Here is a 72089-nt window from a genome sequence, read left to right as displayed (position 1 = left end):
CCAGCACGTCTTGCCTGCACCTTCTTAGACCCCAGCACGTCTTGCCTGCACCTTCGTTGACCCCAGCAAGTCTTGCCTGCACCTTCTTAGACCCCAGCACGTCTTGCCTGCACCTTCTTACACCACAGCACGTCTTGCCTGCACCCTCGTAGACCCCAGCACGTCTTGCCTGCACCATCCTTAACCCCAACACGTCTTGCCTGCACCTTCTCAGACCCCAGCACGTCTTGCCTGCAAAATCTAAGACCCCAGCACGTCTTGCCTGCACCTTCGTAGACCCCAGCACGTCTTGCCTGAACCTTCTCAGACCCCAGCACGTGTTACCTGCACCTTAGACCCCAGCACGTCTTGCCTGCACCTTCTTTGACCCCAGAAAGTCTTGCCTGCACCTTCTTAGACCCCAGCACATCTTGCCTGCACCTTCTTAGACCCCAGCACGTCTTGCCTGCACCTTCTTAGACCCCAGCACGTCTTGCCTGCACTTTCTTAGACCCCAGCACATCTTGCCTGCACCTTCTCAGACCCCAGCACGTGTTACCTGCACCTTAGACCCCAGCACGTCTTGCCTGCACCTTCTTTGACCCCAGCAAGTCTAGCCTGCACCATCTTAGACCCCAGCACGTCTTGCCTGCACCTTCGTAGACCCCAGCACGTCTTGCCTGCTTCTTAAACCCCAGCACGTCTGGCCTGCACCTTCTTAGACGCCAGCACGTCTTGCCTGCACCATCGTAGACCCCAGCACGTCTTGCCTGCACCTTCGTAGACCCCAGCACGTCTTGCCTGCTTCTTAGACCCCAGCACGTCTGGCCTGCACCTTCTTAGACGCCAGCACGTCTTGCCTGCACCTTCTAAGACCCCAGCACGTCTTGCCTGCATCTTCTTAGACCCCAGCACGTCTTGCCTGCACCTTCGTAGACCCCAGCACGTCTTGCCTGAACCTTCTCAGACCCCAGCACGTGTTACCTGCACCTTAGACCCCAGCACGTCTTGCCTGCACCTTCTTTGACCCCAGAAAGTCTTGCCTGCACCTTCTTAGACCCCAGCACGTCTTGCCTGCACCTCCTTAGACCCCAGCACGTCTTGCCTGCACCTTCTTAGACCCCAGCACGTCTTGCCTGCACTTTCTTAGACCCCAGCACATCTTGCCTGCACCTTCTCAGACCCCAGCACGTGTTACCTGCACCTTAGACCCCAGCACGTCTTGCCTGCACCTTCTTTGACCCCAGCAAGTCTTGCCTGCACCATCTTAGACCCCAGCACGTCTTGCCTGCACCTTCGTAGACCCCAGCACGTCTTGCCTGCTTCTTAGACCCCAGCACGTCTGGCCTGCACCTTCTTAGACGCCAGCACGTCTTGCCTGCACCTTCTTAGACCCCAGCACGTCTTGCCTGCACCATCTTAGACCACAGCACGTCTTGCCTGCACCTTAGACCCCAGCACGTCTTGCCTGCACCTTAGACCCCAGCACGTCTTGCCTGCACCTTAGATCCCAGCACGTCTTGCCTGCATCTTAGATCCCAGCACGCCTTGCCCGCACCTTAGACCCCAGCACGTCTTGCCTGCTCCTTAGACCCCAGCACGTCTTGCCTGCACCATCTTAGACCCCAGCACGTCTTGCCTGCACCTTAGACCCCGGCACGTCTTGCCTGCACCTTAGATCCCAGCACGTCTTGCCTTCACCTTCTTAGACCCCACCACATTTTGCCTGCATCTTAGACTCCAGCACGTCTTGCCTGCACCTTCGTAGACCTCACCACGTCTTGCCTGCATCTTAGACCCCACCACGTCTTGCCTGCAACTTCTTAGACCCCAGCACGTCTTGCCTTCACCTTCTTAGACCCCAGCACGTCTTGCCTGCACCTTAGACCCCAGCACGTCTTGCCTGCACCTTCTTAGACCCCAGCACGTCTTGCCTGCACCTTCTTAGACCCCAGCACGTCTTGCCTGCACCTTCTAAGACCCCAGTACGTCTTGCCTGCACCTTCTTACACCTCAGCACGTCTTGCCTGCACCTTCTTAGACCCCAGCACGTCTTGCCTGCACCTTCGTAGACCCCAGCACGTCTTGCCTGAACCTTCTCAGACCCCAGCACGTGTTACCTGCACCTTAGACCCCAGCACGTCTTGCCTGCACCTTCTTTGACCCCAGAAAGTCTTGCCTGCACCTTCTTAGACCCCAGCACATCTTGCCTGCACCTTCTTAGACCCCAGCACGTCTTGCCTGCACCTTCTTAGACCCCAGCACGTCTTGCCTGCACTTTCTTAGACCCCAGCACATCTTGCCTGCACCTTCTCAGACCCCAGCACGTGTTACCTGCACCTTAGACCCCAGCACGTCTTGCCTGCACCTTCTTTGACCCCAGCAAGTCTAGCCTGCACCATCTTAGACCCCAGCACGTCTTGCCTGCACCTTCGTAGACCCCAGCACGTCTTGCCTGCTTCTTAAACCCCAGCACGTCTGGCCTGCACCTTCTTAGACGCCAGCACGTCTTGCCTGCACCATCGTAGACCCCAGCACGTCTTGCCTGCACCTTCGTAGACCCCAGCACGTCTTGCCTGCTTCTTAGACCCCAGCACGTCTGGCCTGCACCTTCTTAGACGCCAGCACGTCTTGCCTGCACCTTCTAAGACCCCAGCACGTCTTGCCTGCATCTTCTTAGACCCCAGCACGTCTTGCCTGCACCTTCGTAGACCCCAGCACGTCTTGCCTGAACCTTCTCAGACCCCAGCACGTGTTACCTGCACCTTAGACCCCAGCACGTCTTGCCTGCACCTTCTTTGACCCCAGAAAGTCTTGCCTGCACCTTCTTAGACCCCAGCACGTCTTGCCTGCACCTTCTTAGACCCCAGCACGTCTTGCCTGCACCTTCTTAGACCCCAGCACGTCTTGCCTGCACTTTCTTAGACCCCAGCACATCTTGCCTGCACCTTCTCAGACCCCAGCACGTGTTACCTGCACCTTAGACCCCAGCACGTCTTGCCTGCACCTTCTTTGACCCCAGCAAGTCTTGCCTGCACCATCTTAGACCCCAGCACGTCTTGCCTGCACCTTCGTAGACCCCAGCACGTCTTGCCTGCTTCTTAGACCCCAGCACGTCTGGCCTGCACCTTCTTAGACGCCAGCACGTCTTGCCTGCACCTTCTTAGACCCCAGCACGTCTTGCCTGCACCATCTTAGACCACAGCACGTCTTGCCTGCACCTTAGACCCCAGCACGTCTTGTCTGCACCTTAGACCCCAGCACGTCTTGCCTGCACCTTAGATCCCAGCACGTCTTGCCTGCATCTTAGATCCCAGCACGCCTTGCCCGCACCTTAGACCCCAGCACGTCTTGCCTGCTCCTTAGACCCCAGCACGTCTTGCCTGCACCATCTTAGACCCCAGCACGTCTTGCCTGCACCTTAGACCCCGGCACGTCTTGCCTGCACCTTAGATCCCAGCACGTCTTGCCTTCACCTTCTTAGACCCCACCACATTTTGCCTGCATCTTAGACTCCAGCACGTCCTGCCTGCACCTTCGTAGACCTCACCACGTCTTGCCTGCATCTTAGACCCCACCACGTCTTGCCTGCAACTTCTTAGACCCCAGCACGTCTTGCCTTCACCTTCTTAGACCCCAGCACGTCTTGCCTGCACCTTAGACCCCAGCACGTCTTGCCTGCACCTTCTTAGACCCCAGCACGTCTTGCCTGCACCTTCTTAGACCCCAGCACGTCTTGCCTGCACCTTCTAAGACCCCAGTACGTCTTGCCTGCACCTTCTTACACCTCAGCACGTCTTGCCTGCACCTTCTTACACCACAGAACGTCTTGCCTGCACCTTCTTAGACCCCAGCACGTCTTGCCTGCACTATCTTAGACCCCAGCACGTCTTGCCTGCACCTTCCTAGACCCCAGCACGACTTGCCTGCACCTTCCTAGACTCCAGCACGTCTTTCCGGCACCTTAGACCCCAGCACGTCTTGCCTGCACCTTCTTAGACCCCAGCAAGTCTTGCCTGCACCTTCTTAGACCCCAGCACGTCTTGCCTGCACCTTCTTAGACCCCAGCACGTCTTGCCTGCACCTTCTTACACCACAGCACGTCTTGCCTGCACCTTCTTAGACCCCAGCACATCTTGCCTGCACCTTCTTAGACCCCAGCACGTCTTGCCTGCACCTTCTTAGACCCCAGCACGTCTTGCCTGCACTTTCTTAGACCCCAGCACATCTTGCCTGCACCTTCTCAGACCCCAGCACGTGTTACCTGCACCTTAGACCCCAGCACGTCTTGCCTGCACCTTCTTTGACCCCAGCAAGTCTAGCCTGCACCATCTTAGACCCCAGCACGTCTTGCCTGCACCTTCGTAGACCCCAGCACGTCTTGCCTGCTTCTTAGACCCCAGCACGTCTGGCCTGCACCTTCTTAGACGCCAGCACGTCTTGCCTGCACCATCTTAGACCCCAGCACGTCTTGCCTGCACCTTCTTAGACCCCAGCACGTCTTGCCTGCACCTTCTTTGACCCCAGAAAGTCTTGCCTGCACCTTCTTAGACCCCAGCACATCTTGCCTGCACCTTCTTAGACCCCAGCACGTCTTGCCTGCACCTTCTTAGACCCCAGCACGTCTTGCCTGCACTTTCTTAGACCCCAGCACATCTTGCCTGCACCTTCTCAGACCCCAGCACGTGTTACCTGCACCTTAGACCCCAGCACGTCTTGCCTGCACCTTCTTTGACCCCAGCAAGTCTAGCCTGCACCATCTTAGACCCCAGCACGTCTTGCCTGCACCTTCGTAGACCCCAGCACGTCTTGCCTGCTTCTTAGACCCCAGCACGTCTGGCCTGCACCTTCTTAGACGCCAGCACGTCTTGCCTGCACCATCTTAGACCCCAGCACGTCTTGCCTGAACCTTCGTAGACCCCAGCACGTCTTGCCTGCTTCTTAGACCCCAGCACGTCTGGCCTGCACCTTCTTAGACGCCAGCACGTCTTGCCTGCACCTTCTAAGACCCCAGCACGTCTTGCCTGCATCTTCTTAGACCCCAGCACGTCTTGCCTGCACCTTCGTAGACCCCAGCACGTCTTGCCTGAACCTTCTCAGACCCCAGCACGTGTTACCTGCACCTTAGACCCCAGCACGTCTTGCCTGCACCTTCTTTGACCCCAGAAAGTCTTGCCTGCACCTTCTTAGACCCCAGCACGTCTTGCCTGCACCTTCTTAGACCCCAGCACGTCTTGCCTGCACCTTCTTAGACCCCAGCACGTCTTGCCTGCACTTTCTTAGACCCCAGCACATCTTGCCTGCACCTTCTCAGACCCCAGCACGTGTTACCTGCACCTTAGACCCCAGCACGTCTTGCCTGCACCTTCTTTGACCCCAGCAAATCTTGCCTGCACCATCTTAGACCCTAGCACGTCTTGCCTGCACCTTCGTAGACCCCAGCACGTCTTGCCTGCTTCTTAGACCCCAGCACGTCTTGCCTGCACCTTCTTAGACGCCAGCACGTCTTGCCTGCACCTTCTTAGACCCCAGCACGTCTTGCCTGCACCTTCTTAGACCCCAGCATATCTTGCCTGCACCTTCTTAGACCCCAGCATGTCTTGCCTGCACCTTCTTAGACCCCCAGCACGTCTTGCCTGCACCTTCTTAGACCCCAGCATGTCTTGCCTGCTCCTTCTTAGACCCCAGCACGTCTTGCCTGCACCCTCTTAGACCCCAGCACGTCTTGCCTGCTCCTTCTTAGACCCCAACACGTCTTGCCTGCACCTTCTCAGACCCCAGCACGTGTTACCTGCACCTTAGACCCCAGCACGTCTTGCCTGCAACTTCTTTGACCCCAGCAAATCTTGCCTGCACCATCGTAGACCCCAACACTTCTTGCCTGCACCTTCTTAGACCCCAGCACGTCTTGCCTGCTTCTTAGACCCCAGCACGTCTGGCCTGCACCTTCTTAGACGCCAGCACGTCTTGCCTGCACCATCTTAGACGCCAGCACGTCTTGCCTGCACCTTAGACCCCAGCACGTCTTGCCTGCACCTTCTTAGACCCCAGCACGTCTTGCCTGCTTCTTAGACCCCAGCACGTCTGGCCTGTACCTTCTTAGACGCCAGCACGTCTTGCCTGCACCATCTTAGACCCCAGCACGTCTGGCCTGCACCTTAGACCCCGGCACGTCTTGCCTGCACCTTCTTTGACCCCAGCACGTCTTGCCTGCACCTTAGATCCCAGCACGTCTTGCCTGCACCTTAGATCCCAGCACGCCTTGACCGCACCTTAGACCCCAGCACGTCTTGCCTGCACAATCTTAGACCCCAGCACGTCTTGCCTGCACCTTAGACCCCCAGCATGTCTTGCCTGCACCTTCTTAGACCCCAGCACGTCTTGCCTGCACCTTCTTAGACCCCAGCAAGTCTTGCCCGCACCTTAGACCCCAGCATGTCTTGCCTTCACCTTCTTAGACGCCAGCACGTCTTGCCTGCGTCTTAGACCACAGCACGTCTTGCCTGCACCTTCCTAGACCCCAGACCGTCTTGCCTGCACCTTAGACCACGGCACGTCTTGCCTGCACCTTCTTAGACCTCAGCACGTCTTGCCCGCACCTTAGATCCCAGCACGTCTTGCCTTCACCTTCTTAGACCCCACCACATTTTGCCTGCATCTTAGACTCCAGCACGTCTTTCCTGCACCTTCTTAGACCCCACCACGTCTTGCCTGCACCTTAGACCCCAGCACGTCTTGCCTGCACCTTCTTAGACCCCAGCACGTCTTGCCTGCACCTTCTTAGACCCCAGCACGTCTTGCCTGCACCTTCTTAGACCCCAGCACGTCTTGCCTGCACCTTCTTACACCTCAGCACGTCTTGCCTGCACCTTCTTACACCACAGAACGTCTTGCCTGCACCTTTTTAGACCCCAGTACGTCTTGCCTGCACTATCTTAGACCCCAGCACGTCTTGCCTGCACCTTCTTAGACCCCAGCACGTCTTGCCTGCACCTTCGTTGACCCCAGCAAGTCTTGCCTGCACCTTCTTAGACCCCAGCACGTCTTGCCTGCACCTTCTTACACCACAGCACGTCTTGCCTGCACCCTCGTAGACCCCAGCACGTCTTGCCTGCACCATCCTTAACCCCAACACGTCTTGCCTGCACCTTCTCAGACCCCAGCACGTCTTGCCTGCAAAATCTAAGACCCCAGCACGTCTTGCCTGCACCTTCTTAGACCCCAGCACGTCTTGCCTGCACCTTCGTAGACCCCAGCACGTCTTGCCTGAACCTTCTCAGACCCCAGCACGTGTTACCTGCACCTTAGACCCCAGCACGTCTTGCCTGCACCTTCTTTGACCCCAGAAAGTCTTGCCTGCACCTTCTTAGACCCCAGCACATCTTGCCTGCACCTTCTTAGACCCCAGCACGTCTTGCCTGCACCTTCTTAGACCCCAGCACGTCTTGCCTGCACTTTCTTAGACCCCAGCACATCTTGCCTGCACCTTCTCAGACCCCAGCACGTGTTACCTGCACCTTAGACCCCAGCACGTCTTGCCTGCACCTTCTTTGACCCCAGCAAGTCTAGCCTGCACCATCTTAGACCCCAGCACGTCTTGCCTGCACCTTCGTAGACCCCAGCACGTCTTGCTGCTTCTTAAACCCCAGCACGTCTGGCCTGCACCTTCTTAGACGCCAGCACGTCTTGCCTGCACCATCGTAGACCCCAGCACGTCTTGCCTGCACCTTCGTAGACCCCAGCACGTCTTGCCTGCTTCTTAGACCCCAGCACGTCTGGCCTGCACCTTCTTAGACGCCAGCACGTCTTGCCTGCACCTTCTAAGACCCCAGCACGTCTTGCCTGCATCTTCTTAGACCCCAGCACGTCTTGCCTGCACCTTCGTAGACCCCAGCACGTCTTGCCTGAACCTTCTCAGACCCCAGCACGTGTTACCTGCACCTTAGACCCCAGCACGTCTTGCCTGCACCTTCTTTGACCCCAGAAAGTCTTGCCTGCACCTTCTTAGACCCCAGCACGTCTTGCCTGCACCTTCTTAGACCCCAGCACGTCTTGCCTGCACCTTCTTAGACCCCAGCACGTCTTGCCTGCACTTTCTTAGACCCCAGCACATCTTGCCTGCACCTTCTCAGACCCCAGCACGTGTTACCTGCACCTTAGACCCCAGCACGTCTTGCCTGCACCTTCTTTGACCCCAGCAAGTCTTGCCTGCACCATCTTAGACCCCAGCACGTCTTGCCTGCACCTTCGTAGACCCCAGCACGTCTTGCCTGCTTCTTAGACCCCAGCACGTCTGGCCTGCACATTCTTAGACGCCAGCACGTCTTGCCTGCACCTTCTTAGACCCCAGCACGTCTTGCCTGCACCATCTTAGACCACAGCACGTCTTGCCTGCACCTTAGACCCCAGCACGTCTTGCCTGCACCTTAGACCCCAGCACGTCTTGCCTGCACCTTAGATCCCAGCACGTCTTGCCTGCATCTTAGATCCCCGCACGCCTTGCCCGCACCTTAGACCCCAGCACGTCTTGCCTGCTCCTTAGACCCCAGCACGTCTTGCCTGCACCATCTTAGACCCCAGCACGTCTTGCCTGCACCTTAGACCCCGGCACGTCTTGCCTGCACCTTAGATCCCAGCACGTCTTGCCTTCACCTTCTTAGACCCCACCACATTTTGCCTGCATCTTATACTCCAGCACGTCTTGCCTGCACCTTCGTAGACCCCACCACGTCTTGCCTGCATCTTAGACCCCACCACGTCTTGCCTGCAACTTCTTAGACCCCAGCACGTCTTGCCTTCACCTTCTTAGACCCCAGCACGTCTTGCCTGCACCTTAGACCCCAGCACGTCTTGCCTGCACCTTCTTAGACCCCAGCACGTCTTGCCTGCACCTTCTTAGACCCCAGCACGTCTTGCCTGCACCTTCTAAGACCCCAGTACGTCTTGCCTGCACCTTCTTACACCTCAGCACGTCTTGCCTGCACCTTCTTACACCACAGAACGTCTTGCCTGCACCTTCTTAGACCCCAGCACGTCTTGCCTGCACCTTCTTAGACCCCAGCACGACTTGCCTGCACCTTCCTAGACTCCAGCACGTCTTTCCGGCACCTTAGACCCCAGCACGTCTTGCCTGCACCTTCTTAGACCCCAGCAAGTCTTGCCTGCACCTTCTTAGACCCCAGCACGTCTTGCCTGCACCTTCTTAGACCCCAGCACGTCTTGCCTGCACCTTCTTACACCACAGCACGTCTTGCCTGCACCTTCTTAGACCCCAGCACATCTTGCCTGCACCTTCTTAGACCCCAGCACGTCTTGCCTGCACCTTCTTAGACCCCAGCACGTCTTGCCTGCACTTTCTTAGACCCCAGCACATCTTGCCTGCACCTTCTCAGACCCCAGCACGTGTTACCTGCACCTTAGACCCCAGCACGTCTTACCTGCACCTTCTTTGACCCCAGCAAGTCTAGCCTGCACCATCTTAGACCCCAGCACGTCTTGCCTGCACCTTCGTAGACCCCAGCACGTCTTGCCTGCTTCTTAGACCCCAGCACGTCTGGCCTGCACCTTCTTAGACGCCAGCACGTCTTGCCTGCACCATCTTAGACCCCAGCACGTCTTGCCTGCACCTTCTTAGACCCCAGCACGTCTTGCCTGCACCTTCTTTGACCCCAGAAAGTCTTGCCTGCACCTTCTTAGACCCCAGCACATCTTGCCTGCACCTTCTTAGACCCCAGCACGTCTTGCCTGCACCTTCTTAGACCCCAGCACGTCTTGCCTGCACTTTCTTAGACCCCAGCACATCTTGCCTGCACCTTCTCAGACCCCAGCACGTGTTACCTGCACCTTAGACCCCAGCACGTCTTGCCTGCACCTTCTTTGACCCCAGCAAGTCTAGCCTGCACCATCTTAGACCCCAGCACGTCTTGCCTGCACCTTCGTAGACCCCAGCACGTCTTGCCTGCTTCTTAGACCCCAGCACGTCTGGCCTGCACCTTCTTAGACGCCAGCACGTCTTGCCTGCACCATCTTAGACCCCAGCACGTCTTGCCTGCACCTTCGTAGACCCCAGCACGTCTTGCCTGCTTCTTAGACCCCAGCACGTCTGGCCTGCACCTTCTTAGACGCCAGCACGTCTTGCCTGCACCTTCTAAGACCCCAGCACGTCTTGCCTGCATCTTCTTAGACCCCAGCACGTCTTGCCTGCACCTTCGTAGACCCCAGCACGTCTTGCCTGAACCTTCTCAGACCCCAGCACGTGTTACCTGCACCTTAGACCCCAGCACGTCTTGCCTGCACCTTCTTTGACCCCAGAAAGTCTTGCCTGCACCTTCTTAGTTTTTAAGAAAGGAGATAGATCACTTGCGTCTAACTATCGACCAATTAGCCTAACGTCTATTGTGGGAAAGTTACTCGAATCTATAATAGCAAATAAAATTCGTCTTCATCTTGAAAAACATAAATTAATAATTGAGTCGCAACATGGTTTTATAAATGGCCGTTCGTGTTTAACAAATTTGTTATCTTTTTATTCTAGCATTGTTGAGGCAGTTGATAGTGGTAAGGATTGCGATGTTGTATACCTTGACTTTAGCAAAGCTTTTGATACAGTGCCACATGAAAGACTGATTAAAAAAATAGAGTCTCATGGTATTGGGGGTGCTATATTAAGCTGGATTAGGGCATGGCTATACCAAAGGAAACAGAGAGTTAGTATAAATGGAATCAAGTCAGAGTGGGAAAATGTTGTAAGTGGAGTGCCTCAAGGCTCTGTCCTGGGACCTCTGTTGTTTATAATATATATAAATGATTTAGATTCAGGTTTGAGTAGCAACATTTGCAAATTTGCCGATGATACGAAAATCGGTAGGGAAATTAATTCGGAGGAGGACTCACTATCACTTCAAGTTGATCTAGATAGGGTTTTGAAATGGTCAAAGGATTGGCAGATGCAGTTTAATGCTGATAAATGTAAAGTTCTGAGGTTAGGTAATGATGATAGAGTTACAAGATACGAGCTAGATGGTGTTGAGATTGCGAAGTCGGATTGCGAAAGGGATCTGGGAGTTATGATTAGTAAGAATTTAAAACAAAAGGATCAATGCATAAATGTTCGTAATAAGGCAAATCGGACACTTGGATTTATTAATCGCAGCGTTAGTAACAAGACACCTGGTGTGGTTCTCAAGCTATATCTTGCTCTAGTTAGGCCCCATTTAGATTATGCAGTTCAGTTTTGGTCGCCATATTATAGAATGGATATAAATTCACTTGAACGTGTCCAGCGTAGGATGACTAAGTTAATTCCCCAAATTAGAAATAAGAACATAAGAACATAAGAACAAAGGTAACTGCAGAAGGCCTATTGGCCCATACGAGGCAGCTCCTATTCTATAACCACCCAATCCCACTCATATACTTGTCCAACCCGTGCTTGAAACAATCGAGGGACCCCACCTCCACAATGTTACGCGGCAATTGGTTCCACAAATCAACAACCCTGTTACTGAACCAGTATTTACCCAAGTCTTTCCTAAATCTAAACTTATCCAATTTATACCCATTGTTTCGTGTTCTGTCCTGTGTTGATACTTTTAATACCCTATTAATATCCCCCCGGTTATGTCCATTCATCCACTTGTAAACCTCTATCATGTCACCCCTAACTCTTCGCCTTTCCAGTGAATGCAACTTAAGCTTTGTTAATCTTTCTTCATATGAAAGATTTCTAATTTGGGGAATTAACTTAGTCATCCTACGCTGGACACGTTCAAGTGAATTTATATCCATTCTATAATATGGCGACCAAAACTGAACTGCATAATCTAAATGGGGCCTAACTAGAGCAAGATATAGCTTGAGAACCACACCAGGTGACTTGTTACTAACGCTGCGATTAATAAATCCAAGTGTCCGATTTGCCTTATTACGAACATTTATGCATTGATCCTTTTGTTTTAAATTCTTACTAATCATAACTCCCAGATCCCTTTCGCAATCCGACTTCGCAATCAAGAAAAGACAAGAAATCTTTCATATGAAGAAAGATTAACAAAGCTTAAGTTGCATTCACTGGAAAGGCGAAGAGTTAGGGGTGACATGATAGAGGTTTACAAGTGGATGAATGGACATAACCGGGGGGATATTAATAGGGTATTAAAAGTATCAACACAGGACAGAACACGAAACAATGGATATAAATTGGATAAGTTTAGATTTAGGAAAGACTTGGGTAAATACTGGTTCAGTAACAGGGTTGTTAATTTGTGGAACCAATTGCCGCGTAACATTGTGGAGGTGGGGTCCCTCGATTGTTTCAAGCACGGGTTGGACAAGTATATGAGTGGGATTGGGTGGTTATAGAATAGGAGCTGCCTCGTATGGGCCAATAGGCCTTCTGCAGTTACCTTTGTTCTTATGTTCTTATGTTCTTATATATAACTTAATGCTTATAGTCAATATTTTGCTTATGAATTAGTACATATGTGGCATATTCCCAGTTATATTTTTTTTCAAGTCCCAAACTCTTCCTCACGTTCCAATTTACGTCTCACAGTAACCGTACATCGCTGTAGACAGCAGAATAGTCGTGATTGGTTCAATTATAATGAAAATTGTAGTTTTCAGGTCCCACATGGGTTGTAAAATTTACCTACTATTGTCCATGCTCATAAAATATGACAGATCAGCTACATCCTATTGAAGGATTGAAGTTTTGTTTTGATACATAGTAGTTGTTCTTAGTAAATTATACTAAGCACTATAAATTATTACATAGAATAATAAAGCTTCACCAATCAACAATATATACACTAGTTTGTGCTTTAAAAATCTTTAAAGAATGTATTGTAGAAACGTCAACAGAAACCGATGTTACGTCGGAATGTTTATGGTTTAAACTACCTCAAATAGGACAGTATGGTGTCTTTTTTTTTTTTTTTACCTTTTTTTTCAGGTGCAGTCACAGTGAGAGGTTGTGTTAGCTGGAGCTCTGATTCTAATAACATTATTATTGCATTAATGGAAGGATTAGTAAAGGATTTGGTGAGTCTGGTTGGAGCTCTGAGAGCAGAGATGGATTCCCTGCGGGAGGAGGTACGACGGCTGAGACTTCGGGAGGAAACGAAGGAGGAGGCCAGTGTTGACGGGACCACATTAAGAAGGACTGACGGGACCAATAATAAGAAGACCTCGTCTTGGCAAGTTGTGAAAGACAGGAGTCTTAAGAAGACCTTGGCAAAACCGGCAACTAATAGCCTACACCTAAGGACTTTTAACGCATTTGACGTATTAGAGGACGAGTTCTGTGTTGAACCTGTTGTTCAACAAGGTGGCAAAGACAAGGTAACGAGGAGCATTGAAGCACAGGTCCCTCAAACTGCTCGAAAGGAAAAGGGAGAATCGAAGCGAATTTTGGTTGTGGGAGATTCCCAGGTGAGGTATTTAGACAGAACGTTTTGTGCTAGAGACAGGGGGAACAGATTAAGGGTTTGCTATCCGGGAGCTGGAATTGGTGATGTTGTTGGAAACATGGATGATATTATGACGGGAAATGGAAACAAACCCATTATTTGTATTAGTGCAGGGGGTAATGATGTTGGACGAGTTAGGAGTGATGAACTAATACAGAGATTCAGGACAGCCATTGAATTAGTTAGGAGCAAGGGAGGAATCCCGATCATATGTGGCATTCTTCCAAGAAAGGGTGTGGGAAATGAATGGATGTCAAGGGCACTTGGTGTCAATTGCCGGCTGGAAAAATATTGCAAATCAAATGCAATATCTTTCATAGACAACTGGGAACACTTCTATGGAAGAAATGAAATGTATGCTCGTGATGGGGTGCATCTATCGAGAGCTGGGGTTGTTGCTGTTGCGAACTCGTTGGAAGAAGTGGTTAGAGGTGTTTGTTTGGGTTTAAACTGTTAGTAGATAGAGGTATGGGAATTGATTTGGAGGAAGGAGATAATAAAAGTATATGTTTGTGGGAGAAAGGAATTGGCAAAATGATCAGGGAAAGAGAAGGGCCTCAAAATAACAATTCACTTAGGGTATATTACACTAACAGTAGAAGTCTAATTATTGCATTATTATTGCAATAATGGAAGGATTAGTAAAAGATTTGGTGAGTCTGGTTGGAGCTCTGAGAGCAGAGATGGATTCCCTGCGGGAGGAGGTACGACGGCTACGACTTCGGGAGGAAACGAAGGAGGAGGCCAGTATAGACGGGACCTCATTAAGGAGGACTGACGGGACCAGTATTAAGAAGACCTCGTCTTGGCAAGTTGTGAAAGACAGGGGTCTTAAGAAGACCTTGGCAAAACCGACAACTAATAACCTACACCTAAGGACTTTTAACGCATTTGACGTATTAGAGGACGAGTGCTGTGTTGAACCTGTTGTTCAACGAGGTGGCAAAGACAAAGTAACGAGGAGCATTGAAGCGCAGGTCCCTCAAACTGCTCGTAAAGAAAAGGGAGAATCGAAGCGAATTTTGGTTGTGGGAGATTCCCAGGTGAGGTATTTAGACAGAACGTTTTGTGCCAGAGATAGGGGGAACAGATTAAGGGTTTGCTATCCGGGAGCTGGAATTGGTGATATTGTTGGAAACATGAATGATATTATGAGAGGAAATGGAAACAACCCCAATATTTGTATTAGTGCAGGGGGTAATGATGTTGGACGAGTTAGGAGTGTGGAACTAATACAGAGATTCAGGACAACCATTGAATTAGTTAGGAGCAAGGGAGGAATCCCGATCATATGTGGCATTCTTCCAAGAAAGGGAGTAGGAAATGAATGGATATCGAGGGCACTTGGTGTCAATTGCCGGCTGGAAAGATATTGCAAATCAAATGCAATATCTTTCATAGACAACTGGGAACACTTATATGGAAGAAATGAAATGTATGCTCGTGATGGGGTGCATCTATCGAGAGCTGGGGTTGTTGCTGTTGCGAACTCGTTGGAAGAAGTGGTTAGAGGTGTTTGTTTGGGTTTAAACTGATAGTAGATAGAGGTATGGGAATTGATTTGGAAGAAGGAGGTAATAAAAGTATGTGTTTGTGGGAGAAAGGAATTGGCAAAATGATCAGGGAAAGAGAAGGGCCTCAAAATAACAATTCACTTAGGGTATATTACACTAACAGTAGAAGTCTAAGAAATAAAATTAACGAATTAAATGCTCTTGTCTGCACAGAAAAAATAGATATTATTGCACTTACCGAAACGTGGATGAATGTAGAAAATAGAGAACTATTAGCTGAATATCAAATAAATGGATTTAAACTATTTCACACAGATAGATATATTAGACGAAGAGGGGGAGTAGCCATATATGTTAGGGACAATTTGAAATGTAGTCTCAAAGAGGGAATCAAAACTGAGCCACACACAGAAACTATTTGGATAGAATTATACGAAAAAGCAAATAATATTATAATAGGAGTTATATATATAGGCCACCAAATTTAGACAGAATGGAAGCAAAGCATCTATGGGATGAAATATTTAGGGCATCTAGATCTAACAGTATTTACGTCATGGGTGACTTTAATTTTAGTGGAATAAACTGGTTGAACAAAACAGGGAATAGTGAAGCAGAAGATTTTCTAGAATTAATTGACGATTGCTTTCTTGCGCAACACATTGGGGAACCAGCGCGGGAAAATAATGTTTTGGATTTGTTAGTAAGAATTTAAAACAAAAGGATCAATGCATAAATGTTCGTAATAAGGCAAATCGGACACTTGGATTTATTAATCGCAGCGTTAGTAACAAGACACCTGGTGTGGTTCTCAAGCTATATCTTGCTCTAGTTAGGCCCCATTTAGATTATGCAGTTCAGTTTTGGTCGCCATATTATAGAATGGATATAAATTCACTTGAACGTGTCCAGCGTAGGATGACTAAGTTAATTCCCCAAATTAGAAATCTTTCATATGAAGAAAGATTAACAAAGCTTAAGTTGCATTCACTGGAAAGGCGAAGAGTTAGGGGTGACATGATAGAGGTTTACAAGTGGATGAATGGACATAACCGGGGGGATATTAATAGGGTATTAAAAGTATCAACACAGGACAGAACACGAAACAATGGATATAAATTGGATAAGTTTAGATTTAGGAAAGACTTGGGTAAATACTGGTTCAGTAACAGGGTTGTTGATTTGTGGAACCAATTGCCGCGTAACATTGTGGAGGTGGGGTCCCTCGATTGTTTCAAGCACGGGTTGGACAAGTATATGAGTGGGATTGGGTGGTTATAGAATAGGAGCTGCCTCGTATGGGCCAACAGGCCTTCTGCAGTTACCTTTGTTCTTATGTTCTTATGTTCTTATGATTTAGTGTTGGCTAGCAGGGAGGCGCAAATTAATGACGTCGGGGTGGGGAGTGAGCTGGGGAACAGTGATCGCGGGGAGGTCAGATTTGGCATAGAGTGGAATGGACTTGTGGGAGAGGATTCTGTTGGAGTGCCAGATTTTCGAAAGGCTGATTTTGGTAGCCTTGGAAGTTTTTTGGGTCAAATTGATTGGAGGGTCTTGGGTATGGGGTGGGGGCCGGTCTTGGAGCGAGACATGAACCCGGCGATGGGTGGCGTAGGTGGGGATTTCGATGTGGATTCGATGTGTAACTTATTTGGGAATATTCTAGGCAGGGCACAGGAGCGTAGTGTGCCATGCAAGTTGAATGGATCGAATGCCGGTGACCCGGAGTGGATGGCAAATGGTTTGAAGAGCCTTATAGGTAGAAAGAGAGCTTGGTGCGAAGGGATTAAGAGTGGGGAGGTCACTTTAGAACAGGAATTCGTACAACTGGTTGGAAATGTTGAGGAAGAGATAGGGAAAGCAAAGGGAAACTGTGAAGTTCGCATGGCGGGGCAAGCAAAGACAAATCCTAAAGGGTTTTTTCAGTTATATCGTGCTAAGACGTGGGAGGGGATGGGTCTATTGGAGGCTGAGACGGGTCAGGTAACGGATGGTGATGGGGAGATGAGTGGTATTTTTGATAAATATTTTGTATCTGTGTTTACTAAAGAGGAACTTGGCAGTGTCCCTTCGGCCGAGCAAGTCAATGTGGGTGGGGACGAGGACAGGTTGACGAGTTTGGCAGTTACCAGGGAGGATGTTCTTAAACAAATAATAAAACTCAAACAAATTGAATAGATCGTATACTAATAACCCAAAGTGGATAACAAAGAATTTGAAGAACCTAATAGGTAAAAAGAGAGCTTGGTACAAAAGGATTAAAAATGGGGAGGTCACTTTAGAACAGGAATTCGTACAACTGGTTAGAAATGTTAAAAAAGAGATAAGGAAAGCAAAAAGAAACTATGAAGTTCGCATAGCAGGGCAAGCAAAGACAAATCCTAAAGGGTTTTTTCAGTTATATCGTACTAAGACTAGGGAAAGGATAGGTCCATTAAAAACTGAGACAGGTCAAACAACAGATAGTGATGAAGAGATGAGTAGTATTTTTAATAAATATTTTGTATCTGTATTTACTAAAGAGGAACTTAACAATATGCCTTCAGCCGAACAAGTCTATGTGGGTGGGGACGAGGACAGGTTGACGAGTTTAGCAGTTACCAGGGAGGATGTTCTTAAACAAATAGTAAAACTCAAACCAAACAAATCCCCAGGGCCGGATGAAGTGTTTGCTAGGGTGCTTAAAGAATGCAAAGTGGAGCTTTGTGACCCACTGTCAACCATATTTAATAAATCAATAGAGTCAGGCAGAGTGCCAGAGTTTTGGAAAGTTGCTAATGTGATACCAGTTTTTAAGAAAGGAGATAGATCACTTGCGTCTAACTATCGACCAATTAGCCTAACGTCTATTGTGGGAAAGTTACTCGAATCTATAATAGCAAATAAAATTCGTCTTCATCTTGAAAAACATAAATTAATAATTGAGTCGCAACATGGTTTTATAAATGGCCGTTCATGTTTAACAAATTTGTTATCTTTTTATTCTAGCATTGTTGAGGCAGTTGATAGTGGTAAGGATTGCGATGTTGTATACCTTGACTTTAGCAAAGCTTTTGATACAGTGCCACATGAAAGACTGATTAAAAAAATAGAGTCTCATGGTATTGGGGGTGCTATATTAAGCTGGATTAGGGCATGGCTATACCAAAGGAAACAGAGAGTTAGTATAAATGGAATCAAGTCAGAGTGGGAAAATGTTGTAAGTGGAGTGCCTCAAGGCTCTGTCCTGGGACCTCTGTTGTTTATAATATATATAAATGATTTAGATTCAGGTTTGAGTAGCAACATTTGCAAATTTGCCGATGATACGAAAATCGGTAGGGAAATTAATTCGGAGGAGGACTCACTATCACTTCAAGTTGATCTAGATAGGGTTTTGAAATGGTCAAAGGATTGGCAGATGCAGTTTAATGCTGATAAATGTAAAGTTCTGAGGTTAGGTAATGATGATAGAGTTACAAGATACGAGCTAGATGGTGTTGTGATTGCGAAGTCGGATTGCGAAAGGGATCTGGGAGTTATGATTAGTAAGAATTTAAAACAAAAGGATCAATGCATAAATGTTCGTAATAAGGCAAATCGGACACTTGGATTTATTAATCGCAGCGTTAGTAACAAGACACCTGGTGTGGTTCTCAAGCTATATCTTGCTCTAGTTAGGCCCCATTTAGATTATGCAGTTCAGTTTTGGTCGCCATATTATAGAATGGATATAAATTCACTTGAACGTGTCCAGCGTAGGATGACTAAGTTAATTCCCCAAATTAGAAATCTTTCATATGAAGAAAGATTAACAAAGCTTAAGTTGCATTCACTGGAAAGGCGAAGAGTTAGGGGTGACATGATAGAGGTTTACAAGTGGATGAATGGACATAACCGGGGGGATATTAATAGGGTATTAAAAGTATCAACACAGGACAGAACACGAAACAATGGATATAAATTGGATAAGTTTAGATTTAGGAAAGACTTGGGTAAATACTGGTTCAGTAACAGGGTTGTTGATTTGTGGAACCAATTGCCGCGTAACATTGTGGAGGTGGGGTCCCTCGATTGTTTCAAGCACGGGTTGGACAAGTATATGAGTGGGATTGGGTGGTTATAGAATAGGAGCTGCCTCGTATGGGCCAATAGGCCTTCTGCAGTTACCTTTGTTCTTATGTTCTTATGTTCTTAAACCAAACAAATCCCCAGGGCCGGATGAGGTGTTTGCCGGGGTGCTTGGGGAGTGCAAAGAGGAGCTTTGTGACCCGCTGTCAGCCATGTTTAATAGATCAATGGAGTCGGGCAGAGTGCCAGAGTTTTGGAAGGTTGCTGGTGTGGTACTAGTTTTTGAGAGGGGAGATGGATCACTTGCGTCTGGCTGTCGACCAATTGGCCAGGCGTCTATTGTGGAAAGGTTGCTCGAATCTGTAATTCAAATAAAATTCGTCTCCATCTTGAAAAACATAAATTGATGGTTGGGTCGCAGCATGGTTTTATAAATGGCCGTTCGTGTTTAACAAATTTGTTGTCTTTTTGTTCTAGCATTGTTGAGGCAGTTGATAGTGGTGGGGATTGCGATGTTGTGTGCTTTGACTTTAGCAGGGCTTTTGATGCAGTGCCACATGAAAGACTGATTGGGAGGTTAGAGTCTCATGGTATTGGGGGTGCTATGTTGGGCTGGATTGGGGCATGGCTATGCCAAAGGAAACAGAGAGTTTCCTTTGGTATAGCCATGGAGTCGGGTCGGAGTGGGAAAGTGTTGTGGGTGGGGTGCCTCAGGGCTCTGTCCTGGGACCTCTGTTGTTTATAGTATGTGTGGGTGATTTGGATTCAGGTTTGAGTGGCAACATTTGCAAATTTGCCGATGATGCGAGGGTCGGTGGGGAAATTAATTCGGAGGAGGACTCACTATCACTTCGGGTTGATCTGGATGGGGTTTTGGATTGGTCGAAGGATTGGCAGGTGCAGTTTGGTGCTGATGGGTGTAAAGTTCTGAGGTTGGGTAATGGTGGTGGGGTTGCGGGATGCGAGCTGGATGGTGTTGAGATTGCGAAGTCGGATTGCGGGGGGGATCTGGGAGTTGTGATTGGTGAGAATTTGAGACGGAAGGATCAATGCATGAATGTTCGTAATAGGGCGAATCGGACACTTGGATTTGTTGATCACAGCGTTGGTAACAAGACACCTGGTGTGGTTCTCAAGCTATATCTATATCTATATTAGAGTCGGTCAGGTGAAGTCACAGTGAGAGGTTGTGTTAACCGGAGCTCCTGAGTGTTGTTATAGCAATATGGAAGTTGTAGTGAAGGACCTGGTGACTCTAGTGGGAGCCCTGAGGACAGAGTTGGACTCTCTGCGGGAGGAGGTGCGTCAGCTTAAAAAACTACGAGAAGTAACGAAGGAGGAGACCAGCAGTAAAGGGACCTCGTCTTGGAGAGTTGCGAAAGACAGGGGCCTTAAGAAGACTTTGATAAAGCCGCCTTCAAACGCCATAGCAACTTCAAATTCATTTGACGTTTTGGAGGACGAGTGCTGTGGAGAGACTGTGGATCGCGCAAAAGGGAAAGCAACGAAGAGAAAGGAAGCGCAGGCCCCTCAGAAAGTAAAGGAAGTACCTAAGCAAACATTAGTTGTGGGAGATTCCCAGATAAGGTATTTGGATAGAACGTTTTGTGCTAGAGATAGGGGGAACAGGTTAAGGGTTTGCTATCCCGGAGCTGGCATTGGTGATATTATAAACAACATGAATGATATTATGGCTGGTAATGGGAACAATCCCATTATTTGCATTAGCGTGGGAGGAAATGATGTTGGTCGAGTCAGGAGTGAGGAACTGATTCAGAGGTATAAAACAGCCATAGAGTTAGTTAGGAGCAAGGGAGGAATCCCGATCATATGTGGCATTCTTCCAAGAAAGGGAGTGGGAAATGAATGGATATCGAGGGCACTTGGTGTCAATTGCCGGCTGGAAAGATATTGCAAATCAAATGCAATATCTTTCATAGACAACTGGGAACACTTCTATGGAAGAAATGAAATGTATGCTCGTGATGGGGTGCATCTATCGAGAGCTGGGGTTGTTGCTGTTGCGAACTCGCTAGAAGAAGTGGTTAGAGGTGTTTGTTTGGGTTTAAACTGTTAGTAGATAGAGGTATGGGAATTGATTTGGAGGAAGGAGGTAATAAAAGTATGTGTTTGTGGGAGAAAGGAATTGGCAAAACGATCAGGGAAAGAGAAGGTCCGCAAAATAACAATTCACTTAGGGTATATTACACTAACAGTAGAAGTCTAAGAAATAAAATTAACGAATTAAATGCTCTTGTCTGCACAGAAAAAATAGATATTATTGCACTTACCGAAACGTGGATGAATGTAGAAAATAGAGAACTATTAGCTGAATATCAAATATATGGATTTAAACTATTTCACACAGATAGATATATTAGACGAGGAGGTGGAGTAGCCATATATGTTAGGGACAATTTGAAATGTAGTCTCAAAGAGGGAATCAAAACAGAGCCACACACAGAAACTATTTGGATTGAATTAAACGAAAAAGCTAATAATATTATAATAGGAGTAATATATAGGCCACCAAATTTAGACAGAATGGAAGCAAAACATCTATGGGATGAAATATCTAGAGCATCTAGATCTAACAGTATTTATGTCATGGGTGACTTTAATTTTAGCGGAATAAACTGGTTGAACAAAACAGGGAATAGTGAAGCAGAAGATTTTCTAGAATTAATTGACGATTGCTTTCTTACGCAACACATTAAGGAACCAACACGGGAAAATAATATTTTAGATTTAGTGTTAACTAACAGGGAAACGCAAATTAATGACATCGAAATAGGGAGTGAGCTAGGGAGCAGTGATCACAAAGAAATCAGATTTAGCATAGAATGGAATAGACCAGTAGGAGAAAATTCTGTTAAAGTGCCAGATTTTCGAAAAGCTGATTTTAATAGCCTAAGAAATTTTTTGGGTCAAATTGATTGGAAAGGCTTGGGTATGGGGTGTGGGCCGGTCTTGGAGCGAGACATGAACCCAGCGATAGGTGACTTAAATGGGGATTTCGATGTGGATTCAATATATAACTTATTTAAGAATATTCTAAACAAAGCACAGGAACGTAGTATACCATACAAATTGAATAGATCGTATACTAATGACCCAAAGTGGATAACAAAGAATTTGAAGAACCTTATAGGTAAAAAGAGAGCTTGGTACAAAAGGATTAAAAATGGGGAGGTCACTTTAGAACAGGAATTCGTACAACTGGTTAGAAATGTTAAAAAAGAGATAAGGAAAGCAAAAAGAAACTATGAAGTTCGCATAGCAGGGCAAGCAAAGACAAATCCTAAAGGGTTTTTTCAGTTATATCGTACTAAGACTAGGGAAAGGATAGGTCCATTAAAAACTGAGACAGGTCAAATAACAGATAGTGATGAAGAGATGAGTAGTATTTTTAATAAATATTTTGTATCTGTATTTACTAAAGAGGAACTTAACAATATGCCTTCAGCCGAACAAGTCTATGTGGGTGGGGACGAGGACAGGTTGACGAGTTTAGCAGTTACCAGGGAGGATGTTCTTAAACAAATAGTAAAACTCAAACCAAACAAATCCCCAGGGCCGGATGAAGTGTTTGCTAGGGTGCTTAAAGAATGCAAAGAGGAGCTTTGTGACCCACTGTCAACCATATTTAATAAATCAATAGAGTCAGGCAGAGTGCCAGAGTTTTGGAAAGTTGCTAATGTGATACCAGTTTTTAAGAAAGGAGATAGATCACTTGCGTCTAACTATCGACCAATTAGCCTAACGTCTATTGTGGGAAAGTTACTCGAATCTATAATAGCAAATAAAATTCGTCTTCATCTTGAAAAACATAAATTAATAATTGAGTCGCAACATGGTTTTATAAATGGCCGTTCATGTTTAACAAATTTGTTATCTTTTTATTCTAGCATTGTTGAGGCAGTTGATAGTGGTAAGGATTGCGATGTTGTATACCTTGACTTTAGCAAAGCTTTTGATACAGTGCCACATGAAAGACTGATTAAAAAAATAGAGTCTCATGGTATTGGGGGTGCTGTATTAAGCTGGATTAGGGCATGGCTATACCAAAGGAAACAGAGAGTTAGTATAAATGGAATCAAGTCAGAGTGGGAAAATGTTGTAAGTGGAGTGCCTCAAGGCTCTGTCCTGGGACCTCTGTTGTTTATAATATATATAAATGATTTAGATTCAGGTTTGAGTAGCAACATTTGCAAATTTGCCGATGATACGAAAATCGGTAGGGAAATTAATTCGGAGGAGGACTCACTATCACTTCAAGTTGATCTAGATAGGGTTTTGAAATGGTCAAAGGATTGGCAGATGCAGTTTAATGCTGATAAATGTAAAGTTCTGAGGTTAGGTAATGATGATAGAGTTACAAGATACGAGCTAGATGGTGTTGTGATTGCGAAGTCGGATTGCGAAAGGGATCTGGGAGTTATGATTAGTAAGAATTTAAAACAAAAGGATCAATGCATAAATGTTCGTAATAAGGCAAATCGGACACTTGGATTTATTAATCGCAGCGTTAGTAACAAGACACCTGGTGTGGTTCTCAAGCTATATCTTGCTCTAGTTAGGCCCCATTTAGATTATGCAGTTCAGTTTTGGTCGCCATATTATAGAATGGATATAAATTCACTTGAACGTGTCCAGCGTAGGATGACTAAGTTAATTCCCCAAATTAGAAATCTTTCATATGAAGAAAGATTAACAAAGCTTAAGTTGCATTCACTTGAAAGGCGAAGAGTTAGGGGTGACATGATAGAGGTTTACAAGTGGATGAATGGACATAACCGGGGGGATATTAATAGGGTATTAAAAGTATCAACACAGGACAGAACACGAAACAATGGATATAAATTGGATAAGTTTAGATTTAGGAAAGACTTGGGTAAATACTGGTTCAGTAACAGGGTTGTTGATTTGTGGAACCAATTGCCGCGTAACATTGTGGAGGTGGGGTCCCTCGATTGTTTCAAGCACGGGTTGGACAAGTATATGAGTGGGATTGGGTGGTTATAGAATAGGAGCTGCCTCGTATGGGCCAATAGGCCTTCTGCAGTTACCTTTGTTCTTATGTTCTTATAACCGGGGGGATATTAGTAGGGTATTAAAAGTATCAACACAGGACAGAACACGAAACAATGGGTATAAATTGGATAAGTTTAGATTTAGGAAAGACTTGGGTAAATACTGGTTCAGTAACAGGGTTGTTGATTTGTGGAACCAATTGCCGCGTAACATTGTGGAGGTGGGGTCCCTCGATTGTTTCAAGCACGGGTTGGACAAGTATATGAGTGGGATTGGGTGGTTATAGAATAGGAGCTGCCTCGTATGGGCCAATAGGCCTTCTGCAGTTACCTTTGTTCTTATGTTCTTATGTTCTTATGTTCTTATCTTGCTGTAGTTAGGCCCCATTTAGATTATGCAGTTCAGTTTTGGTCGCCATATTATAGAATGGATATAAATTCACTTGAACGTGTCCAGCGTAGGATGACTAAGTTAATTCCCCAAATTAGAAATCTTTCATATGAAGAAAGATTAACAAAGCTTAAGTTGCATTCACTGAAAAGGCGAAGAGTTAGGGGTGACATGATAGAGGTTTACAAGTGGGTGAATGGACATAACAAAGGGGATATTAATAGGGTATTAAAAGTATCAACACAAGACAGAACACGAAACAATGGGTATAAATTGGATAAGTTTAGATTTAGGAAAGACTTGGGTAAATACTGGTTCAGTAACAGGGTTGTTGATTTGTGGAACCAATTGCCGCGTAACATTGTGGAGGTGGGGTCCCTTGATTGTTTCAAGCATGGGTTGGACATGTATATGAGTGGGATTGGGTGGTTATAAATAGGAGCTGCCTCGTATGGGCCAACAGGCCTTCTGCAGTTGCCTTCGTTCTTATGTTCTTATGTTCTTATCTATCTGTGTGAAATAGTTTAAATCCATTTATTTGATATTCAGCTAATAGTTCTCTATTTTCTACATTCATCCACGTTTCGGTAAGTGCAATAATATCTATTTTTTCTGTGCAGACAAGAGCATTTAATTCGTTAATTTTATTTCTTAGACTTCTACTGTTAGTGTAATATACCCTAAGTGAATTATTATTTTGAGGCCCTTCTCTTTCCCTGATCATTTTGCCAATTCCTTTCTCCCACAAACATATACTTTTATTATCTCCTTCCTCCAAATCAATTCCCATACCTCTATCTACTAACAGTTTAAACCCAAACAAACACCTCTAACCACTTCTTCCAACGAGTTCCCAACAGCAACAACCCCAGCTCTCGATAGATGCACCCCATCACGAGCATACATTTCATTTCTTCCATAGAAGTGTTCCCAGTTGTCTATGAAAGATATTGCATTTGATTTGCAATATTTTTCCAGTCGGCAATTGACACCAAGTGCCCTTGACATCCATTCATTTCCCACACCCTTTCTTGGAAGAATGCCACATATGATCGGGATTCCTCCCTTGCTCCTAACTAATTCAATGGCTGTCCTGAATCTCTGTATTAGTTCATCACTCCTAACTCGTCCAACATCATTACCCCCTGCACTAATACAAATAATGGGTTTGTTTCCATTTCCCGTCATAATATCATTCATGTTTCCAACAACATCACCAATTCCAGCTCCCGGATAGCAAACCCTTAATCTGTTCCCCCTGTCTCTGGCACAAAACGTTCTGTCTAAATACCTCACCTGGGAATCTCCCACAACCAAAATTCGCTTCGATTCTCCCTTTTCCTTTCGAGCAGTGTGAGGGACCTGTGCTTCAATGCTCCTCGTTACCTTGTCTTTGCCACCTTGTTGAACAACAGGTTCAACACAGAACTCGTCCTCTAATACGTCAAATGCGTTAAAAGTCCTTAGGTGTAGGCAATTAGTTGCTGGTTTTGCCAAGGTCTTCTTAAGACTCCTGTCTTTCACAACTTGCCAAGACGAGGTCTTCTTATTATTTGTCCCGTCAGTCCTTCTTAATGTGGTCCCGTCAACACTGGCCTCCTCCTTCGTTTCCTCCCGAAGTCTCAGCCGTCGTACCTCCTCCCGCAGGGAATCCATCTCTGCTCTCAGAGCTCCAACCAGACTCACCAAATCCTTTACTAATCCTTCCATTATTGCAATAATAATGTTATTAGAATCAGAGCTCCAGCTAACACAACCTCTCACTGTGACTGCACCTGAAAAAAAAGGTAAAAAAAAAAAAAAAAGACACCTTACTGTCCTATTTGAGGTAGTTTAAACCATAAACATTCCGACGTAACATCGGTTTCTGTTGACGTTTCTACAATACATTCTTAAAAGATTTTTAAAGCACAAACTAGTGTATATATTGTTGATTGGTGAAGCTTTATTATTCTATGTAATAATTTATAGTGCTTAGTATAATTTACTAAGAACAACTACTATGTATCAAAACAAAACTTCAATCCTTCAATAGGATGTAGCTGATCTGTCATATTTTATGAGCATGGACAATAGTAGGTAAATTTTACAACCCATGTGGGACCTGAAAACTACAATTTTCATTATAATTGAACCAATCACGACTATTCTGCTGTCTACAGCGATGTACGGTTACTGTGAGACGTAAATTGGAACGTGAGGAAGAGTTTGGGACTTAAAAAAAATATAACTGGGAATATGCCACATATGTACTAATTCATAAGCAAAATATTGACTATAAGCATAAGAACATAAGAACATAAGAACAAAGGCGACTGCAGAAGGCCTATTGGCCCATACGAGGCAGCTCCTATTCTATAACCACCCAATCCCACTCATATACTTGTCCAACCCGCGCTTGAAACAATCGAGGGACCCCACCTCCACCACGTTACGCGGCAATTGGTTCCACAAATCTACAACCCTGTTACTGAACCAGTATTTACCCAAGTCTTTCCTAAATCTAAACTTATCCAATTTATACCCATTGTTTCGTGTTCTGTCCTGTGTTGATACTTTTAATACCCTATTAATATCCCCCTTGTTATGTCCATTCACCCACTTGTAAACCTCTATCATGTCGCCCCTAACTCTTCGCCTTTCCAGTGAATGCAACTTAAGCTTTGTTAATCTTTCTTCATATGAAAGATTTCTAATTTGGGGAATTAACTTAGTCATCCTACGCTGGACACGTTCAAGTGAATTTATATCCATTCTATAATATGGCGACCAAAACTGAACTGCATAATCTAAATGGGGCCTAACTAGAGCAAGATATAGCTTGAGAACCACACCAGGTGTCTTGTTACTAACGCTGCGATTAATAAATCCAAGTGTCCGATTTGCCTTATTACGAACATTTATGCATTGATCCTTTTGTTTTAAATTCTTACTAATCATAACTCCCAGATCCCTTTCGCAATCCGACTTCGCAATCACAACACCATCTAGCTCGTATCTTGTAACTCTATCATCATTACCTAACCTCAGAACTTTACATTTATCAGCATTAAACTGCATCTGCCAATCCTTTGACCATTTCAAAACCCTATCTAGATCAACTTGAAGTGATAGTGAGTCCTCCTCCGAATTAATTTCCCTACCGATTTTCGTATCATCGGCAAATTTGCAAATGTTGCTACTCAAACCTGAATCTAAATCATTTATATATATTATAAACAACAGAGGTCCCAGGACAGAGCCTTGAGGCACTCCACTTACAACATTTTCCCACTCTGACTTGATTCCATTTATACTAACTCTCTGTTTCCTTTGGTATAGCCATGCCCTAATCCAGCTTAATATAGCACCCCCAATACCATGAGACTCTATTTTTTTAATCAGTCTTTCATGTGGCACTGTATCAAAAGCTTTGCTAAAGTCAAGGTATACAACATCGCAATCCTTACCACTATCAACTGCCTCAACAATGCTAGAATAAAAAGATAACAAATTTGTTAAACATGAACGGCCATTTATAAAACCATGTTGCGACTCAATTATTAATTTATGTTTTTCAAACACCATCTAGCTCGTATCTTGTAACTCTATCATCATTACCTAACCTCAGAACTTTACATTTATCAGCATTAAACTGCATCTGCCAATCCTTTGACCATTTCAAAACCCTATCTAGATCAACTTGAAGTGATAGTGAGTCCTCCTCCGAATTAATTTCCCTACCGATTTTCGTATCATCGGCAAATTTGCAAATGTTGCTACTCAAACCTGAATCTAAATCATTTATATATATTATAAACAACAGAGGTCCCAGGACAGAGCCTTGAGGCACTCCACTTACAACATTTTCCCACTCTGACTTGATTCCATTTATACTAACTCTCTGTTTCCTTTGGTATAGCCATGCCCTAATCCAGCTTAATATAGCACCCCCAATACCATGAGACTCTATCTTTTTAATCAGTCTTTCATGAGGCACTGTATCAAAAGCTTTGCTAAAGTCAAGGTATACAACATCGCAATCCTTACCACTATCAACTGCCTCAACAATGCTAGAATAAAAAGATAACAAATTTGTTAAACATGAACGGCCATTTATAAAACCATGTTGCGACTCAATTATTAATTTATGTTTTTCAAGATGAAGACGAATTTTATTTGCTATTATGGATTCGAGTAACTTTCCCACAATAGACGTTAGGCTAATTGGTCGATAGTTAGACGCAAGTGATCTATCTCCTTTCTTAAAAACTGGTATCACATTAGCAACTTTCCAAAACTCTGGCACTCTGCCTGACTCTATTGATTTATTAAATATGGTTGACAGTGGGTCACAAAGCTCCTCTTTGCATTCTTTAAGCACCCTGGCAAACACTTCATCCGGCCCTGGGGATTTGTTTGGTTTGAGTTTTACTATTTGTTTAAGAACATCCTCCCTGGTAACTGTTAAACTCGTCAACCTGTCCTCGTCCCCACCCACATAGACTTGTTCGGCTGAAGGCATATTGTTAAGTTCCTCTTTAGTAAATACAGATACAAAATATTTATTAAAAATACTACTCATCTCTTCATCACTATCTGTTATTTGACCTGTCTCAGTTTTTAATGGACCTATCCTTTCCCTAGTCTTAGTACGATATAACTGAAAAAAACCTTTAGGATTTGTCTTTGCTTGCCCTGCTATGCGAACTTCATAGTTTGTTTTTGCTTTCCTTATCTCTTTTTTAACATTTCTAACCAGTTGTACTCGGTCTTGGAGCGAGACATGAACCCAGCGATAGGTGACTTAAATGGGGATTTCGATGTGGATTCAATATATAACTTATTTAAGAATATTCTAAACAAAGCACAGGAACGTAGTATACCATACAAATTGAATAGATCGAATACTAATGACCCAAAGTGGATAACAAAGAATTTGAAGAACCTTATAGGTAAAAAGAGAGCTTGGTACAAAAGGATTAAAAATGGGGAGGTCACTTTAGAACAGGAATTCGTACAACTGGTTAGAAATGTTTAAAAAGAGATAAGGAAAGCAAAAAGAAACTATGAAGTTCGCATAGCAGGGCAAGCAAAGACAAATCCTAAAGGGTTTTTTCAGTTATATCGTACTAAGACTAGGGAAAGGATAGGTCCATTAAAAACTGAGACAGGTCAAATAACAGATAGTGATGAAGAGATGAGTAGTATTTTTAATAAATATTTTGTATCTGTATTTACTAAAGAGGAACTTAACAATATGCCTTCAGCCGAACAAGTCTATGTGGGTGGGGACGAGGACAGGTTGACGAGTTTAGCAGTTACCAGGGAGGATGTTCTTAAACAAATAGTAAAACTCAAACCAAACAAATCCCCAGGGCCGGATGAAGTGTTTGCCAGGGTTCTTAAAGGTACCTATTTGTTCTTAAACAGGGTACCTATTTGTTCTTAAACAAATAGTAAAACTCAAACCAAACAAATCCCCAGGGCCGGATGAAGTGTTTGCCAGGGTGCTTAAAGAATGCAAAGAGGAGCTTTGTGACCCACTGTCAACCATATTTAATAAATCAATAGAGTCAGGCAGAGTGCCAGAGTTTTGGAAAGTTGCTAATGTGATACCAGTTTTTAAGAAAGGAGATAGATCACTTGCGTCTAACTATCGACCAATTAGCCTAACGTCTATTGTGGGAAAGTTACTCGAATCTATAATAGCAAATAAAATTCGTCTTCATCTTGAAAAACATAAATTAATAATTGAGTCGCAACATGGTTTTATAAATGGTCGTTCATGTTTAACAAATTTGTTATCTTTTTATTCTAGCATTGTTGAGGCAGTTGATAGTGGTAAGGATTGCGATGTTGTATACCTTGACTTTAGCAAAGCTTTTGATACAGTGCCACATGAAAGACTGATTAAAAAGATAGAGTCTCATGGTATTGGGGGTGCTATATTAAGCTGGATTAGGGCATGGCTATACCAAAGGAAACAGAGAGCTAGTATAAATGGAATCAAGTCAGAGTGGAAAAATGTTGTAAGTGGAGTGCCTCAAGGCTCTGTCCTGGGACCTCTGTTGTTTATAATATATATAAATGATTTAGATTCAGGTTTGAGTAGCAACATTTGCAAATTTGCCGATGATACGAAAATCGGTAGGGAAATTAATTCGGAGGAGGACTCACTATCACTTCAAGTTGATCTAGATAGGGTTTTGAAATGGTCAAAGGATTGGCAGATGCAGTTTAATGCTGATAAATGTAAAGTTCTGAGGTTAGGTAATGATGATAGAGTTACAAGATACGAGCTAGATGGTGTTGTGATTGCGAAGTCGGATTGCGAAAGGGATCTGGGAGTTATGATTAGTAAGAATTTAAAACAAAAGGATCAATGCATAAATGTTCGTAATAAGGCAAATCGGACACTTGGATTTATTAATCGCAGCGTTAGTAACAAGACACCTGGTGTGGTTCTCAAGCTATATCTTGCTCTAGTTAGGCCCCATTTAGATTATGCAGTTCAGTTTTGGTCGCCATATTATAGAATGGATATAAATTCACTTGAACGTGTCCAGCGTAGGATGACTAAGTTAATTCCCCAAATTAGAAATCTTTCATATGAAGAAAGATTAACAAAGCTTAAGTTGCATTCACTGGAAAGGCGAAGAGTTAGGGGTGACATGATAGAGGTTTACAAGTGGATGAATGGACATAACCGGGGGGGATATTAATAGGGTATTAAAAGTATCAACACAGGACAGAACACGAAACAATGGGTATAAATTGGATAAGTTTAGATTTAGGAAAGACTTGGGTAAATACTGGTTCAGTAACAGGGTTGTTGATTTGTGGAACCAATTGCCGCGTAACATTGTGGAGGTGGGGTCCCTCGATTGTTTCAAGCACGGGTTGGACAAGTATATGAGTGGGATTGGGTGGTTATAGAATAGGAGCTGCCTCGTATGGGCCAATAGGCCTTCTGCAGTTACCTTTGTTCTTATGTTCTTATGTTCTTATGTACGAATTCCTGTTCTAAAGTGACCTCCCCATTTTTAATCCTTTTGTACCAAGCTCTCTTTTTACCTATAAGGTTCTTCAAATTCTTTGTTATCCACTTTGGGTCATTAGTATTCGATCTATTCAATTTGTATGGTATACTACGTTCCTGTGCTTTGTTTAGAATATTCTTAAATAAGTTATATATTGAATCCACATCGAAATCCCCATTTAAGTCACCTATCGCTGGGTTCATGTCTCGCTCCAAGACCGGCCCACATCCCATACCCAAGACTTTCCAATCAATTTGACCCAAAAAATTTCTTAGGCTATTAAAATCAGCTTTTCGAAAATCTGGCACTTTAACAGAATTTTCTCCTACTGGTCTATTCCATTCTATGCTAAATCTGATTTCTTTGTGATCACTGCTCCCTAGCTCACTCCCTATTTCGATGTCATTAATTTGCGTTTCCCTGTTAGTTAACACTAAATCTAAAATATTATTTTCCCGCGTTGGTTCCTTAATGTGTTGAAGTTATCCGTAATGTGCATTAAGTTATATATGTACTGTCTTGTGCGAGAGCGGGTTGCTCCCAGATCCCTTTCGCAATCCGACTTCACAATCTCAACACCATCCAGCTCGTATCTTGTAACTCTGGCATAAGAACATAAGAACATAGGAACAAAGGCAACTGCAGAAGGCCTATTGGCCCATACGAGGCAGCTCCTATTTATAACCATCCAATCCCACTCATATATTTGTCCAACCCGCGCTTGAAACAATCGAGGGACCCCACCTCCAGCACGTTACGCAGTAATTGGTTCCACAAATCAACAACCCTGTTACTGAACCAGTATTTACCCAAGTCTTTCCTAAATCTAAACTTATCCGATTTATACCCATTGTTTCGTGTTCTGTCTTGTGTTGATACTTTTAATACCCTATTAATATCCCCTTTGTTATGTCCATTCACCCACTTGTAAACCTCTATCATGTCACCCCTAACTCTTCGCCTTTCCAGTGAATGCAACTTAAGCTTTGTTAATCTTTCTTCATATGAAAGATTTCTAATTTGGGGAATTAACTTAATCATCCTACGCTGGACACGTTTAAGTGAATTTATATCCATTCTATAATATGGCGACCAAAACTGAACGGCATAATCTAAATGGGACCTAACTAGAGCAAGATATAGCTTGAGAACCACACCAGGTGTCTTGTTACTAACGCTGCGATTAATAAATCCAAGTGTCCGATTTGCCTTATTACGAACATTTATGCATTGATCCTTTTGTTTTAAGTTCTTACTAATCATAACTCCCAGATCCCTTTCGCAATCCGACTTCGCAATCTCAACACCATCTAGCTCGTATCTTGTAACTCTATCATCATTACCTAGCCTCAGAACTTTACATTTATCAGCATTAAACTGCATTTGCCAATCATTTGACCATTTCAAAACCCTATCTAGATCAACTTGAAGTGATAGTGAGTCCTTCTCTGAATTAATTTCCCAACCGATTTTCGTATCATCGGCAAATTTGCAAATGTTGCTACTCAAACCTGAATCTAAATCATTTATATATATTATAAACAACAGAACCCCCAGGACAGAGCCCTGAGGTACTCCACTAACAACATTATCCCACTCTGACTTAACCCCATTTATACTAACTCTCTGTTTCCTTTGGTATAGCCATGCCTTAATCCAAGTTAATATACCACCCCCAATACCATGAGCTTCTATTTTTTTAATTAGTCTTTCATGTGGCACTGTATCAAAAGCTTTGCTAAAGTCAAGGTACACAACATCACAATCCTTACCACTATCAACTGCCTCAACTAAGCTGGAATAAAAAGTTAGCAAATTTGTTAAACATGATCGGCCATTTGTATAACCATGTTGCGACTCATTTATTAATTTATGTTTTTCAAGATGGAGACGAATTGTATTTGCAATTATTGATTCAAGTAACTTTCCCACAATAGACGTTAGGCTAATTGGCCGATAGTTTGACCCAAGTGATCTATCTCCTTTCTTAAAAATTGGTACCACATTAGCTACCTTCCATGACTCTGGCACTCTGCCTGACTCTATTGATTTATTAAATATGGTAGACAGTGGCTCGGAAAGCTCCTCTTTGCATTCTTTAAGCACCCTGGCAAACACTTCATCCGGCCCTGGGGATTTGTTTGGTTTTAGTTTTTCTAATTGTTTAATTACATCCTCCCTGGTAACTGCTAAACTAGTCAACCTGTCCTCATCCCCACCCACATAGACTTGTTCGGCTGAAGGCATATTGTTAAGTTCTTCTTTAGTAAATACAGATATAAAATATTTGTTAAAAATACTACTCATCTCTTTGTCATTATCCGTTATTTGACCTGTCTCAGATTTTAATGGACCTATCCTTTCCCTAGTCTTAGTTCGATATAACTGAAAAAACCCTTTAGGATTTGACTTTGCTTGCTCTGCTATGCGAACTTCATAGTTTCTTTTTGCTTTCCTAATCTCTTTTTTAACAATTCTAACCAGTTGTATGAATTCCTGTTCCAACCTGACTTCCCCGTTCTTAATCCTTTTGTGCCAAGCTCTCTTTTTACCTATAAGGTTCTTTAAATTATTTGTTATCCACTTTGGGTCATTAGTATTCGGTCTATTCAATTTGTATGGTATACTACGTTCCTGTGCTTTGTTTAGAATATTCTTAAATAAGTTATATATTAAATCCACATCGAAATCCCCTTTTACGTCACCTGTCGCTGGGTTCCCCATACCCCATACCCAAGACTTTCCAATCAATTTCACGCAAAAAATTTCTTAGGCTATTAAAATCAGGTTTTCGAAAATCTGGCACTTTAACAGAATTTTCTCCTACAGGTCTATTCCATTCTATGCTAAATCTGATTTCTTTGTGATCACTGTTCCCTAGCTCACTCCCTATTTCGATGTCTTTAATTTGTGTTTCCCTGTTAGTTAACACTAAATCTAAAATATTATTTTCCCGTGTTGGTTCCTTAATGTGTTGTGTAAGAAAGCAATCGTCAATTAATTCTAGAAAATCTTCTGTTTCACTATTCCCTGTTTTGTTCAACCAGTTTATTCCACTAAAATTAAAGTCACCCATGATGTAAATACTGTTAGATCTAAGATGCTCTAGATATTTCATCCCATAGATTCTTTGCTTCCATTCTGTCTAAATTTGGTGGTCTATATATAACTCCTATTATAATATTATTTGCTTTTTCGTTTAATTCTATCCAAATAGTTTCTGTGTGTGGCTCAATTTTGATTCCCTCTTATAGACTACATTTCAAATTGTCCCTAACATATATGGCTACTCCCCCTCCCCGTCTAATATATCTATCTGTGTGAAATAGTTTAAATCCATTTATTTGATATTCAGCTAATAGTTCTCTATTTTCTACATTCATCCACGTTTCGGTAAGTGCAATAATATCTATTTTTTCTGTGCAGACAAGAGCATTTAATTCGTTAATTTTATTTCTTAGACTTCTACTGTTAGTGTAATATACCCTAAGTGAATTGTTATTTTGAGGCCCTTCTCTTTCCCTGATCATTTTGCCAATTCCTTTCTCCCACAAACATATACTTTTATTATCTCCTTCCTCCAAATCAATTCCCATACCTCTATCTACTAACAGTTTAAACCCAAACAAACACCTCTAACAACTTCTTCCAACGAGTTCGCAACAGCAACAACCCCAGCTCTCGATAGATGCACCCCATCACGAGCATACATTTCATTTCTTCCATAGAAGTGTTCCCAGTTGTCTATGAAAGATATTGCATTTGATTTGCAATATCTTTCCAGCCGGCAATTGACACCAAGTGCCCTTGACATCCATTCATTTCCCACACCCATTCTTGGAAGAATGCCACATATGATCGGGATTCCTCCCTTGCTCCTAACTAATTCAATGGCTGTCCTGAATCTCTGTATTAGTTCCTCACTCCTAACTCGTCCAACATCATTACCCCCTGCACTAAAACAAATAATGGGTTTGTTTCCATTTCCCGTCATAATATCATTCATGTTTCCAACAACATCACCAATTCCAGCTCCCGGATAGCAAACCCTTAATCTGTTCCCCCTGTCTCTGGCACAAAACGTTTTGTCTAAATACCTCACCTGGGAATCTCCCACAACCAAAATTCACTTCGATTCTCCCTTTTCCTTTCGAGCAGTTTGAGGGACCTGTGCTTCAATGCTCCTCGTTACCTTGTCTTTGCCACCTTGTTGAACAACAGGTTCAACACAGCACTCGTCCTCTAATACGTCAAATGCGTTAAAAGTCCTTAGGTGTAGGCTATTAGTTGCCGGTTTTGCCAAGGTCTTCTTAAGACTCCTGTCTTTCACAACTTGCCAAGACGAGGTCTTCTTATTATTGGTCCCGTCAGTCCTTCTTAATGTGGTCCCGTCAACACTAGCCTCCTCCTTCGTTTCCTCCCGAAGTCTCAGCCGTCGTACCTCCTCCCGCAGGGAATCCATCTCTGCTCTCAGAGCTCCAACCAGACTCACCAAATCCTTTACTAATCCTTCCATTATTGCAATAATAATGTTATTAGAATCAGAGCTCCAGCTAACACAACCTCTCACTGTGACTGCACCTGAAAAAAAGGTAAAAAAAAAAAAAAAAAAAAAGACACCATACTGTCCTATTTAAGGTAGTTTACCCAATAAACATTCCAACGTAACATCGGTTTCTGTTGACGTTTCTACAATACATTCTTTAAAGATTTTTAAAGCACAAACTAGTGTATATATTGATGATTGGTGAAGCTTTATTATTCTATGTAATAATTTATAGTGCTTAGTATAATTTACTAAGAACAACTACTATGTATCAAAACAAAACTTCAATCCTTCAATAGGATGTAGCTGATCTGTCATATTTTATGACCATGGACAATAGTAGGTAAATTTTACAACCCATGTGGGACCTGAAAACTACAATTTTCATTATAATTGAACCAATCACGACTATTCTGCTGTCTACAGCGATGTACGGTTACTGTGAGACGTAAATTGGAACGTGAGGAAGAGTTTGGGACTTGAAAAAAATATAACTGGGAATATGCCACATATGTACTAATTCATAAGCAAAATATTGACTATAAGCATTAAGTTATATATGTACTGTCTTGTGCGAGAGCGGGTTGCTCCCAGATCCCTTTCGCAATCCGACTTCACAATCTCAACACCATCCAGCTCGTATCTTGTAACTCTGGCATAAGAACATAGGAACAAACGCTCTTTGGATAGAGCGTTTTGTGCTAGAGATAGGGGGAACAGGTTAAGGGTTTGCTATCCCGGAGCTGGCATTGGTGATATTATAAACAACATGAATGATATTATGGCTGGTAATGGGAACAATCCCATTATTTGCATTAGCGTGGGAGGAAATGATGTTGGTCGAGTTAGGAGTGAGGAACTGATTCAGAGGTATAAAACAGCCATAGAGTTAGTTAGGAGCAAGGGAGGAATCCCGATCATATGTGGCATTCTTCCAAGAAAGGGAGTGGGAAATGAATGGATATCGAGGGCACTTGGTGTCAATTGCCGGCTGGAAAGATATTGCAAATCAAATGCAATATCTTTCATAGACAACTGGGAACACTTCTATGGAAGAAATGAAATGTATGCTCGTGATGGGGTGCATCTATCGAGAGCTGGGGTTGTTGCTGTTGCGAACTCGTTGGAGGAAGTGGTTAGAGGTGTTTGTTTGGGTTTAAACTGTTAGTAGATAGAGGTATGGGAATTGATTTGGAGGAAGGAGGTAATAAAAGTATGTGTTTGTGGGAGAAAGGAATTGGCAAAACGATCAGGGAAAGAGAAGGTCCGCAAAAAACCAATTCACTTAAGGTATATTACACTAACAGTAGAAGTCTAAGAAATAAAATTAACGAATTAAATGCTCTTGTCTGCACAGAAAAAATAGATATTATTGCACTTACCGAAACGTGGATGAATGTAGAAAATAGAGAACTATTAGCTGAATATCAAATATACGGATTTAAACTATTTCACACAGATAGATATATTAGACGAGGAGGTGGAGTAGCCATATATGTTAGGGACAATTTGAAATGTAGTCTCAAAGAGGGAATCAAAACAGAGCCACACACAGAAACTATTTGGATAGAATTAAACGAAAAAGCTAATAATATTATAATAGGAGTAATATATAGGCCACCAAATTTAGACAGAATGGAAGCAAAGCACCTATGGGATGAAATATCTAGAGCATCTAGATCTTACAGTATTTATGTCATGGGTGACTTTAATTTTAGCCGAATAAACTGGTTGAACAAAACAGGGAATAGTGAAGCAGAAGATTTTCTAGAATTAATTGACGATTGCTTTCTTACGCAACACATTAAGGAACCAACACGGGAAAATAATATTTTAGATTTAGTGTTAACTAACAGGGAAACGCAAATTAATGACATCGAAATAGGGAGTGAGCTAGGGAGCAGTGATCACAAAGAAATCAGATTTAGCATAGAATGGAATAGACCAGTAGGAGAAAATTCTGTTAAAGTGCCAGATTTTCGAAAAGCTGATTTTAATAGCCTAAGAAATTTTTTGGGTCAAATTGATTGGAATGTCTTGGGTATGGGGTGTGGGCCGGTCTTGGAGCGAGACATGAACCCAGCGATAGGTGACTTAAATGGGGATTTCGATGTGGATTCAATATATAACTTATTTAAGAATATTCTAAACAAAGCACAGGAACGTAGTATACCATACAAATTGAATAGATCGAATACTAATGACCCAAAGTGGATAACAAAGAATTTGAAGAACCTTATAGGTAAAAAGAGAGCTTGGTACAAAAGGATTAAAAATGGGGAGGTCACTTTAGAACAGGAATTCGTACAACTGGTTAGAAATGTTAAAAAAGAGATAAGGAAAGCAAAAAGAAACTATAAAGTTCGCATAGCAGGGCAAGCAAAGACAAATCCTAAAGGGTTTTTTCAGTTATATCGTACTAAGACTAGGGAAAGGATAGGTCCAGTAAAAACTGATACAGGTCAAATAACAGATAGTGATGAAGAGATGAGTAGTATTTTTAATAAATATTTTGTATCTGTATTTACTAAAGAGGAACTTAACAATATGCCTTCAGCTGAACAAGTCTATGTGGGTGGGGACGAGGACAGGTTGACGAGTTTAGCAGTTACCAGGGAGGATGTTCTTAAACAAATAGTAAAACTCAAACCAAACAAATCCCCAGGGCCGGATGAAGTGTTTGCCAGGGTGCTTAAAGAATGCAAAGAGGAGCTTTGTGACCCACTGTCAACCATATTTAATAAATCAATAGAGTCAGGCAGAGTGCCAGAGTTTTGGAAAGTTGCTAATGTGATACCAGTTTTTAAGAAAGGAGATAGATCACTTGCGTCTAACTATCGACCAATTAGCCTAACGTCTATTGTGGGAAAGTTACTCGAATCTATAAGAACATAAGAACATAAGAACAAAGGTAACTGCAGAAGGCCTATTGGCCCATGCGAGGCAGCTCCTATTCTATAACCACCCAATCCCACTCATATACTTGTCCAACCCGTGCTTGAAACAATCGAGGGACCCCACCTCCACAATGTTACGCGGCAATTGGTTCCACAAATCAACAACCCTGTTACTGAACCAGTATTTACCCAAGTCTTTCCTAAATCTAAACTTATCCAATTTATACCCATTGTTTCGTGTTCTGTCCTGTGTTGATACTTTTAATACCCTATTAATATCCCCCCGGTTATGTCCATTCATCCACTTGTAAACCTCTATCATGTCACCCCTAACTCTTCGCCTTTCCAGTGAATGCAACTTAAGCTTTGTTAATCTTTCTTCATATGAAAGATTTCTAATTTGGGGAATTAACTTAGTCATCCTACGCTGGACACGTTCAAGTGAATTTATATCCATTCTATAATATGGCGACCAAAACTGAACTGCATAATCTAAATGGGGCCTAACTAGAGCAAGATATAGCTTGAGAACCACACCAGGTGTCTTGTTACTAACGCTGCGATTAATAAATCCAAGTGTCCGATTTGCCTTATTACGAACATTTATGCATTGATCCTTTTGTTTTAAATTCTTACTAATCATAACTCCAGATCCCTTTCGCAATCCGACTTCGCAATCACAACACCATCTAGCTCGTATCTTGTAACTCTATCATCATTACCTAACCTCAGAACTTTACATTTATCAGCATTAAACTGCATCTGCCAATCCTTTGACCATTTCAAAACCCTATCTAGATCAACTTGAAGTGATAGTGAGTCCTCCTCCGAATTAATTTCCCTACCGATTTTCGTATCATCGGCAAATTTGCAAATGTTGCTACTCAAACCTGAATCTAAATCATTTATATATATTATAAACAACAGAGGTCCCAGGACAGAGCCTTGAGGCACTCCACTTACAACATTTTCCCACTCTGACTTGATTCCATTTATACTAACTCTCTGTTTCCTTTGGTATAGCCATGCCCTAATCCAGCTTAATATAACACCCCCAATACCATGAGACTCTATCTTTTTAATCAGTCTTTCATGTGGCACTGTATCAAAAGCTTTGCTAAAGTCAAGGTATACAACATCGCAATCCTTACCACTATCAACTGCCTCAACAATGCTAGAATAAAAAGATAACAAATTTGTTAAACATGAACGGCCATTTATAAAACCATGTTGCGACTCAATTATTAATTTATGTTTTTCAAGATGAAGACGAATTTTATTTGCTATTATAGATTCGAGTAACTTTCCCACAATAGACGTTAGGCTAATTGGTCGATAGTTAGACGCAAGTGATCTATCTCCTTTCTTAAAAACTGGTATCACATTAGCAACTTTCCAAAACTCCGGCACTCTGCCTGACTCTATTGATTTATTAAATATGGTTGACAGTGGGTCACAAAGCTCCTCTTTGCATTCTTTAAGCACCCTGGCAAACACTTCATCCGGCCCTGGGGATTTGTTTGGTTTGAGTTTTACTATTTGTTTAAGAACATCCTCCCTGGTAACTGTTAAACTCGTCAACCTGTCCTCGTCCCCACCCACATAGACTTGTTCGGCTGAAGGCATATTGTTAAGTTCCTCTTTAGTAAATACAGATACAAAATATTTATTAAAAATACTACTCATCTCTTCATCACTATCTGTTATTTGACCTGTCTCAGTTTTTAATGGACCTATCCTTTCCCTAGTCTTAGTACGATATAACTGAAAAAACCCTTTAGGATTTGTCTTTGCTTGCCCTGCTATGCGAACTTCATAGTTTCTTTTTGCTTTCCTTATCTCTTTTTTAACATTTCTAACCAGTTGTACGAATTCCTGTTCTAAAGTGACCTCCCCATTTTTAATCCTTTTGTACCAAGCTCTCTTTTTACCTATAAGGTTCTTCAAATTCTTTGTTATCCACTTTATAATAGCAAATAAAATTCGTCTTCATCTTGGAAAACATAAATTAATAATTGAGTCTCAACATGGTTTTATAAATGGCCGTTCATGTTTAACAAATTTGTTATCTTTTTATTCTAGCATTGTTGAGGCAGTTGATAAGAACATAAGAACATAAGAACAAAGGTAACTGCAGAAGGCCTATTGGCCCATACGAGGCAGCTCCTATTCTATAACCACCCAATCCCACTCATATACTTGTCCAACCCGTGCTTGAAACAATCGAGGGACCCCACCTCCACAATGTTACGCGGCAATTGGTTCCACAAATCAACAACCCTGTTACTGAACCAGTATTTACCCAAGTCTTTCCTAAATCTAAACTTATCCAATTTATATCCATTGTTTCGTGTTCTGTCCTGTGTTGATACTTTTAATACCCTATTAATATCCCCCCGGTTATGTCCATTCATCCACTTGTAAACCTCTATCATGTCACCCCTAACTCTTCGCCTTTCCAGTGAATGCAACTTAAGCTTTGTTAATCTTTCTTCATATGAAAGATTTCTAATTTGGGGAATTAACTTAGTCATCCTACGCTGGACACGTTCAAGTGAATTTATATCCATTCTATAACATGGCGACCAAAACTGAACTGCATAATCTAAATGGGGCCTAACTAGAGCAAGATATAGCTTGAGAACCACACCAGGTTTCTTGTTACTAACGCTGCGATTAATAAATCCAAGTGTCCGATTTGCCTTATTACGAACATTTATGCATTGATCCTTTTGTTTTAAATTCTTACTAATCATAACTCCCAGATCCCTTTCGCAATCCGACTTCGCAATCACAACACCATCTAGCTCGTATCTTGTAACTCTATCATCATTACCTAACCTCAGAACTTTACATTTATCAGCATTAAACTGCATCTGCCAATCCTTTGATCATTTCAAAACCCTATCTAGATCAACTTGAAGTGATAGTGAGTCCTCCTCCGAATTAATTTCCCTACCGATTTTCGTATCATCGGCAAATTTGCAAATGTTGCTACTCAAACCTGAATCTAAATCATTTATATATATTATAAACAACAGAGGTCCCAGGACAGAGCCTTGAGGCACTCCACTTACAACATTTTCCCACTCTGACTTGATTCCATTTATACTAACTCTCTGTTTCCTTTGGTATAGCCATGCCCTAATCCAGCTTAATATAGCACCCCCAATAACATAAGAACATAAGAACAAAGGAAACTGCAGAAGGCCTATTGGCCCATACGAGGCAGCTCCTATTTATAACCACCCAATCCCACTCATATACTTGTCCAACCCGCGCTTGAAACAATCGAGGGACCCCACCTCCACCACGTTACGCGGCAATTGGTTCCACAAATCTACAACCCTGTTACTGAACCAGTATTTACCCAAGTCTTTCCTAAATCTAAACTTATCCAATTTATACCCATTGTTTCGTGTTCTGTCCTGTGTTGATACTTTTAATACCCTATTAATATCCCCCTTGTTATGTCCATTCACCCAGTTGTAAACCTCTATCATGTCGCCCCTAACTCTTCGCCTTTCCAGTGAATGCAACTTAAGCTTTGTTAATCTTTCTTCATATGAAAGATTTCTAATTTGGGGAATTAACTTAGTCATCCTACGCTGGACACGTTCAAGTGAATTTATATCCATTCTATAATATGGCGACCAAAACTGAACTGCATAATCTAAATGGGGCCTAACTAGAGCAAGATATAGCTTGAGAACCACACCAGGTGTCTTGTTACTAACGCTGCGATTAATAAATCCAAGTGTCCGATTTGCCTTATTACGAACATTTATGCATTGATCCTTTTGTTTTAAATTCTTACTAATCATAACTCCCAGATCCCTTTCGCAATCCGACTTCGCAATCAAAACACCATCTAGCTCGTATCTTGTAACTCTATCATCATTACCTAACTTCAGAACTTTACATTTATCAGCATTAAACTGCATCTGCCAATCCTTTGACCATTTCAAAACCCTATCTAGATCAACTTGAAGTGATAGTGAGTCCTCCTCCGAATTAATTTCCCTACCGATTTTCGTATCATCGGCAAATTTGCAAATGTTGCTACTCAAACCTGAATCTAAATCATTTATATATATTATAAACAACACCAAACAATACAAACAATATTAAATATAATATAATACCATGAGCTTCTATTTTTTTAATTAGTCATTCATGTGGCACTGTATCAAAAGCTTTGCTAAAGTCAAGGTACACAACATCACAATCCTTACCACTATCAACTGCCTCAACTATGCTGGAACAAAAAGTTAGCAAATTTGTTAAACATGAACGGCCATTTGTATAACCATGTTGCGACTCTTTTATTAATTTATGTTTTTCAAGATGGAGACGAATTGTATTTGCAATTATTGATTCAAGTAACTTTCCCACAATAGACGTTAGGCTAATTGGCCAATAGTTTGACCCAAGTGATCTATCTCCTTTCTAAAAAATTGGTACCACATTAGCTACCTTCCATGACTCTGGCACTCTGCCTGACTCTATTGATTTATTAAATATGGTAGACAGTGGCTCGGAAAGCTCCTCTTTGCATTCTTTAAGCACCCTGGCAAACACTTCATCCGGCCCTGGGGATTTGTTTGGTTTTAGTTTTTCTAATTGTTTAATTACATCCTCCCTGGTAACTGCTAAACTAGTCAACCTGTCCTCATCCCCACCCACATAGACTTGTTCGGCTGAAGGCATATTGTTAAGTTCTTCTTTAGTAAATACAGATATAAAATATTTGTTAAAAATACTACTCATCTCTTTGTCATTATTCGTTATTTGACCACTCTCAGATTTTAATGGACCTATCCTTTCCCTAGTCTTAGTTCGATATAACTGAAAAAACCCTTTAGGATTTGACTTTGCTTGCTCTGCTATGCGAACTTCATAGTTTCTTTTTGCTTTCCAAATCTCTTTTTTAACAATTCTAACCAGTTGTATGAATTCCTGTTCCAACCTGACTTCCCCATTCTTAATCCTTTTGTACCAAGCTCTCTTTTTACCTATAAGGTTCTTTAAATTATTTGTTATCCACTTTGGGTCATTAGTATTCGATCTATTCAATTTGTATGGTATACTACGTTCCTGTGCTTTGTTTAGAATATTCTTAAATAAGTTATATATTAAATCCACATCGAAATCCCCTTTTACGTCACCTGTCGCTGGGTTCCCATACCCCATACCCAAGACTTTCCAATCAATTTGACATAAGAACATAAGAACATAAGAACAAAGGTAACTGCAGAAGGCCTATTGGCCCATACGAGGCAGCTCCTATTCTATAACCACCCAATCCCACTCATATACTTGTCCAACCCGTGCTTGAAACAATCGAGGGACCCCACCTCCACAATGTTACGCGGCAATTGGTTCCACAAATCAACAACCCTGTTACTGAACCAGTATTTACCCAAGTCTTTCCTAAATCTAAACTTATCCAATTTATACCCATTGTTTCGTGTTCTGTCCTGTGTTGATACTTTTAATACCCTACCAATATCCCCCCGGTTATGTCCATTCATCCACTTGTAAACCTCTATCATGTCACCCCTAACTCTTCGCCTTTCCAGTGAATGCAACTTAAGCTTTGTTAATCTTTCTTTATATGAAAGATTTCTAATTTGGGGAATTAACTTAGTCATCCTACGCTCACTCCCTATTTCGATGTCATTAATTTGCGTTTCCCTGTTAGTTAACACTAAATCTAAAATATTATTTTCCCGTGTTGGTTCCTTAATGTGTTGCGTAAGAAAGCAATCGTCAATTAATTCTAGAAAATCTTCTGCTTCACTATTCCCTGTTTTGTTCAACCAGTTTATTCCGCTAAAATTAAAGTCACCCATGACATAAATACTGTTAGATCTAGATGCTCTAGATATTTCATCCCATAGATGCTTTGCTTCCATTCTGTCTAAATTTGGTGGCCTATATATTACTCCTATTATAATATTATTAGTTTTTTCGTTTAATTCAATCCAAATAGTTTCTGTGTGTGGCTCTGTTTTGATTCCCTCTTTGAGACTACATTTCAAATTGTCCCTAACATATATGGCTACTCCACCTCCTCGTCTAATATATCTATCTGTGTGAAATAGTTTAAATCCATATATTTGATATTCAGCTAATAGTTCTCTATTTTCTACATTCATCCACGTTTCGGTAAGTGCAATAATATCTATTTTTTCTGTGCAGACAAGAGCATTTAATTCGTTAATTTTATTTCTTAGACTTCTACTGTTAGTGTAATATACCCTAAGTGAATTGTTATTTTGCGGACCTTCTCTTTCCCTGATCGTTTTGCCAATTCCTTTCTCCCACAAACACATACTTTTATTACCTCCTTCCTCCAAATCAATTCCCATACCTCTATCTACTAACAGTTTAAACCCAAACAAACACCTCTAACCACTTCTTCTAACGAGTTCGCAACAGCAACAACCCCAGCTCTCGATAGATGCACCCCATCACGAGCATACATTTCATTTCTTCCATAGAAGTGTTCCCAGTTGTCTATGAAAGATATTGCATTTGATTTGCAATATCTTTCCAGCCGGCAATTGACACCAAGTGCCCTCGATATCCATTCATTTCCCACTCCCTTTCTTGGAAGAATGCCACATATGATCGGGATTCCTCCCTTGCTCCTAACTAACTCTATGGCTGTTTTATACCTCTGAATCAGTTCCTCACTCCTAACTCGACCAACATCATTTCCTTCCACGCTAATGCAAATAATGGGATTGTTCCCATTACCAGCCATAATATCATTCACGTTGTTTATAATATCACCAATGCCAGCTCCGGGATAGCAAACCCTTAACCTGTTCCCCCTATCTCTAGCACAAAACGTTCTATCCAAATACCTTATCTGGGAATCTCTCACAACTAATGTTTGCTTAGGTACTTCCTTTACTTTCTGAGGGGCCTGCGCTTCCTTTCTCTTCGTTGCTTTCCCTTTTGCGCGATCCACAGTCTCTCCACAGCACTCGTCCTCCAAAACGTCAAATGAATTAGAAGTTGCTATGGCGTTTGAAGGCGGCCCTATCAAAGTCTTCTTAAGGCCCCTGTCTTTCACAACTCTCCAAGACGAGGTCCCTTTACTGCTTGTCCCTTGACGCAAAAAATTTCTTAGGCTATTAAAATCAGCTTTTCGAAAATCTGGCACTTTAACAGAATTTTCTTTTACAGGTCTATTCCATTCTATGCTAAATCTGATTTCTTTGTGATCACTGTTCCCTAGCTCACTCCCTATTTCGATGTCTTTAATTTGTGTTTCCCTGTTAGTTAACACTAAATCTAAAATATTATTTTCCCGTGTTGGTTCCTTAATGTGTTGTGTAAGAAAGCAATCGTCGATTAATTCTAGAAAATCTTCTGCTTCACTATTCCCTGTTTTGTTCAACCAGTTTATTCCACTAAAATTAAAGTCACCCATGATGTAAATACTGTTAGATCTAAGATGCTCTAGATATTTCATCCCATAGATTCTTTGCTTCCATTCTGTCTAAATTTGGTGGTCTATATATAACTCCTATTATAATATTATTTGCTTTTTCGTTTAATTCTATCCAAATAGTTTCTGTGTGTGGCTCAGTTTTGATTCCCTCTTTGAGACTACATTTCAAATTGTCCCTAACATATATGGCTACTCCCCCTCCCCGTCTAATATATCTATCTGTGTGAAATAGTTTAAATCCATTTATTTGCTATTCAGCTAATAGTTCTCTATTTTCTACATTCATCCACGTTTCGGTAAGTGCAATAATATATATTTTTTCTGTGCAGACAAGAGCATTTAATTCGTTAATTTTATTTGATAGACTTCTACTGTTAGTGTAATATACCCTAAGTGAATTGTTATTTTGAGGCCCTTCTCTTTCCCTGATCATTTTGCCAATTCCTTTCTCCCACAAACATATACTTTTATTATCTCCTTCCTCCAAATCAATTCCCATACCTCTATCTACTAACAGTTTAAACCCAAACAAACACCTCTAACCACTTCTTTCAACGAGTTCGCAACAGCAACAACCCCAGCTCTCGATAGATGCACCCCATCACGAGCATACATATCATTTCTTCCATAGAAGTGTTCCCAGTTGTCTATGAAAGATATTGCATTTGATTTGCAATATATGACTTGGGTAAATACTGGTTCAGTAACAGGGTTGTTGATTTGTGGAACCAATTGCTGCGTAACGTGGTGGATGTGGGGTCCCTCGATTGTTTCAAGCGGGGGTTGGATAAGTATATGAGTGGGATTTGGTGGTTATAGATAGGAGCTGCCTCGTATGGGCCAATAGGCCTTCAGCAGTTACCTTTGTTCTTATGTTCTTATGTAAAACCAAACAAATCCCCGGGCCGGATGAAGTGTTTGCCAGGGTGCTTAAAGAATTAACAAAGCTTAAATTGCATTCACTGGAAAGGCGAAGAGTTAGGGGTGACATGATAGAGGTTTACAAGTGAATGAATGGACACAACAAAGGGGATATTAATAGGGTATTAAAAGTATCAAAGAAATCAGATTTAGCATAGAATGACCTGTAGGAGAAAATTCTGTTAAAGTGCCAGATTTTCGAAAAGCTGATTTTAATAGCCTAAGAAATTTTTTGGGTCAAATAGATTGGAAAGTCTTGGGTATGGGGTGTGGGCCGGTCATGGAGCGAGACATGAACCCAGCGATAGGTGACGTAAAAAGGGATTTCGATGTGGATATAATATATAACTTATTTAAGAATATTCTAAACAAAGCACAGGAACGTAGTATACTATACAAATTGAATAGATCGAATACTAATGACCCAAAGTGGATAACAAAGAATTTAAAGAACCTTATAGGTAAAAAGAGAGTGTGGTACAAAAGGATTAAGACTGGGGAGGTCACTTTAGAACAGGAATTCGTACAACTGATTAGAAATGTTAAAAAAGAGATAAGGAAAGCAAAAAGAAACTATGAAGTTCGCATAGCAGGGCAAGCAAAGACAAATCCTAAAGGTTTTTTTCAGTTATATCGTACTAAGACTAGGGAAAGGATAGGTCCATTAAAAACTGAGACAGGTCAAATAACAGATAGTAATGAAGAGATGAGTAGTATTTTTAATAAATATTTTGTATCTGTATTTACTAAAGAGGAACTTAACAATAAGCCTTCAGCCGAACAAGTCTATGTGGGTGGGGACGAGGACAGGTTGACGAGTTTTGCAGTTACCAGGGAGGATGTTCTTAAACAAATAGTAAAACTCAAACCAAACAAATCCCCAGGGCCGGATGAAGTGTTTGCCAGGGTGCTTAAAGAATGCAAAGAGGAGCTTTTCGAGCCACTGTCTACCATATTTAATAAATCAAAAGAGTCAGGCAGAGTGCCAGAGTCATGGAAGGTAGCTAATGTAGTACCAATTTTTAAGAAAGGAGATCGATCACTTGCGTCAAACTATCGGCCAATTAGCCTAACGTCTATTGTGGGAAAGTTACTTGAATCAATAATTGCAAATACAAATCGTCTCCATCTTGAAAAACATAAATTAATAAATGAGTCGCAACGTGGTTTATGAAATGGCCGTTCATGTTTAACAAATTTGCTAACATTTTATTCCAGCATAGTTGAGGCAGATGATAGTGGTAAGGATAGTGATGTTATGTACCTTGACTTTTACAAAGATTTTGATACAGTGCCACATGAAAGACTAATAAAAAAATAGAAGCTCATGTTATTGGGGGTGGTATATTAAGTTGGATTAGGGCATGGCTATTCCAAAGAAAACAGAGTTAGTATAAATGGGGTTAAGTCAGAGTAGGATGTTGATGTGTAGGATGTAGGATGTTGTTAGTGGAGTACCTCAGGGCTCTGTCCTGGGACCTCTGTTGTTTATAATATATATCAATGATTTAGATTCAGGTTTGAGTAGCAACATCTGCAAATTTGCAGATGATACAAAAATCGGTAGGGAAATCACGAAAGAAGACTCGCTATCACATCAAGTTGATCTAAATAGGGTTTTAAAATGGTCAAAAGACTGGCAGATGCAGTTTATTGCTAATAAATGTAAAGTTTTGAGGCTAGGTAATGATGATAGAGTTACAAGATACGAGCTAGATGGTGCTGAGATTGCGAAAGGGATCTGGAAGTTATGATTAGTAAGAATTTAAAACAAAAGGATCAATGCATGAATGTTCGTAATAAGGCGAATAGGACACTGGGATTTATTAATCGAAGTGTTAGCAACAAGACACCTGGTGTGGTTCTTCAGCAATATCTTGCTCTGGTTAGGCCCCATTTAGATTATGCAGTTTAGTTTTGGTCGCCGTACTATAGAATGGATATAAATTCACTTGAACGTGTCCAGCGTAGGATGACAAAGTTAATTCCCCAAAATTGGAAGTCTTTCTTATGAAGAAAGATTAATAAAGCTTAAATTGCATTCACTGGAAAGGCGAAGAGTTAGGGGTGACATGATAGAAGTTTACAAGTGGATGAATGGACATAACAAAGGGGATATTAATAGGGTATTAAAAGTATCAACTCAAGACAGAACACGAAATAATGGGTATAAATTGGATAAGTTTAAGATTTAGGAAAGACTTGGGAAAATACTGGTTCGGTAACAGGGTTGTTGATTTGTGGAACCAATTACCACGTAACGTGGTGGAGGTGGGGTCCCTCGATTGTTTCAAGCGCGGGTTGGACATGTATATGAGTGGGATTGGGTGGTTATAGATAGGAGCTGCCTCGTATGGGCCAATAAGCCTTCTGCAGTTGCCTTTGTTCTTATGTACCACGCTCTCTTTCTAACTATTACGTTCTTCAGATTATTTGTTATTCATTTCGGGTCATTTGTATTTGATCTATTCAATTTGTAAGGCATACTACTTTTCTGTGGTTTGTGTGTGCCAACCTTCTTGTACGCATATAACCTAATAAACATTTGAGATAAAGAAAATAAATACATTTTCTTTTGTGTACCTGACTCCCCATCCCATCCCAAGTGCGCCTGACCTCTTCCCTGGGCTATATAGGCCTCATGGATAGGCACTTTCTCCACATAGTTCCCCTCCTGTTGTTTACCCCTAAGCCTGCAAGGACGCGTTCGAGTCCCGAGTACAGAGTAAGGAGACCTCACCTGTGTCAGTGTCTAATATTTGTTGTTGTTTTAGATTTAGCTACTCAGAACGAAGTGTCCACGTAGTACGGACTATGGTGAGCTCGTAATTGATTTCGGTTATTTGCGATAACATTGTTTCTGTGATATTTGGGTCTAACTTTAAAATAATGTAAGAGGGGATTCCTCCTTTTTCCCTGTGTATTGATCGCCTCTGCTTTAGTGCACTGGTCTTGTTTTATCTTGGAGGCGGATGTAGATGCAGAATGTTCACTAGTGAGTCCCATTCCTTAACGGCTTTTCGAATCATTGTAGTCGAGGTGGAATGTGCATCTAATGCAGCTGCTGTCGTTGGATTAATGTTGAGTTTGAAGCGCAGGGCTTCAGTAGCTTCACATTCCAGTAATTAGTGCAATAGTGGCGCCTCTGCTTCTATTTCACAGATGTGACACTCTTTAACTATTAGGTTCATTACCTCCCAGCAGCACTTGTAACCAATTCTGAGTCTGTGTATGGCTACTGCAATGTCTCTGGATATTTTTTGCCAGGCCAGGCTTGAAAGAGGAGTACATTTTGGTGTAAATTGGCTTTCCATTCCATTCGATTAAGGGCCATTCATTCTGCAGTTTTGGCCAGACAGAATGATCACGGCCCTTGTGGATTTGTTCTATGTTTCACTCTTTTGGGCGTACAATACAGTGCCATATTGTATTCACAAATATTTTTTATTGTATATTCTTGGCATTTTGTTAATTTCAGCATTGAGAAGAAGGAATAGTTGAATTTCCATAAATATAACTTGAACATCTGCTATTTGAATTTAAATTTGATTAAAAATTTGAATTAAAAATTTGAATTAAAAAATTTGATTATGATAATTTCATATTCACCATTCATTATTCAGAACTGAACTCTGAATATCCCTGTGTGATTTTAATTTGTAACTGCTCTCCACCTTCATATGGTACATATGTGACCATGCGTACTCTTGGATTTACTTATACATTAACTACCAGGTGTATTCTACTCTGATTTGATATTTCCGCATTACTGTACCGTAAAATCATTTCCAAAGTAAAGATTGTATTTTATTATATGTAATGCTGGTAGTTGTCAGGAATGTAATTGTGGGTGTTCATTTTACTCAAACAGTTCAGTTTCAATATGTTTGGAGAGCCGCTGCAGCCACGGCCTTTCAACACCCACTACCGCTGCTACTCTGTCTCCATGTTCCCCGGAGACAAGCAAGCTGTGGAGAAAGGTGGCAGAAGTAAGTGTGAAATTTAGTCAACGTTTATGAAACAAATATCAGTTGGTACTTAGCAAATTGCACCTTAATAAGCTTATTTATATTTTATCTGGATATTATAGTTACCAGAATATAGTTTTGTAGTAATAATAATAATATTATTATTATTAGTAATAGTAATAATTTTTGTAATATAAGAATATACTTTTGAAATGTGATATTTTCTGTAGTTCATTCAGTTAATAAATTTATCCATAAAGTAAATTATTAAATTTACGATTAAAGAGGGGGAATAATTCTTATTTGCACTCGTATTAATTGTTCTCGTATTTATGATTTCACATTAATATACAGTGTTTCTGTTTTCAGTTATTATGCCCCCTTCAGCTTTGGCTGTCCTAACACGTCATACTATTGTGTACCCAATGCTATTCAAGCTTACAAACCAACGGGCAAATAGACACACGCATTGTGGAGTACTGGAGTTTGTGGCAGATGAAGGAAAAGTGTATATTCCCCATTGGGTAAGTTGTTTCATAAAGTTATTGTCTTTTGTATTAGCTTAAAAGCTATAACTTTCTAAGTACGACCATCATCATGAGTTGATCGTCTTGTGCAATGCAGTCATCAAATGATGATATACACATGAACAAATCCACAAGGACCGTGACGAGGATTCAAATCCACAAGGGCCCTTGTGGATTTGATGCATCACGTTATTGTGATTTCTGTGTGTGATGATATACGGTTTGTGTCAATGTTTGAGCAGTGTTGCCCATATGGTTCCAGTAGCTTATTGGTGTCTCCAAACTGTTGAGAGATGCCACAACATAATGTTGAGCCAGGCATACTTGAAGTATGCCTGGCTCAACAGTCATAGCCATAGATACAGTCCTGGGCCCTTCTCGTCTTGCATGATTGTAGCACTTGCTGAGGCTTGCATAAAGCTCTTCACTGTACGTTATATATCTATTGAATATCCTTTTTGTTGTTGCACATAGATTCCTTACTTTTGAATATATTTCATATCAACTGTTGCTGCCAACAATATTTCTGTTTTGTACTATTAGTTTTGTAGTGTTCCTCCTCTCTCCCCTTCCCCCTGTCCCCTTTCCCCTCAAAGAAAATCAAACTTTAACATTCCTAGATTAGTAATTATATATACATACCATATTAGGACTAAGATAGCATATATTAGACCTTGGATTATTTGGACAGATTGGGTTAGGTTGTTTGTTTTTCCAGTATTTCAGTGTCATTTGGGGTCATTTAATAATACAAAAGTGACCTTTTTCGGATCCAACAGTCCACTTATATACATTTTGCCAAAGTTGCTACATGTACAATAATTTTAGGAGGACAGACTGATAATTTTGTCCAAGTTCATGAGCGCAAATTAAAAGCAACAAAAATAAAACGGCTGAATTTTAACATATATTTCAAGCAGGAAGAAAACATGAGTGTAACCTTAACCCTTAAACGGCGCAAAAAACATTATATGATTGGACATAACATCCGTTAATGAGATTTGCAAAAAACTTTCTAATTTTTGGTGCATAATCAACTAGGCCAATACACCAATTTTATCTAAATGATAACCAATGTAACTTAAAAAACAAGAATATAAGAAATATTTTTACAATTTAATATGTAAAACTTTATATTCTAACTTTGGTCTCTCAAAGGTCAGGAGCAGTTTCATTAGTATTTCCCCATCCATGTCTTTAAAAGCAATTCTAAAATTGAGAAGTGTAGCATAGGCTCCACGTACAATATTCTTTATGCCGTCCTCAGGTGACAGTTTTGTATCTAGAACCGCTCCTAGATCTTTCTTAATTAGAAATCTTTATAGCATTTTCACATTTGTAGGTTGTGTGTGGCCTATTTTCTCTTATTCGACAATCAATGTGGCATTTCACCACATTAAATTCCCTTTGCCAAGTTGTTGCCCCATACACTTATTTTGTCCAGGTCTTCTTTAAAGGGCATGAAAATTGTGTAAGTTTTCTTGTCTTCCCTCGTATCTTAGCATCATGAGCAAAGTTGCTAACATCTCTAAGATCTAAAACCCATCTCTAGATAGGTCTTTGGATAGATATAGATTGTCACCATTTTCAATTCAAACTAGGTTTTCCAAAAAATGCAGCTACTATTTTTTTTATTCTATTTAGAATGTTTACAACTTTAATTTGATGTTGGAATATAGTGACCCCACTACCCTCCACTCATTGGTGAAAACTCCTACTTTCCCTGTGATATTGAAGGTTGGGTCAGAGGGACATCTGCCACAAAAGATAAATTGGAAAATAAAAAAATGATAATGGTGCAAAAGGCTGTTATAACATTTGATGATTGTGATACATTTTTTGGGGGGAATTGAAAAATTATTTTATTCCATTTATAGTATTGATTTGTATTTTTCTTTGACAGATGATGAGGAATCTTCTTTTGGGTGAAGGTGATCTTGTGCATATTGAATCTCAGTCTTTGCCTGTTGCCACTTTCTCCAAGTTGGAACCTCAGAGTGTGGAATTTCTTGACATAACAAATCCTAAGGCTGTCTTGGAAAATACCATGCGCAATTTTGCATGCTTAACCTTGGACGACGTCATTGCTTTCAACTATAATGACAGAATATACGGGATGCGAGTTCTAGAAGTAAAGCCGGGCAATGCTGTTAGCATCATTGAGTGTGACATGAATGTAGAGTTTGCCCCTCCAATTGGCTATCAGGAGCCAGAAAGAATAAATAGTGCAGCAGCTATGCCTCTAGATGACAAAGAGGAAATGATTCCTAAACCCACAGGATTTTATTCGTTCCAAGGCTCAGGAAACAGAGTGGATGGTAAAAGGAAAAACCTCGAGTTGTCTCAAGAAGAACTGTTAAAGAGGCTTCCAAGGCAGCGAGGAATTCCTGATTATGATTATGAAGTTGGGTCAATAAAATTCTGGAGAAAAGCCACTAAAACAAATGATGTCGAGACTAAAGTTGAGAAACAAAAGGAATTCGAGGCTTTCCAGGGTAACGGTACTTCCTTACGAGAAGCTAAACTAGAAAATAATATGTAATTTAAAAAATTTAAATAAGTAAAATTTAAATGTAAAGAATAAAGAAACACAATTTAAAGAAAGTCGCTCTTCCTTTTCCTTGCAGCTGTTTTGTGCATCAAGAATGTTAGCTCAATGTGGCTACCTTTAAAAATACCAGTACCAAATAATAAGAATTAAAGTACTATATTGTATATTAAAACTAATTCCACAAATTATATGAAAATCATTTTCAAAATTATGAAGTGCTAACATATTCCTCCTCCTTTCACATTTCTATTTGCCTTACTCTATGAATTTCCAACTTATGTCTGGAAGTGATTAATTTAAAATTTACACCGCCACTATGTGAGTTGTCTGTCGTAACTGACAAATCATGTATGTTTATTTATTATCATTTATTATCAAATGTTTAAAAGAAAAGACTGCTCACAGACACACAGAGATCACAATTGCGTGATGCATCAAATGAACTTCCTTTGAATAATAATCAATGATATTAGAACATATACAGTATAAACAAAAAAAATTTAATCTTAATTTTTAAAATAATCATAGGTTATAATAATATGAAATACATGGGTTATATATTGGGAGATACGTAATAATTCTTACCACACTTTAACGCTTTGGGACGTTATACATCATGTAGCAGCTTGAGGTCTCCGTCGCTCATCTCGTACACCTGTGCAAATACACCATATTATACATTTTTGTCTACTGGACAATGCTGCCAAAGCAAAAGAATGAATTGCAATGCTGGTACTGTACTCATGCTCAAATGGATTAATTGGACTGTCTCCCCTTGTTTCATCCTAAATTACGTTCAATCTGACACAGGCAGTCACTTTAAACAATAATATTCTTTACAAAAATTACTTGTGCATCTGATGTTGCCCGTATATTGCAATGAAGAAAAAAAGCTTCCAGTCCAACTAGCATTTTAAGAAAATGATATCTGCTCTAGTGGGAGTTTACACCCTATTGGGGTATAAACTATGATTTTATAATTAAAGTTGTATAAACTATGAGTTGGTAATTAGACGGACCCCCAGAGCGGGTCCATGTATTTACCCCAAGCTATCCATAGTCACCCAGTGCTACCCCGGCCTTCTAGCATTACACAAGTAATGAAGATATATGACATATTTACCCCCTACCTTACCTTGAGGTTACCTTACCTTATTCATCCACTGCAACCTTGAGGTGCTTCCGGGGCTTAGCGTCCCCGCGGCCCGGTCGTCTGTTGGACGCGGCTGCTCGCAGCCTGACGTATGAGTCACAGCCTGGTTGATCAGGTATCCTTTGGAGGTGCTTATTCAGTTCTCTCTTGAACACTGTGAGGGGTCGGCCAGTTATGCCCCTTATGTGTAGTGGAAGCGTGTTGAACAGTCTCGGACCTCTGATGTTGATAGAGTTCTCTCTCTGTTGCACCTCTGTTTACCTGTACCTTACCTGCACCTCTGTACACCTGTTGCACCTCTGTTTTTCAACTGGGGTATTCTGCACATCCTGCCATGTCTTCTGGTCTCATGTGATGTTGTTTCTGTGTGCAGGTTTGGGACCAGCCCCTCTAATATTTTCCTCGTGTAAATTATTATGTACCTCTCCCGCCTGCGCTCAGGGGAGTACAGTTTTAGGCTCTTTAGTCGGTCCCAATAGTTTAGATGTTTTACTGAGTGGATTCTAGCAGTAAAGAATCTCTGCACACTCTCCAGGTCAGCAATTTCTCCAGCTTTGAAAGGTGCTGTCATTGTGCAGCAGTACTCTACTCTAGAGAGCACAAGCGTTTTGAAAAGTACCATCATCGGTATAGCATCTCTAGTGTGAAAAGTTCTTGTTATCCAACCTGTCATTTTTCTTGCAGTTGTGACGGCTACTTTATTGTGTTCTTTAAAGGTAAGGTCTTCCGACATGAGTACACCCAGATCCTTTACATTACCTTTTCGTTCTATGTTATGATTTGCCTGAGTTTTGTACATGGTTTCCGTTTTTATATTTTCATTTTTTCCATAGCGCATAAGCTGGAACTTATCTTCGTTAAACACCATATTATTTTCTGTAGCCCATAGAAAGACCTAGCCCATAGATCTACATCTGACTGGAGGTTCGCCGTGTCCTCTATGTTGCCTACTCTCATGAAGATCCTAGTGTCATCTGCAAAGGATGATACAGTGCTATAGGTTGTGTTCTTGTCTATATCCGATATGAGGATGAGAAAAAGTACTGGAGCAAGCACAGTACCCTGGGGGACTGAGCTCTTCACGGTTGATGGGCTGGGTTTTATTTTGTTGACTATTACACATTGGGTTCTGTTGGTCAGGAAATTGTAGATCCATCTGCCTATTTTTCCGGTAATTCCTTTTGAACGTATTTTATGTGCAATAACACCATGGTCACATTTATCAAAAGTTTTTGCGAAATCTGTGTAAATTACATCAGCGTTTTGTTTGTCTTCCATAGCATCTAATGCCATATCATAATGGTCCAGCAACTGCGATAATCGTTTTTTACCATTTTGGATTTTTTTTTACACATAATTCAATATTTTTGTTCTCCCTTCCTATTTATGCTACGATGCTGAGACATAGACCAGATGAAACCCTTTTTATATATAACTCTTCAAAAAAGTTTGACTGAAATCGACCAGTTTTAATTTTTTGCATTTTTGAATCTATTGGCCCTATTATAGGCCAATCTGACCTGGGTCCATCACTGTCAACTTGGACTTGATCACCTGGTTGTAATTGAACTTTATTATATGGGCCTGCAGCTCCATAATCATACTCTCAGAGCAGTGAGATATTCATGAGTCTACACGTCATTCCACTTGATGTTTTGATGAAACTCCCAAACAACAGATCTTTTATTATATGCTTGTGTGTCAGAAAGGTGTCATAGAATGATTATATCTGAAAAGGTGAAATGTTTGAACTCACTTGAAAATGTGTAATATTCGCTGAAAAAAATTAAATATCCCTATTCTATTTAGGCTGCAGTACTGAAACTTGCAACAATTGCAGCCCTTTTCATATACAACTAGTCCAAAAATATAGGTTGACATGGAACAACTTTTAAAAAACTATTCTAATGCCCCCTATAGGTAAAACTGTTGATGTTCATCCTGATCGCCAAGGTGTATTAAGAATAGTTAGGGTTCAGTGTCGAGGCACTACCACCTTAAAAACTTTAGAAAAAATAGTATCGCTAGAATTAGCTGAACATGAATGTTCTACAGAGGTAACTACACCCCAAGTTTCAGAGGACAGTGATAATGTCCAACAGAGCACGCGATCATCTAGATGCTCTAGATGTAAACTGAACTGTAACTAGATGTTTAACTGAACTAGATGTAAACTGAAACTTAAACAGTACTTTGATTCTGCCTAAGTGCTGACAATTCATCATTTGAGTTTGAGGTGATCATTATGATTCAGAGATGGGTTAGTGTTTAGTAACTCAACAGTTGCAAGTCATAGTAACCCTAGACAGTGACCTCACTGTGGATTCAAAGTCTCCTTGATCTTGAATGACACAATGATATAATATTTATATTCTTACTGTATAACAATGTAGATTACAACTTATACAATACTTTCATTCTGCCTAAACTGCAGACCATAGCCATCTGTTCTTGAGAATATTCTCTGAGTCTGCAGAATCATTCAGTGACCAAGTAATTCAACCATTACAGGCTCCACGTACAATATTCAGGAAGCGACAGGACGCGCCTCGGTCTGCTCTCAAGGATTGGAGGCTCTGCAAGCCTTGTTCAGTGGATTGAGCTGGCCCTCGCAGCCCATCATAGTTATTGGAGACCCTGCGCTTCTGGGAAGCAAAAGAGGAACCAAGTTCAGTGAGCAGAGAAGTCCCAAACTTGGAAAATAGTCGGCGACGACGCTGGGCGGCGCCGCTGGTTGGACGTTGAGGTCTGGAAGGTGGGGGGCAGGCCTAGCTGTGATTGGGGTCACATCCACTGAGCATCTTGGAAGGACGACACCGTGCCTAGGACAAGGAGCAACGCCTTGTGGGAGAGGCGAGTGTGGGGAAAAATAGTGATTAGCTCAGCGCCCGTCGATGAACCAGGATTGGGGCAGCTGAATCTCAGGGATTGGAACGGCGACGACGCGAAGGCTTCACGACACCTGAGGACCTGTGGAACGTCCTGGATCGTCAAGGATCGACCCAAGGAAGCGTGGGAACCTCACACCATCGAGGGACAGGCGTCGTGAGCCAGGAGTGTAAGGTAGATCATTTTCCCTCCCATTACCCCTTGTATGAGTAGGCTAGTTAGGCCACAATATTTACTTGTGTATGTGGCAGCAAGACTTTATTACTTTAATAGTAGAATAGGCTGCAAGGCAGCTTGAGTCCAGGACTGTCAGAGAGGACAGCGTGTATGGATGGCAGGACAGTGAAGAAGAGGTGCCGACGTGGTGAAGAGGCCCTCCTGTGAGAGTGTGAGACTCCTGTCTTCCTGCCCAGTTGAAGGAGTGTTGGAGGTCGTGGAAGAAGAGGCTGACGATCTCCAGACTCATTATCCATATTCCATATTCATGTATTACTTGTGATTGTGTGTGTGTGTTCATGTAATTTGCATCAGTAAATCCACACATTTTATTACTGTGTTTGAGTGTGCCTCCATTTATGATATTTCTCTATGAGCATACATTTCTGGCTACAAACAATATATAATACACCCACTGAACTGCATTGCTGGGGTGCAGATATAATAACCCAGCTGGCGACCTTGCTAAGAGGAAGATAGAGAAGACAGGCGGGAAAGGAGTTCCTGCAACCTTTTTTTGTCTGGCAGGCAAGGCTCAGGGAGGTTATGGTTATAAGGTAAGCCTGAGTCTTCCTTCACTCCCCCACGGGTCTAGGCCGGAACTGTTAACAGCAGTTTCCCCGTGTTTGACTGAAGGGCTTCCAGGGTGAATCAGTGGCACCCCCTTTTGGTGGTGGAAGCAAAGACCTGCGGAGGTGGGCATTGTTGGTCCTCTCTTGTGTGACCAAGGAGGCTCCGGTGAATCCAGGGAGTCGGAGGGGCTGAGTATTTGGGCCTTTGAGCCCCTAGCAGCCGAGTGTTAGCAGAGCCCCGGACCGCCCACCCCCACGTGACAGTAGCTAAGATTGATTGCAATGACAGCTTGAATGGTAGTTGACAAAAATTGGTAGGCACAATACAGCAGGATATTAATATTTATCCTGCTGTATTGTATTTATCACACTGCTTCTAGTGCTGCTGGTGTCTATTCTATTTCCTATTCATCTTGTCCTCTCCAATACTTTGGCGAAACTGGCCGTACACTGAATGACAGACTTAAAGAACACAAGAGAAGTGTTAAGTCTGCAGACACTAACAATGCTCTCTTCTGCCATGTGAGGGATTCTAATCATCCCATTGATTGGTCTTCCTCAAAAATAATCTTTCCTGCCTCTACTCTACACAGACGCCGTCTTGTAGAATCGGCTCTTATACACAATGTACCCAACATGAACTTGAGTCCTGGCTTTGTTGCTGTGGACTCTTCCCTTTCACAATATATACTCAAATGCTCTAATCTTTGTAACAAACGTGACTTAACATAAGCTTACCCCTTCCATTTATCTTTCTTTCTCTTTCCTTTTCTTTCTCTCTTCTCCCTTTTTCTGTTCATTGTCTTCTCCTACGCTCCCTTGCTATCCTCTTCTTATTCCTTTACTATCTCCTTCGGTGGTTATAATAGGAGCTGCCTCGTATGGGCCAATTGGCCTTCTGCAGTTCTCATTATTACTACTATCCCCTACACCTTACTTTTCTCCTCAGCTCTCTCTTGCCTATTTATTGCCTGTCCCTACCTCCTCATCACCTTAGAAGAGCTTTAAGAGTTCCTGAATCATGCAGTGGCCACCCTGAAGCCATCAACACAGCCACTCTCCTGGTCAACAAAGGTGTTCAGCAGCTGGACACCCTCATAAAGACTGTGAAGCAGTATCCACCCCCGCGATAACAGCTTGATGGTAAAATGCAACCTCAGAATACTGAGAAAAAAAAAATTGTACCACTTACGGGCTATTCATGCCCGTGCCACCTCTTGGGTGCTTTAATCTTTATTAATCAATCTATCAATCTCCTCATCACAATAGACTTGAGAATGGTCCAGGACGGACCGAAACGTCGTCGTCCCTTCAAGTTCTAGTGTGTGGTCTGGTCAACAATGGATATAAATTGGATAAGTTTAGATTTAGGAAAGACTTGGGTAAAAACTGGTTCGGTAACAGCGTTGTTGATTTGTGGAACCAATTACCCCGTAAATTGGTGAAGGTGGGGTCCCTCGATTGTTTCAAGGGAAGGTTGGACATATTTACCCAATCGGATAAATAGGAGCTGCCTATTTATCATCATATTTATGTATGGGCCAATAGGCCTTCTGCAGTTACCTTTGTTCTTATGTTGTTATGTTGTTTTGTTAACTAACATGGAATTAGACTCACTATCACTTCAAGTTGATCTAAATAAGGTTTTGAAATGGTTAAATGATTGGCAGATGCAATTTATTGCTGATAAATGTAATGTTTTGAGGCTATGTAATGATGGCAGAGTTACAAGATACGAGCTGGATGGTGTTGAGATTGTGAAGTCGGATTGCGAAAGGGATCTGGGAGCAACCCGCTCTTGCACAAGACAGTATATATATGACTTAATGCTTATAGTCAATATTTTGCTTATGAATTAGTACATTTGTGGCATATTCCCAGTTATATTTTTTCGAGGCCCAAACTCAGGTGTCAGTCAGTCAGGTGCAGTCACAGTGAGAGGTTGTGTTAGCTGGAGCTCTCATTCTAATAACATTATTATTGCAATAATGGAAGGATTAGTGAAGGATTTGGTGAGTCTGGTTTTAGCTCTGAGAGCAGAGATGGATTCCCTGCGGGAGGAGGTACGACGGCTGAGACTTCGGGAGGAAACGAAGGAGGAGGCCAGTGTTGACGGGACCTCATTAAGAAGGACTGACGGGACCAATAATAAGAAGACCTTGACAAGTTGTGAAAGACAGGGGTCTTAAGAAGACCTTGGCAAAACCGACAACTAATAGTCTACACCTAAGGACTTTTAACGCATTTGACGTATTAGAGGACGAGTGCTGTGTTGAACCTGTTGTTCAACAAGGTGGCAAAGACAAAGCAACGAGGAGCATTGAAGCGCAGGTCCCTCAAACTGCTCGAAAGGAAAAGGGAGAATCGAAGCGAATTTTGGTTGTGGGAGATTCCCAGGTGAGATATTTAGACAGAACGTTTTGTGCCAGAGACAGGGGGAACAGATTAAGGGTTTGCTATCCGGGAGCTGGAATTGGTGATATTGTTGGAAACATGAATGATATTATGACGGGAAATGGAAACAAACCCATTATTTGTATTAGTGCAGGGGGTAATGATGTTGGACGAGTTAGTAGTGAGGAACTAATACAGAGATTCAGGACAGCCATTGAATTAGTTAGGAGCAAGGGAGGAATCCCGATCATATGTGGCATTCTTCCAAAAAAGGGAGTGGGAAATGAATGGATGTCAAGGGCACTTGGTGTCAATTGCCGGCTGGAAAGATATTGCAAATCAAATGCAATATCTTTCATAGACAACTGGGAACACTTCTATGGAAGAAATGAAATGTATGCTCGTGATGGGGTGCATCTATCAAGAGCTGGGGTTGTTGCTGTTGCGAACTCGTTGGAAGAAGTGGTTAGAGGTGTTTGTTTGGGTTTAAACTGTTAGTAGATAGAGGTATGGGAATTGATTTGGAGGAAGGAGATAATAAAAGTATGTGTTTGTGGGAGAAAGGAATTGGCAAAACTGGCTACCCAACTGGGCAGCAGCTTTACAGTCATGTTCCACACCCACCCAACTGGGCAGCAGCTTTACAGTCATGTTCCACACCCACCCAACTGGGCAGCAGCTTTACAATCATGTGCTCCTCACCCACCCAACTGGGCAGCAGCTTTACAGTCATGTGCTCCACACCTACCCTACTGGGCGGCAGCTTTACAGTCATGTGATCCACACCCACCCAACTGGGCAGCAGCTTTACAGTCATGTGCTCCACACCCACCCAACTGGGCAGCAGCTTTACAGTCATGTGCTCCACACCCATCCAACTGGGCGGCAGCTTTACAGTCATGTGCTCCTCACCCACCCAACTGGGCGGCAACTTTACAGTCATGTGATCCACACCCACCCAACAGGGTGGCAGCTTTACAGTCATGTGATCCACACCCACCCAACTTGGAAGCAGCTTTACAGTCATGTGCTCCTCACCCACCCAACTGGGCGGCAGCTTTACAGTCATGTGATCCACACCCACCCAACTGGGCGGCAGCTTTACAGTCATGTGCTCCTCACCCACCCAACTGGGCGGCAGCTTTACAGTCATCCCAGCAAACACAAATCATCTACACAACGTTCGCCTATCTCTTCCCATAGGTGTGGGAATGATTTGCATTGAGAATGGTGCAGGAGAGCCTTTGAGAAACTTTTACTCAAAAAATCCAAACACAAAGGTTTAATTATAATTCTTTTTCTACAATTATTTTCTTCCAAATGTAAAACAAATAGTTTTTACATGTTTAAATATAAAATTTATGGTGTTTTTTTGTAAAATTCATTAATAAATTGTGAATGATATATATTGGCTGAGTGAAACCTTTAAAATCCATTTAGTTATAATATGAACAGAAAAAAGTAGTTTTGCAAATTTTCTAAAAATCGCTCTTTTTAACACAATTTGACTCCTTATGCATTCCACTAAACACTAATATCATGTTTAAATATTTAATTTATGTATTATTCCCTAAGATAATTTATATAAATTATAAAAGTTGCTGGAAAGTGGTGAGAAAGAATCTGAAAACGTTTTGTTGTCTTATATTGGCGTGTTCTTATTAACTAGAGTGAGTAAGAGTGAGCGAGAGTGGGTAAGAGTGAGTAAGAGTGACTGAAGGTGAGTGAGAGTGCCAGAGAGTGTGTAAGTGTGAGTAAGAGTGAGTATAAGTAAGAGTGACTGAGAGTAAGAGTGACAGAGTGAGTAAGAGTGAGAGTAAGGGTGACAGAATGAGTAAGAGTGAGAGTAAAGTGATTGAGAGTAAGGGTGAGTATGAGAGTAAGAGTGATTGAGAGTTAGAGTGAGAGTAAGAGTGATTGAGAGTTAGTGAGAGTAAGAGTGATTGAGAGTAAGAGTGATTGAGAGTAAGGGTGAGTATGAGAATAAGAGTGATTGAGAGTTAGAGTGAGAGTAAGAGTGATTGAGAGTTAGTGAGAGTAAGAGTGATTGAGAGTAAGAGTGATTGAGAGTAAGAGTGATTGAGAGTAAGAGTGATTGGGAGTAAGAGTGATTGAGAGTAAGAGTGATTGGGAGTAAGAGTGATTGGGAGTAGGAGTTAGAGTGAGAGTAGGAGTAAGAATGAGAATAAGAGTGATTGAGAGTAAGAGTGAGTAAGAGTAAGAATGAGAGTAAGAGTGATTGAGAGTAAGAGTGATTGAGAGTAAGAGTGATTGAGAGTAAGAGTGATTAGGAGTAAGAGTGATTGGGAGTAAGAGTAAGAGTGAGAGTAAGAATGAGAATAAGAGTGATTGAGAGTAAGAGTGATTGGGAGTAAGAGTAAGAGTAAGAATGAGAGTAGGAGTGATTGGGAGTAGGAGTGATTGGGAGTAAGAGTGATTGAGAGTAAGAGTAATTGAGAGTAAGAGTATGAGAGTAAGAGTGAGAGAGTGAGTATGAATGGGTAAGGGTGACTGAGAGTGAGTAAGAGTGACAGAGTATGAATGACAGAGTAAGAGTGATAGAGAGTAAGAGTGACAGAGAGTAAGAGTGACAGAGAGTAAGAGTGACAGAGTAAGAGTGACAGAGAGTAAGAGTGACAGAGAGTAAGAGTGACAGAGAGTAAGAGTGACAGAGTAAGAGTGAGTATGAGAGTGAGTAAGGATGACTGAGAGAAAGAGTGAGTAATAGTGCGTAAGAGTGATTGAGAGTTAGAGTGAGAGTAAGAGTGATTGAGAGTTAGTGAGAGTAAGAGTGATTGAGAGTAAGAGTGATTGAGAGTAAAAGTGATTGAGAGTAAGAGTGATTGAGAGTAAGAGTGATTGGGAGTAAGAGTGATTGAGAGTAAGAGTGATTGGGAGTAAGAGTGATTGGGAGTAGGAGTAAGAATGAGAATAAGAGTGATTGAGAGTAAGAGTGAGTAAGAGTAAGAATGAGAGTAAGAGTGATTGAGAGTAAGAGTGATTGAGAGTAAGAGTGATTGAGAGTAAGAGTGATTGGGAGTAAGAGTGATTGAGAGTAAGAGTGATTGGGAGTAAGAGTGATTGGGAGTAGGAGTAAGAATGAGAATAAGAGTGATTGAGAGTAAGAGTGAGTAAGAGTAAGAATGAGAGTAAGAGTGATTGAGAGTAAGAGTGATTGAGAGTAAGAGTGATTGAGAGTAAGAGTGATAGGGAGTAAGAGTGATTGGGAGTAAGAGTGAGAGTAAGAATGAGAATAAGAGTGATTGAGAGTAAGAGTGACTGGGAGTAAGAGTAAGAGTAAGAATGAGAGTAGGAGTGATTGAGAGTAGGAGTGATTGGGAGTAGGAGTGATTGGGAGTAAGAGTGATTGAGAGTAAGAGTAATTGAGAGTAAGAGTATGAGAGTAAGAGTGAGAGAGTGAGTATGAATGGGTAAGGGTGACTGAGAGTGAGTAAGAATGACAGAGTAAGAGTGACAGAGAGTAAGAGTGACAGAGAGTAAGAGTGACAGAGAGTAAGAGTGACAGAGAGTAAGAGTGACAGAGTAAGAGTGACAGAGAGTAAGAGTGACAGAGAGTAAGAGTGACAGAGAGTAAGAGTGACAGAGAGTAAGAGTGACAGAGTAAGAGTGACAGAGAGTAAGAGTGACAGAGAGTAAGAGTGACAGAGAGTAAGAGTGACAGAGTGTAAGAGTGACAGAGTAAGAGTGACAGAGAGTAAGAGTGACAGAGAGTAAGAGTGACAGAGAGTAAGAGTGACAGAGTAAGAGTGACAGAGAGTAAGAGTGACAGAGTAAGAGTGATTGAGAGTAAGAGTGATTGAGAGTAAGAGTGATTGGGAGTAAGAGTGATTGGGAGTAAGAGTAAGAGTGAGAGTAAGAATGAGAATAAGAGTGATTGAGAGTAAGAGTAAGAGTAAGAATGAGAGTAGGAGTGATTGAGAGTAGGAGTGATTGGGAGTAGGAGTGATTGGGAGTAAGAGTGATTGAGAGTAAGAGTAATTGAGAGTAAGAGTATGAGAGTAAGAGTGAGAGAGTGAGTATGAATGGGTAAGGGTGACTGAGAGTGAGTAAGAATGACAGAGTAAGAGTGACAGAGAGTAAGAGTGACAGAGAGTAAGAGTGACAGAGAGTAAGAGTGACAGAGTAAGAGTGACAGAGAGTAAGAGTGACAGAGAGTAAGAGTGACAGAGAGTAAGAGTGACAGAGAGTAGGAGTGACAGAGTAAGAGTGACAGAGAGTAAGAGTGACAGAGAGTAAGAGTGACAGAGAGTAAGAGTGACAGAGTAAGAGTGACAGAGAGTAAGAGTGACAGAGTAAGAGTGACAGAGAGTAAGAATGACAGAGTAAGAGTGACAGGGAGTAAGAGTGACAGAGAGTAAGAGTGACAGAGAGTAAGAGTGACAGAGTAAGAGTGACAGAGTAAGAGTGACAGAGAGTAAGAGTGACAGAGAGTAAGAGTGACAGAGAGTAAGAGTGACAGAGAGTAAGAGTGACAGAGTAAGAGTGACAGAGAGTAAGAGTGACAGAGTGTATGAGTGACAGAGCAAGAGTGACAGAGAGTAAGAGTGACAGAGAGTAAGAGTGACAGAGAGTAAGAGAGACAGAGTAAGAGTGACAGAGTAAGAGAGTGAGAGTGATTATGAGAGAGTTAAGAGTGTGAGGTGTTAGAGGGTAGCAGGCCAGGGAGGCAGGATGTGTGGTCACAGGCGAGGCCTAGGCCTCGTGATCTCTAATGTTGGTTTTTATATATATGTTGGATTTTTTGTCCTGTTTCAAATTATAATAATTTAGCAGGAACGTAATAAGATATTGCACAGTATTAATGTGACAATAATATATGCATTATTTCCTTGATAATCAAAGTTGTTGTTCAAAGATAATATACAATCTTTGAAGGAAACATTTTGAGAGCGCGAGCTGGCAACACTGGGCTGGTGGGTGAGAGAGACATATGGTTAGTTTTGCTCAGACCTTCAGTGGTGAAGGGTGTGTCCCAGCTGGCCGCCACCCGCCGCCCACCACCAGCCGCCACCCGCCACCACCCACCACCCACCACCAGCCGCCACCCAACACCAGCCGCCACCCGCCACCACCCACCACCAGCCGCCACCTGCCACCACCCACCACCAGCCGCCACCCGCCGCCACCCGCCACCCACCACCAGCCGCCACCCGCCGCCACCCACCACCAGCCGCCACCCGCCGCCACCCACCACCAGCCGCCACCCACCACCAGCCGCCACCCGCCACCCGCCACCACCCACCGTCAGCCGCCACCCGCCACCACCCACCACCAGCCGCCACCCGCCACCACCCACCACCAGCCGCCACCCGCTACCACCCACCACCAGCCGCCACCCACCACCAGCCGCCACCCGCCACCACCCACTACCAGCCGCCACCCGCCACCAGCCACCGCCACCCACCACCGCCACTCACCACCCGCCGCCACCACCCACCACCAGCCGCCACCCGCCACCACCCACCACCAGCCGCCAGCCGCCACCCACCACCAGCCGCCACCCGCCACCACCCACCACCAGCCGCCACCACCCACCACCAGCCGCCACCCGCCATCACCCACCACCAGCCGCCACCCGCCACCCGCCACCACCCACCACCAGCCGCCACCACCCACCACCAGCTGCCACCCGCCATCCACCACCGCCACTCACCACCCGCCGCCACCCGCCACCCACCTCCAGCCGCCACCCGCCACCACCAGCCGCCACCCGCCACCACCCGCCACCAGCCACCGCCACCGCCACTCACCACCCGCCGCCACCACCCACCACCAGCCGGCTCCCGCCACCAGCCACCGCCACCCACCACCGCCACCCGCCGCCACCACCCACCACCACCACCCACCACCACCAGCCGCCGCCGCCACCACCACCCACCACCACCGCCGCCACCACCCATCACCGCCGCCGCCACCACCACCCACCACCACCGCCGCCGCCACCACCCATCACCGCCGCCGCCGCCACCACCCACCACAGCCGCCGCCGACACCACCGCCACCACCCACCACAGCCGCCACCACCACCCACCACCACCACCACCACCACCACCCACCACCACCCACCACCACCCACCACCGCCGCCACCACCAGCCGCCACAAGCCGCCACCGCCCGCCACCGCCCGCCACCAGCCGCCATCACCACCACCACCACCACCAGCCGCCATCACCGCCACCAGCCGCCACCAGCTGCCACCACCACCAGCCGCCACCACCACCACCACCACCAGCCGCCATCACCGCCACCAGCTGCCACCACCACCAGCCGCCATCACCGCCACCAGCTGCCACCACCACCAGCCGCCACCACCAGCCGCCACCACCGCCACCACCACCTGCCACCAGCCGCCACCACCGCCCGCTATCAGCCGTCACCGCCCGTTGCCACAGTCGCCACCGCAAGCCGCCACCGCCAGCCGCCACCAGCCCCCCCCCACCGCCGATCGTCACCACCCACCACAGCCGCCGCCGCCCGCCACCGCCCGCCACCGCCCGCCACCGCCCGCCACCACCCACCACAGCCGCCACCACCCACCACCCGCCGCCACCACCCACCACCACCCGCCGCCACCACCCACCACCACCAGCCGCCGCCGCCACCCACCACCCGCCGCCGCCGCCACCACCACCCACCACCACCGCCGCCACCACCAGCCGCCGCCGCCACCACCACCCACCACCACCACCACCACCCACCACCACCGCCGCCACCACCCACCACCACCAGCCGCCGCCGCCACCACCACCCACCACCACCGCCGCCACCACCACCCACCACCACCGCCGCCACCACCACCCGCCACCACCGCCGCCACCACCCACCACCGCCAGCCGCCACCACTCATCACAGACGCCGCCACCCGCCACCGCCCGCCACCACCGCCAGACACAGCCGCCAGTGTCCGCCACCGCCGCCACTGTCCGCCACCGCCGCCACTGTCCGCCACCGCCGTCACTGTCCGCCACCGCCGCCACTGTCCGCCACCGCCACCACTGTCTGCCACCGCCACCACTGTCCGCCCGCCGCCACCACTGTCCGCCCGCCGCCACCACTGTCCGCCCGCCGCCACCACTGTCCGCCCGCCGTCACCACTGTCCGCCCGCCGCCTCCACTGTCCGCCCGCCGCCTCCACTGTCCGCCCGCCGCCTCCACTGTCCGCCCGCCGCCTCCACTGTCCGCCCGCCGCCTCCACTGTCCGCCCGCCGCCTCCACTGTCCGCCCGCCGCCGCCACTGTCCGCCCGCCGCCACTGTCCACCACCGCCGCCAAAGCCGCCACGGTCCGCCCGCCGCCACTATCCGCCCGCCGCCACTGTCCGCCCGCCGCCACTGTCCGCCCGCCGCCACTATCCGCCACCGCCGCCACTGTCCTCCTGCCGCCACTGTCCGCCCGCCGCCACTGTCCGCCCGCCGCCGCCCTGTCCGCCCGCCGCCACTATCCGCCACTGTCCGCCCGCCGCCACTGTCCACCCGCCGCCACTATCCGCCACCGCCGCCACTGTCCACCCGACGCCACTGTCCGCCCGCCGCCACTGTCCGCCCGCCGCCACTGTCCGCCCGCCGCCACTGTCCGCCCGCCGCCACTATCCGCCACCGCCGCCACTGTCCGCCTGCCGCCACTATCCGCCACCGCCGCTACTGTCCGCCCGCCGCAACTGTCCGCCCGCCGCCGCCACTGTCCGCCCGCCGCCACTATCCGCCACCGCCGCCACTGTCCGCCACAGCCGCCACTCTCCGCCGTACAGCCTCCCCTCTCTCCGTTAGTAAATAATTATAATTGTTAGTAAATAATAAAAGAAATATAAATTATTAGATTTTTTTTACCCTTAAATTGGTTTTAATATTTAAATTGAAAATAATAATATAATATAAAATATAATAAAAATAATATAATATAAAATATAATTTAATTTCAAGAAATTTAACTTTAAACACAAAGATGAGAAAAGGGTTCAGATTATTGGCTCAAACCTTTCATAAGAGATTCATATTGGTATATGGATGGATTATGAATGACTCATGTTAGGAGTGTAAAGTTGCCACAACATCTCAAATTAGTGTTAGATACATATGTCTTGGTTATAAGTTTTGGAAACCTATTTAAGTCCACACACAATATCGTATCTGATACGATAAAACAAACGTTTCCAATACTTTCAAATACATTCCAGATATGTTGTGGCAACCTAAAATTGTTTGCTGGGATGTGCTCCTCACCCACCCAACAGGGCGGCAGCTTTACAGTCATGTGATCCACACCCACCCAACCGGGCGGCAGCTTTACAGTCATGTGATCCACACCCACCCAACTGGGCAGCAGCTTTACAGTCATGTTCTCCTCACCCACCCAACTGGGCGGCAGCTTTACAGTCATGTGATCCACACCCACCCAACTGGGCGGCAGCTTTACAGTCATGTGCTCCTCACCCACCCAACTGGGCGGCAGCTTTACAGTCATGTGCTCCACACCCACCCAACTGGGCGGCAGCTTTAAAGTCATGTGCTGCACACCCACCCAACTGGGCGGCAGCTTTAAAGTCATGTGCTGCACACCCAACCAACTGGGCGGCAGCTTTAAAGTCATGTGCTCCACACCCACCCAACTGGGCGGCAGCTTTACAGTCATGTGCTCCTCACCCACCCAACTGGGCGGCAGCTTTACAGTCATGTGCTCCTCACCCACCCAACTGGGCGGCAGCTTTACAGTCATGTGCTCCACACCCACCCAACTGGGCGGCAGCTTTACAGTTATGTGCTCCACAGCAACCCAACTGGGCGGCAGCTTTACAGTCGTGTGCTCCACACCCACCCAACTTGTCGGCATCTTTACAGTCATGTGCTGCACACCCACCCAACTGGGCGGCAGCTTTAAAGTCATGTGCATGCATAACCTACAGTAAGCAAATTTAGGATACTTCGCTAAGATTTCGGGCAGGACATCATTAAGAATGAAGCACTTACACATTTCTAGTACACCATTGATGGTGTTATCGCTGAATTTCACGATTTTTTCACATTCCATTATATAATGACGCAAAGTATGCGAATAGTTCCGCTGACAGAGTTTACATTTAGTCAAATCTACATCAGCAGATGTTACAAACTCCCAGAGGTACTTGTAGCCGAGCCTAAACCTAGCAGTGGTAACATTTAGAAGTCTGCTAACCTTATTGGATGACCCATAGACGTGTGGTACTTCCTGCATAATAGAATGATGATAGATGGAGGAACTGGTGTGAATTTCACTTTGCCTCAAGTCTCCGAAATTCAGTTGATGTTCCCGAATATTACTGCCCTCAGGCTGCTCAGGGGCAGTCCAAATTGGTAATCAATTCACTCTTTACGAACAATAGTCTTCGCCAACTCATCAGTTCTATCATGCATTCGGAGACCAATATGGGAAGGAATCCTCAGAAGACAGACTTTGACTCCATCATTGATTATTTCATTATATCTGTGTCTAGCTTCAGAGATGGGCACGTCACAGTTATGCCTTGGGGAGCTGAGGGCAGTCAAGGATGACAAGGAGTCACTTACAAATAGCGTGCCAGTCTTACCTGGGACGCGGTCGGGTCAAGATACCTGCTCCGCGACTAGGGGTGAAGTTAGTGTTGGTGTTTAGCTAAGTCTACACATTAGGAGACTGGCTCTTATCAATCGCCTTCCCACCCCCCCTCCCCCCATGCTGGGTACTGAGATGGAGACTCAGTTACCAGAAGAACTGGCTACTTCCCACGGCAATATTAACATGGACTCTGAAAGCAGCCAGTCAGTCGAGGAGGGTGAGTATCAAGACGTTCTAACAAGGCAACAGAAGAAACGGAGAAGACAGGATGCAAGGCGTAGTGTTGACCGTAATGGTACACTTAAAGGAAACGACAAGAGAATGAAGAACGACGCCGAGACTGATGTCGACGAACGGACAGAACGATGTCAGGAAGGTGAGGGTCAGCGGAGATGGAGGCTTCTCTTCCCTGCCTCATGCACGCTGGCCTATCATCAGAAGCTGCTGTGGACAGTCAGACTTGGAAGAGAACACCGCAAGTTCGAGCCCCTGCTGAAGGAAGGTGTAAACAGACCTTACTTAACGGTAGGTTCTATGGAGGCAGTGGAGTATCTTAGCCAGCAAGGATATGATGGAATTGTTATGGAAATACCGGAGGGGAACGAGAAGCTGACGAAGGTAATTATCTATAAATACCCTCAGATTCTTGACCCCGAATTCATCCTTGACGACCAACGATTTGTGTATGCCAAGCGTCACCTTATTAAAGGTTAAGCTAGGAGTCAGGTGGTGGCTCTAGTGAGAGGTGAAGTACCCGAGAAAGTGTTCATCACCGGGGCTGGCTACAGGCATGTAGCAAAGTATGTGGAAGAGCCCATAATATGCCTGAAGTGCTGCAGATGGGGGCATAAATCCTGGATCTGTCAACATGATCCACGATGTCGTTTCTGCGGAAAGTCTCACCTCTCTAATGTGTGTAGAAACAGACTTAATCTGGGTGAG

At 43.4% G+C, this 72089-nt stretch overlaps 1 protein-coding gene across 1 annotated transcript; it reads left to right on the top strand.

Moving 5' to 3' along the window:
- Positions 1 to 16564: 16564 nt before the first annotated feature.
- LOC123748707 (ubiquitin recognition factor in ER-associated degradation protein 1-like) lies at positions 16565 to 54327 on the top strand. Its single transcript, XM_069330393.1, has 4 exons — positions 16565 to 17050; positions 51162 to 51279; positions 51628 to 51782; positions 53689 to 54327. Exons 1-4 carry the CDS (start codon positions 16565 to 16567, stop codon positions 54325 to 54327), a joined length of 1398 nt encoding a protein of 465 aa, XP_069186494.1.
- The last annotated feature ends 17762 nt before the right edge of the window (positions 54328 to 72089 follow it).

The sequence above is a fragment of the Procambarus clarkii genome, chromosome 24 (assembly GCF_040958095.1).
Source record: "Procambarus clarkii isolate CNS0578487 chromosome 24, FALCON_Pclarkii_2.0, whole genome shotgun sequence".
Lineage (NCBI taxonomy): Eukaryota > Metazoa > Arthropoda > Malacostraca > Decapoda > Cambaridae > Procambarus > Procambarus clarkii.
Note: the sequence above shows the minus strand (reverse complement) of the source record. Positions and strands in the feature narration are given on the sequence as shown.

Coding starts and splice junctions, on each gene's coding strand:
- LOC123748707 (XM_069330393.1), top strand. CDS start 16,565: ATGGGTGGCGTAGGTGGGGATTTCGATGTGGATTCGATGTGTAACTTA. Junction 51,280..51,627: donor TGTGGAGAAAGGTGGCAGAA/GTAAGTGTGAAA, acceptor TTCTGTTTTCAG/TTATTATGCCCCCTTCAGCT. Junction 51,783..53,688: donor AAGTGTATATTCCCCATTGG/GTAAGTTGTTTC, acceptor TTTCTTTGACAG/ATGATGAGGAATCTTCTTTT.